This window comes from Triticum urartu, chromosome 4A (assembly GCF_056163025.1).
Source record: "Triticum urartu cultivar PI428250 chromosome 4A, HENAU_Tu73, whole genome shotgun sequence".
Classification (NCBI taxonomy): Eukaryota; Viridiplantae; Streptophyta; class Magnoliopsida; order Poales; family Poaceae; genus Triticum; species Triticum urartu.
This window is the reverse complement of record NC_141876.1, coordinates 334,918,302-334,990,390: the sequence shown is the minus strand read 5'-3', so window position 1 is coordinate 334,990,390 and position 72,089 is coordinate 334,918,302. Positions and strand designations below refer to the sequence as shown.

The following is a 72,089-nucleotide window of genomic DNA, read 5'->3' as shown; positions in this document are numbered from 1 at the left end:
GGTTGGCGCGACATTAATCCGGGGAAGATAGCAGGAGCTGAAGCAAGCGCGGCGCAGCGTTGGCGTGAGGTGGAGCACAGATGGCGGCAGAGAGTGACATCGTCCAGCTTCAAAGCTGAGCTCCTCGAGCTGATCTAGGGCGAGGGATAAGAACCACTCGTCGAACTTGGCTTGGACCTTGCAGTTGGTACTGAACATGCGGATGTCAAGGCGTCTGGCTGGCCCAGGGTGTGATGAAAGGATCTTGGAGACTACGGCCATGCGTTTGCAATCCCCGTCGTAGAGGGGGATATCGATGGTGAGGTTGAGGGGGACGCGGCGCTAGAGGGGGCGCCACTGCAGGGAGAGCAGGGCGGTCCGCATGGCAGATTTGGTAGGGAGGAGGCCGATGATGATGAGAAACATGTCATCGGGGAGGCTGTTGATGAAGTCCAGGCTCGCCGGATGCGGGTTTGGCTCGAGCCGCCTCCGCTTGTTGGCTGCCTCGCCCTCCATCTCAACCAGCGGCGACGCCGGTGTACACGTGTGCTGGTCTGTGTTGTGTGCTGGGCAGCTGGGTGTGCGCGAGTGCGTCCTTCATGGGGAAGAAGTGTGTCCTCAATGCGCCTTCAATTTACTAGTGTGCGGGGTGCTACCCCGAGTGGTTCCAACTTTGTTTACTTCACCGCGTGTCGGATGGGCCTCTAGTTTACTTATTTTCACCCACTGCCACATGGGCCAGCACACGAAGATAGAGAACACGAGCTGACAAGGCAGCATGTGGACTGGTCGACCGGTCAACTAAACAATATACGGAGCTATACGCTGACACGGTGAGCGTATAATCCATCGGTATAGAGAGTTCGAGTGAGAGGGGAGGCCCGTGAGAGATAGCAGAGAGAGAGAAAGAGCTACTCCCTCCGTTCGATAATGTAGTGCCAACATTTTTTTTAAAGTCAAACTTTTGAAACTTTGACCAAGTTTATAAAGAAATTACTTATATCTACAATACCAAAGATAAATGATAGTATGAAGTAAGTACATGTTGTGATGAATCTAATGATCGTTCCAGATGTAAATGTTTTTCTCCACATATACCTGGTTAAACTTTTCTGAGGTTTGACTTTTCAAAACATCCATATGTTTATGGACGTGAGAGTCCCTAACTAGAGAGAGAGAGAGTGAGACAGTGTGTGTGTGAAATAGAAAGAGTGAGTGAAAAAAGTGTGTGTGCATGTGTGAAAGAGACATGGACACCACATGATAAAAGTAGAGAAAAGGCGTGTGTGTCTTATGCAAACATATCACACATGCATCTTCGACAACGGAAGCAAGGTGACGAGATAGTGTGTGGTTGTTTGCAACCGAGAGAGAAAGACCCCTAGCACGTGGCCAACAGGGGTCTGACAAGCAAGGGAGAGAGGTCGAGAGAGACGTACGGACAAAATGCAGACATGGGGAGGAGAGAGTGTATGTTTGTGATAGAGAGATCCCCTGGAGATCGTGATGGGACTACATGGGTGGGAGATCGAGTGACAAGGTGTGTGCGCGATAGAAGATACCCCGATAGATATCGAGATAGACGTATGGATGGAAGGAGACAATATGTGTGTTCCTGATGGCTAGTGAGAGATAATCATACTTAGGGGGGGAGTGCATGCACCTATGATGGAGCGAGGGATTATGGTACTTAGGGGGGTGCGTGTCACATAGAGAGAGAACAAGGGAGGAGAGTGTTGGATGGGTCTATATGTAGCGCGAGCGAGACATGTGTATGTGTGAACCAGGGAGATATAAAGTTTGAGAGAGGTAGAGGAGCCCCAATAAGGCTGAGTGGTGCGTCAGATAGCTGAGAGGGGGAAAAAGATATTCCATCCGCTCGATAATGCAGTGCATGTAAATTTTTTTATAAGTCAAACTTTGGAAACATTGATCATGTTTACACAAATGTTATTTATATCTACAATACCAAAGATACATCATATGAAACTACATCTCATGATGAATCTAATGGTATATGTTTGCCATTCTAGATGTAAATGTTTTTCTCCACGTACATGGTCAAACTTTGTGATGTTTGACTTTTCAATAAATCTATATGCTATGGACTGAAGAGAGTGCCTAAGTCGAGAGAGATCAAGTGCGTGTGAAGGAGAATGAGTGAGTGTGCAAAAAGAGTATGTGTGTGAAAGAGAAAGGGACAACAAACGATAAATTAGAGAGAGAGTGTGTGTTTTTTGTTTCTTATGCAACCATATCACGCATGCATCTCCGAGATAGAAAAGAGAGGTGAGGAGATACACGAAGATAGCTAGTGCATGATTTTTTGCAACGGAGAGAGACACCCCTATAGCACATTTCCAATAGAGGTCTGGCCAACAAGGAACAAATGTTGAGAGGGGCACATGGAGAACATGGACACATGGGAAGGGAGAGAGGGTGTGTTTGTGATAAAGAGATCCCCTCGAGATCGTGAGGGGACTTATATGGGTGGGAGATCGAGGGAGGTGCATGCGAGATAGAAAGATGCCCCGAGAGAAATCGAGATAGACCATGCACATGTTTGTGATGGAGACTAAGATTAGCTAGTCATATACATATAGGGGGGGACTGCGTGTGCCTACATTTGTGTGAGAGACCATCATAATTAGCTATGCACGAGACTGTGTGTGTGTTAGATGGAGAGAGAACGAGGGAGAGAGATGAAGTTTTAGATGGGTCTATCGAGTGTGAGTGAGATATGCATGTGTATGTGTGACCCAGGTAGATGGAGAGTTTTAGAGAGAGAGGGAAGAGCTCCGAGACGACAGACTGGTGCGTGAGAGAGTCACGGTCAACGAGCCAAGGAATTTGTGTGCGTACAATGAGTGCACCCAAGATATATAGCTTGGACTAGAGAATCATACATAGTGTGCGAGAGAGACCTATAGATGGAGTATATATGCATGCGAACTAGAAAGACCCCCCATACACACACAAAGAGAGAGAGAGACGGAAAGAGACGGAGAGAGAGGAAGAGGGACCAACAAGGTTTGTGTGTTGGATGCGTGCGACAGAACTGAAGATTGTCGGAGAGAGAGAGAGAGAGCAGGAGTCCGAGAGAGGGGGAGGTCGCTTTTTATGCATCAAAGACTGATATAAACTGTGTTTCGATATAAACTTGCATTCAAATATTTAAACTGGAGAACATGTTGTGTGCAATCCACACATGAACAGAGATATGCGTATATCAAACAAGTTCATTAATTTGACTCTCAACATGTTCATGGAGTACTATAATACTGTACAACATGCTACTCGATTGAGGTGTTTAATTTTGGATTTATCTCACTATTTTGACCTGGTGAACGAGCTATTTCATTGAATCGAGATATTTCATTTTGGGTTTGATTCCCGTTTTTGAGTGGGTCAACTATTTTTCATATAGTAAATCGCTAGCAACGAGCATGTAAAAACACATTACTCATGAGCATCATCTCTCCATCTAAAAAAGAAGTGGCAAGCTAATATTTCAAAATTTGATTCGAATCGACTTGGTAAGGTAGACGTGGATGCTCGTTCTCCCAAAATTTGAACGAACCGTTAAACACCCTCTGCTCGGTGGAATTCGCCCGAGCAAATAAATGGGAGACGCGAAATTACCGGCCTATGTGGGACACGCATCAATTGGCCCATTGTACATCGAGGGTAGGTTCGTAACTGCATCCAAGCGCGCCTTCTCCTCGGCCGAAATGACATGAGCCGAATAATTCATAAACCATGGTCAGAAAAACACCCTCTCCTCGCACGAAATAGCCCGCGCCCACTATTTCAAAACACGCTCTCCTCGCCCGAAATCGCTCGCGCCCACTATATTTCAAAACACGCCCTCCTCGCTCTAAATCACTCGCGCCCACTATATTTCAAAACACGCCCTCCTCGCCCGAAATCGCAAGCACCCAGTATATTTCAAAAGATGCCCTCCTCACCCGAAATCGCTCGCGCCCACTATTTGGGAGAAGAAAAGTTACACTACTATCCCCGACCCTGAGTACACAGACCCAAGCCGAGAAGCCTAAACGCAAGGGTAGAACTGTAACTCCCCCCCACATTTCAGACAAATGCGTTCGTAAGACATGGTCCCCCCTCCCAATTCCCCATTCATACCTCGTGGGCGCTGTCGGTGTCAAAAACGGCGGATCTCGGGTAGGGGGTCCCGAACTATGCGTCTAAGGCTAATGGTAACAGGAGGCGGGGGACACAATGTTTACCCAGGTTTAGGCCCTCTCGATGGAGGTAATACCCTACTTCCTGCTTGATTGATCTTGATGATATGAGTATTACAAGAGTTGATCTACCACGAGATCATAGAGGCTAAAACCTAGGGGCTAGCCTATGATTATGATTGTTCCTGTCCTACGGACTAAACCCTCCGGTTTATATAGACACCGGAGGGGGCTAGGGTTACATAGAGTCGGTTACAAGGGAGGAGATCTACATATCTGAATTGCCAAGCTTGCCTTCCACGCAAAGGAGAGTCCCACTAGGACATGGGACGAAGTCTTCAATCTCGTACCTTCTTAGTCCAACAGTCCGGCCAAAGTATATAGCCCAGTTGTCCGAGGACCCCCTAATCCAGGACTCCTTCAGTAGCCCCTGAACTAGACTTCAATGACGATGAGTCCGGCGCGCAGATTGTCTTCGGCATTGCAAGGCGGGTTCCTTCTCCGAATACTCCGTAGAAGATTTTCAAAACAAGGATCGTGTCCGGCTCTGCAAAGTAAATTCCACATACCACCATAGAGAGTATATTATTCCACAAATCTAATCTGCTGACAACTTTTTTATAATGTGACGTCCTGTCGTGGCCCGGTTATTATGAACCGTTTTCCCCGCCTGCCACTGCACGTGTTGCGAGGTGGTTTTATTGGAACGCCTTGTCGAAGCAGAGATCATGTTCCCCTTATCACGGGACACCCATCAATACGGGTGTGGGTAACCCAATCGTGTTTGTTAGTATGACTCCTCGATTTTAGGCAAGTTCCAAATGGCCACGCGGAGGACGCTTGATATTCACCCTCTTTATAAAGGGGCCAAGGCCTGTCCTTTTCTTCTTGCGCCCAATCCTTCCCCTCCCCCACCTCGAGCTCCAACACCCAAGGCTTAGGCTAAGCGCTTCAGACCTTCAACCATGTCCGGATCCAACCTTCAAGGTCGGTGGATGGACTCCTCTGTCATAGAGGAGGACATCAAGAAGCTAAGGGAAGCCAGGTATCTGACCGCCGAAATCTCGCACAGGCTGCCCGCTCAAGGGTAGGTCATCCCCACTCCCGAACCCAAGGGGAGTGTCGTATTTGTTTCCCACTTCCTCCGAGGGCTAGGCTTTAGTCTTGATCCCTTTGTAAGAGGGCCTATGTTTTATTACGGGCTCGATTTCCATGATCTAGCTCCAGATTCCATCCTTCACATCTCGTTGTTTGTCATCATGTGTGAGGCCTTCCTCCGCATCACCCCACACTTCAGCTTATGGCTCAAGATCTTCAATGTGAAGCCGAAGACGATCGACCAGCGACACGCAGAATGCGGAGGTGCCATAATAAGCAAAGGCGCCGATGCTCCATGGCCTAAGGGCTCCTTCCCGGAGGTGTCCAACTTATGGCAGCGGGAGTGGTTTTACATTACAGCTCCCCGAAGTAAAAAGTAGGAAGCTGCCCCTGCCTTCCGCTCAGGCCCCCCGCCGCAACTGGCGTCATGGGTCGACAAGGGGCTAGACTGGGGGCCAGTTAATGACGTGCTGACATTGCAAAGTCGCATCCGATATCTCCTCAGGAGGGACGTCAGTCTTGTCAAGGTAATGCAAGTTATGCTAGTTTGTCGGGTCCTGCCATGCCAACGTCGATCTCTCCGTCTATGGGAGTTCAACCCGGAAGGACCGCAAACTATTCAGCAATTCTTCGGCGTGACGCTCGAAGATATGTACGGATTGTTCTTCGGATCACGAATAAAGTGTTCGGACACCACCGAGGATGCGGGTCTCAACTACAACCGTCCAGATACCCATGTAAGTAATTCTGCGGCCGAACATGTTGTCTTTTTATTTGTCACAACATCATTCTGAAAAAATCACTCTCGGCCAGGACTGGATAAGAAAGGCGAAGATGATCAGGTGTTCGCCCGCTCACTGGATCCTGTGCTAGCCAGGATGCTTGAGCGCGCACCTTATCAAGTGCCATCAGGGGAAGATAAAGGGAGGAATAAAGAAGCCGAAAGCGGGCTTCACGCATTACTCATCCATACTGGGGGAATTAGTGTCTCCGCGAAGGAGGATAATCGGGGAGAAGAATCCAGAATCCCCTCTCCCCAAGGAAGGAAAAGGACCGCCTCTCAAGACTTGGGAACGAAGATTTCCAAACGAGGGAAGAAACCTTCGCCAGGGGCCCCTGCCCTGCAGGGCGTCTTTACCGCACAGTGCCCGCAAGGGGGCCAGCCCTCCACCGAGCTGTAAGTGAACAAGAGTACTTTTGGTAAATATATCTTGCTTTATATCCAAGGACAATAACCACGACCTATATCTTGCAGTCCGGCTCGTAGCCCTTCTCGACAGAGTTTGTCTTCGGGGGATCTTCTTCCGGAGATGATGGAGCGTGAAACGCCTCCCCCTGCCTCCCCGCCACCTCGGGCGGACGACCCTGAGGTGTCATCACGGAGGATTTCTCCTGATCCGCCAAGGCCAGAAGGTGACCCTTCAGCCACCCGAAGTCCGGAGTATTCGGCTCCTAAGGAGAGCAACAAAAAGAGTCTGGGTTTGTCCGGTGCACAACCGGACGCACTGATGGGTCTTTTGGAGCAAGCGGCTATCTCAGAGGTGCATCGTACTTTAATGGGTACGGTGGCTGAGAGGATTTCATCCGCCAAAAGCGGGTTGCACGAGGCTTTTATGAGCCTACTAAGAGGCTTTGAGGTACGCAAAATAATATATAAATTTTTTGACGATACCGCACATGCTTGGTGTGCTATATATAGATAGTAGCCCCTGAGACTTTGGTTGCTATCCAGAGGCGGCAAACAGAGGATCATAGTCCCAGGTAATGATCATGCTGCTTTCATGTGCAGGCGGTTGAGGGTCCGGTGGCTGGCCGGACTGCTGAGTTTGCTGGACTGAGGCGGGAACTTGACGCGGCCGATGCCGACATTGCGCTTATGAACAAGCGGCTTGACGAGGCACAGGGTATGTATTTTCGCGTGGTCAACAAATATTAAGAGGAGCATGATGCTAGTATCTGTAATATGATGTGGCTACAGATGGAGCTGGAGCCATGGAGACCCTTCGGGCAGAACTTGCCCGAGCCAAGGAACAAGCAAGGAGAAGTGATGCGGCCTCCCTAAAGGCGGCCGAAGACTTAAGAGCCGAACAGGCTGCTCCTCGCCAGAGTGAAGATAAAATAGCCAAGATGGCTGTTGAGCTGAAAGATGCCTCCGGCCGATATGAGCTCCTTGAAAAGGAAAGCCAAGCGAAAGCGGCTGACCTGAAGAAAGCCATGGAAGCAGCCAAGGAAACCCGCTCTGAAATCAAAGCTGCGAAGGAGGAGCTCCATCAAGCCAGAGATATCACGGCTGGGAAGCCTTTTTTGTTGCGGTCAAAGTTTGGAGATCCGAAATATGCCCCTCTAGATCAATTATGGAGTACTGCAGATGCGTCTTCGGACTTGTCAATGAGTGCTACTAATGCGATTGAGTTTTTCAAAGATCAGAAAGATCATGAAGTGGAGAGGTTGTTCTGGTCGCAGTTCAGCGCTCCAACGCGCCCGCTGCTGTTGAATGAACAAATGGCCGAGTGGGCCAAGCTCCATAGGTTGTCCGGACTTGCCATGAGTTCTGTCGTGGATCATCTTTGGCCGAAGGGGCCAAGGCCGAATAGTTTTGGTTTAGTGCAACGATTCCTTGGTGTTGTGCCGCATATCGACGCTGTAAAGAGGTCAGCGTGCATAGAGGGTGCACGGATGGCTCTTGCCCGTGTTAATACATACTGGGCAGAGATGGAGACCACCGTTATTGCGACCCGGGATCCAGCCGTAGCCAGGTCTCGGCTGAGCACTATTTTGAAGAAGTCCTGGAAGGCGCTCATGTAATAGAGGCTCAGTGCTCGAAGAGTATCATGTTCGAGTGACATGTATGCCAATTGTAAAAACAATGCTATTTGGATTATAAAGGTTGTATTTATACTTTTGCCTGAAAGTATTATGATGCCTCCTGTGCGGCCGTTTATGTATGTATATAACCTGAAAGTTTGCAGTCATCGGCTTCAGCCCCACGCATATAATGCGGGGGTGTTCGGAAAAGCGCGTGTTCACACTTGACCCAATGTCTTGGTCCATTAAGGAGGTGATAGCGCGGCGAACAAGGCAATCGGACTATATAGCTTTAACACTTTCACTTAGCCATAGGAGTTTGAAGGTGGGGCTACTATATAGCCCCTGGTACTTCTGCGCTCATCCGAACACGGTGCGCGTACATACATGACCGGAAAACCGGTCCTTCGTTAATGCGGAGGAATCGCGAAGATTCCACTATGTCATCGAGTGGTTGACCAGTCTCGGGCTTTATCATGACAGTCAGTTTTCGGCTTTCTCTACTGAGGTGCTCATCCAGATGAACCAGGGCACAATCGCAGTAGTTCTCCCAGTGCCACCTTAGCCGATAGATCGGAACGTAAGGTAGCAAAACACGGGAGCCAGGCAAACCCAACTATTGACCAAAGAAATGATTCGGAGGTGATGCATATAAGGCCAAACTCGCGACGCCGAAAACTTCCTAAGGTGTTCGGACTTTGCATCATATACTGGGCTGAGAAACGCCCTCGATTATGAGCCCTTAATTTCCAGGTACTTGCATTACCCTGACGTGACGAAATGTCAATAACGCCAGCGTCCCTTTCGGTTGTGTTGAGTATCCGGAGGGAGTGAAGCAACAAGAGACAGTAAAAAAAGTTTACACATGGTCTTAATCTAAAAAGAAGCCTTTGAGCGGGGCCCTGCTGCACGTCTGCGCCTATGTCTCCGTTGTGCCGTATTCTGGAAGGGTGTAGCATGATGATAATCTGTAAAAGAGAAAAACATAGGTGAAAGTCTTCGTGCGAAAAATTGGTTACTCTTAATGAACCATTAAAATGCAATCTAAATAGGGTTAGGCCGAACTATAGCCCTTTTTACATGCGGGAAGCCCCTAGCACCACCTATGGGGGTATATCCATCGACCCAATTGCAGGTTTATCTGAGCTGTTACAGCTAGTGGTGCACCGGACTCGTCTAACCGTGTCCGTGGTCTTGATGACTGATCATTTCTTCTGGTTGGAGAGGCCATTCAGTGGCTGGCTGCTAGAGCCTCCACATATTCCTCCCTACGTGAGGAACGCTCTGTGTTTCCGCTAACTGTGATGATGCCACGTGGACCCGGCATCTTAAGCTTAAGATAAGCGTAATGCGGTACTGCATTAAAATGAGCGAAGGCCGTTCTCCCGAGTAGTGTGTGATGTCCGCTTCGGAATGGAGCGATGTCGAAGGTTAATTATTCGCTTCGGAAGTTGTCGGAAGAACCGAATGCAACCTCTAGTATTAGAGAGCCCGTATAGTGGGCCTCTAGGCCTGGTATTACTCCTTTAAAGGTAGTATTACTTTGGCTGATTCTTGTCGGGTCTATCCCCATTTTGCGGATGGTGTCCTGATATATCAGATTAAGACTACTGCCGTCGTCCATAAGGACTCGGGTGAGATGATATCCGTTAATTATTGGGTCTAGCACCAAGGCAGCCGATCCTTTGTGCCGGATACTAGTCGGGTGATCCCTGCGATCAAAGGTGATCGGGCAGGCCGACCAAGGGTTGAACTTGGGGGTGACGGGCTCCACGGCATATACGTCTCGGGGTGCGCGCTGGCGCCTCCTCTTCAGTATGTGTGTTGCGTAAATCATGTTCACTATTGTGACCTCTGGTGGGAGTTTTTTCTGTCCCCCAGTGTTCGGCTGGCGAGGCTCATCCTCGTCTTCGCTTGGTGTCTACCTCCCCTTGTGTTCGGCATTTAGCTTGGCGGCTTGCTTGAAGACCCAACATCCTCTGTTGGTGTGGTTTGCCGGTTTGTCGGAGGTGCCATGAATCTGACATAATCTGTCTAGAATCTTGTTTAGGCTAGACGGTCCATCTCTGCTGCCTTTAAATGGCTTTTTCCGTTGAACGGGTCGAGAGCCCCTGAATCCGACGTTTACCGCCGTGTTGTCTTCCTTATTTCGACGCTTGCTTTTATTGCGTCGTGGTTTCCCGTTGCCATCCCTGACTTCGGATGTGCCTAGGTTCCTGGTGCTACTACGGGCTAGCCAACTGTCTTCGCCCGTGCAAAAGCGGGTCATAAGGCTTGTTAGGGCTGTCATTGTCCTCGGTTTTTCCTGGCCAAGGTGTCTGGCGAGCCATTCGTCCCGGACACTGTGCTTGAAAGCCGCTAGGGCTTCGGCATCCGGGCAATCGACGATTTGATTCTTCTTCGTGAGAAATCTGTTCCAAAGATTTTGGGCTAACTCTCTGGGCTGTTGAATTATGTGACTTAAATCGTCTGCGTCCGGAGGTCGGACATAGGTCCCTTGAAAATTGGCCCTAAAAGCATCCTCAAGCTCCTCCCAGCTTCCAATTGAGTTTTCGGGGAGGCTTTTCAACCAGTGCCGAGCTGGTCCTTTCAACTTGAGGGGCAGGTATTTGATGGCGTGGAGATCATCTCCGCGAGCCATGTGGATGTGAAGGATAAAGTCCTCAATCCAAACCCCAGGGTCTGTCGTTCCGTCGTATGCCTCTATGTTCACGGGTTTGAATCCCTCTGGAAATTCGTGGTCTAGCTCCTCATTGGTGAAGCATAGGGGGTGCGCGACACCCCTGTATTTTGATGTGTCATGGCATTATTCGGACGGTTGCAGCGTTTGGTTTTGATTCTGAGCTGTTATTCGGTCACTATAGTCGTTTGGGCGGCCATGATCCTGTGCCGGAGCGCGCTTCCTAGATCCGTAGATGGACCAGGTCATACCGGCTTTTTTGTGCGGGTCTTCATGTAAATCGTGTGCTAACTTGTGTGCGCCGTCGTTAGCCGCTCTGTCGCGGCCACGGGGTGGTCGATCCAGCTGATGGGCCGTTTTATTTTTCAGCTGAATGGGCTCTAAAGCCTCGTCATCGAATTCAGGCAGCAACTTGCGCTTTGTATAGCTCTTTGTGTGGCGACTGCCATCGTACTTTTCTTCAATGTCAAGCATTTTGTTCCATATGCTGTTGAGCGTATTCTGCGCGGCCTTAAGCCTTTTCTTCTGCTTCTTCAGGCTCCTCGCGGTGGCGATAAGCCTTCTATAGAGGTTCTCTTGTTCCAAGTGCCTTTCCGGGATGGTGTGTGCATCATCGTCTAGACTGTTCTCCTCTCCGGAGATAGGTTGATGGGCTTTACCCTCGGCGTCGCCGTGATCAGACAGCAGCTCTATACTATGTTCGCCGTCCGCTGGCTCATCCTGCTCCATCGCTGGGTCCATGTGGTCGTCGCTTCCTTTGGAGTCGACTGGGGTATTATTCTTTCTTGCGCTGTTATCGCTGTTTTTGCTGAGGCGGGATTTGGAGCGGTGCCTACGTCGTTGCTTTGGTTGCTTCTCGAGGGGACTATCCTTCGCTGCATCCTCCCGTTCCTCGTCGTTGTTTTCTGTGGGTGTATCCACCATGTATATATTGTGTGATGAAGTGGATGTCCAACGCCCTGTGGGCGGTAGTTCCTGTTTCTCTCCTTGATCGTCGTCCATACCGTTGATGCCTTCGGAGTCGAAATCAAGCATGTCGGTTAGGTCGTCGACAGTGGCTATTAAGTGGGTCGTGGGTGGGGAATGAATTCCTTCGTCGTCCTCTTCCCACTCGAGCCGGACATAGTTCGGCTGAGGGTCCCCTGATAAGGAGAGAGACCTCAATGAATCTAGCACATCGCCCAAGGGCAAGTGCTGAAAAATATCTGCGGAGGTAAACTCCACGATCGGTGCCCAATCAGATTGGATAGGCATGGACGCAGGCGGTTCGGAGCCTTTGGCCGGGGACGAATTCAAGGGTCCGGTAACACAGGTCTCATAGGAGGTGAAGTCGGTATTCGGCTTTATCGCCGCTGAGTGTGCGGCCTACGTGGCGGGGTCTATCCACCCTTCCCCGGACGGCACGATCTGCTCCGGATTGAGGGCCGGAGTGGCCACAGGTGTGATCTCCCGAACACCATCCGACGGCAGAGCTAAGTCATGCTCGTCGTGACTGTGCGGTGCACCTGACATGGGCTCGAATCCGTCGAAGGTCAAGTCTCCGCGGATGTCGGCAATATAGTCCAAGCTTCCAAACCTGACCTGATGGCCAGGGCGTAGTTTTCGATCTGCTCCAGATGGCCAAGTGAGTTGGCCCGCAGTGCGAAGCCACCGAATATGAAGATCTGTCCAGGGAGAAAAACCTCACCCTGGATCGCATCGTTGCCGATGATCGAAGGAGCCATCAAGCCTTTATCGCGATGGCACAGTGGAACTCTCAATGAAAGCATCAATGTTGGTGTCAAAACCGGCGGATCTCGGGTAGGGGGTCCTGAACTGTGCGTCTAAGGCTAATGGTAACAGGAGGCGGGGGACACAATGTTTACCCAGGTTCGGGCCCTCTCGATGGAGGTAATACCCTACTTCCTGCTTGATTGATCTTAATGATATGAGTATTACAAGAGTTGATCTACCATGAGATCATAGAGGCTAAACCCTAGGAGCTAGCCTATGATTATGATTGTTCCTGTCCTAGGGACTAAACCCTCCGGTTTATATAGACACTGGAGGGGGGCTAGGGTTACATAGAGTCGGTTACAAGGGAGGAGATCTACATATCTAAATTCTCAAGCTTGCCTTCCACGCAAAGGAGAGTCCCACCCGGACATGGGACGGAGTCTTCAATCTCGTATCTTCTTAGTCCAACAGTCTGGCCAAAGTATATAGTCCGGCTGTCCGAGGACCCCCTAATCCAGGACTCCCTCAGGCGCCAAATCACCTTCTCCCCGGAAGCTCCCTTATCCCGAGCCGCGAAACCTCAGCCCCTCTTCCATGGCGCCCCCACCGCACCAAATTCACAACTTCCCTCCTCTGTAAGCCCGGAGACACTGTCCATTTATCGTCGTGCACTTGGTCGTGTGCCTCTTACTCCATGCTATCGGAGCTGCCTCGACGACAACCGCGTGAACCGTACCGGAGCCGATTCACCCCCACTGTTGTTCATGTCGCCGGAGCGGCTCCAACTTTGGACCTGTCCAGAGCCCCGATGCTGCTTCCCCATAGCCGTCGACCATCGCGACATCTCTACTTCCCTGCCACCGGTAGCCACCGCAATGGCGCAGGGCTCACCGACTAGGTAGTTGGAGCTGCCTACTTCACCGGGCCGCCAGATAGGTTGCACCCTCATCTCAAATCACTTTATTTAGGCATCAGTTGTCTGAATTTTTATTCTGGGCCAATCGATTCCCAATGGGAAGCTCCTAGGCTGCCGGTTGGCTGGTGTCTGGCGTAAGGGTGCGGGGGCGCAAGTTTGCCACGGAAGCAGTGCTTAGATGGCTATCTTAGAGTTGTGTGGGTTGAAGGTACTGCCGCCGCCGGATCTGGATGACGGCGAGTCTTTGTGGATTGGCCTGAGGTGGCGCAACCACGGCAGTGCGGTGGGGCAGGGAGCGGGGTTTTGGTCGGGGCCACGGACGACGGAGGCAGGCTGCTCTGCCGGTGGTTGCTGGCTCTTCGGGGAAGATTCCGAACAGTGTCAGTCGGGAGGCACAAGACGGCCATCAAGCCATCCGGCGTAGATCCGACAGTACCAAAATAAAATAAAATCGTGTGACCCGAATTTAGTCTTTAGTCAACAGACGTGTGACCACTCTCATACCTTGATGTTGATCTCTTAGGGCACTTCTTCAGATCAGAGAGACGTGTCATTCTTAACATTATGCGTTTTCTGCATCTTCAGCCACACCGTCTTCCGACTCACCGCAGCTGCTCCAACAAGGGAAGCATGCACCAGAAGGGAGCTATAGTCCCCACTCAAAAGTTCCCTGCATTGAATCCGCGTGCCCAACATGGACAGCCACAACAACCGCAGGGCCATCGATAAGTCAGCACATGATGCTCACTCCTATGGATGGTGGCCAGATAGGTTGTACCCTCATCTTACTTGTGTGCAACATTTATGGCTTTGTTATTCATCTAAGCATTGAAAATAGATTATGACATTTCACTGTATATTCATGCTGATCTCTTACAGGTCTTTTTCAGGAGTTAACGTTGTTCCATAGTTCAGCTAAGCGACTTGTTCTTTAGGTAACGATGTTCCATAGTTATCATCCATCAGCCAATGCTATCCCATAGGCTAGTGTTTATAGTATTATACCACTTCTAGTATAACCTATGTTGTTCCTTAATACTTTTTTGTGCCATCTAGTTAATCTCGAGTACAAACGATACATATTCTGTAGCTTTCATCTATGTTCTCCCTTTAGTTTTTGAGACCTGTTGCTGCTAGTTAACCCCAGTCATACTATTCATGTCGTCTCCTACAGGCATTCATTACATAAATCTAACTACTAGTTGTCTTCCACGCATGTTAGATATAATTGCACACACTGATTTATCCACAAGAACCTCACGGAGCAATATAACGGCCAACAAACTTGACATCAATGATACCCAATATGATGGAACATGTAAAGGCAGTTCTTCACAAGACTTGCATAAAGATGGTGAATCCTATTCACCCCATAAGTTCCTTGCTCTAACTTGGCCCTTGATATGGGTACAGCATGCATGTAATGTCCTAGAGTGCATCTACTCTGTTGCAATGCCTTGTGCTTCGCCTGCTGATCATGCATGTAAATATGGCATGCTTTCCTATTTTTCAGTACCTATTCCATTAATGATAACATGTTTTCAAATTCAAATACTATCATTCCACTCTATCGCAATGCCATCTGCTTATTTGGACATCATGCTTCTCAATATCTTATGCATTGTTATTCATCAGTATGTACTTTATCTGTCTACCATACCATGTTCTTTTTTTTACATTGAAGTGTTGTTCTAGTGGTCTCTTGCAATGCCATCTTAGTTTCCCAATCATACACGCATATGTTTCCTTAGTGTTCTTCTGTAATGTATTCTTCTAGCATATAGTTTTACATTCAAGTAGTGTTTTTACATTGTTGTCCAGTCGTATCCCTAGCTCTTACATCATACTCCCTCCGTCCGGATTACATGTCACAGAAATGGATAAAACTGGATGTGTCTAGAACTGAAATATGCCTAGACCCATCCATTTATTTCCGGATGGAGGGAATACATGTCAATATGTCATGCCTTTCTATTCTTCAGTACCTATTCCATCTTTGCTGTAGCATGTTTTATAATTGAAGCACCATTTTTCTATATAAGGCATGCAAGGGGAAGACGGCTATGTTAGAATCTGAAGGGTTACAAACCAGGTATTTGCAAAAGATCCAAATGCCAGGAGATAATAAACCAACTCCAGTTTTCATAGATACTGCTCCAGCACAGAGAAACCCAACTCCCACTGATAATAAGCAGATTCCAGTGGCCAAAGAACTAGTTCGCTCCAGTCCAGCAAAAATATGTCAACTCCATTCTAAGAAGCATGTGCATATCCTCGCATCATGAAATTTTATAGCATTCTGATCATATTTTCTACATGTTTCTTACCCATCTCTCTTTTAGAAAATAAGGTTAAACGATAGAAGATTCCCTCCATTGGGATTGTATTCGAGGAAAGTATCTTGCGGGAATTCTCTGTGCTCCAATGCTGATGTAAGTACCTGCTGTATATCACTATATTTTTACATCAGCATGTATTTTGTTAATCGGTGTGAATCCAACCTTTATCTAATCTAAATTCAGTTGTAGCAAAATGATAAAGACGACAACATTGATTTTTGTATGGAAAACTGCCTGGTAGTTTTGCATACTGAGCTGCATGAGTGTACTATCTCATATCATGCACATTACTGAATTGTAGTGCTGCTCTGGTTGCCCATTCATTCATTGTGTCAATGTTGCTTTCATATTACCTTACCTGGCTGATGATAGATGTGCCATATTGTGTTAATTTGGTGTAGGCTGGTGTGGTATGGTTGCCCAAACGTTCGTTGTGTCAATGTTGCTTTCCTATTATCATACCTGGCCAATGATAGAAATGCTAGTGTGTTAATTTGGTGCAGGCTACTGAAGATAAGAAGATAAACTCTGAAAACAGCAAGGCAACCCCATTGTTTATTTCCAATAAATCTAGCCCAGGTAATATGGCAATAACTCATGATTAATCCGTTCGATTCCCCACCTAATTTATGTTATGATGAAGTGGTCGAGACAGTCTCCACTATCAATAATACAAGCCTGCCAAAATCTCCATCTGAATCTGTTCAGTTTCCTCTGTCTCAAATGTAATGGAAAAAATGTATGTTTGTGAACCAATTAATGGCTGAAGCAATGATGGAAATGGTGGAGGAATCAGAGCTACACATTCGTGCGCAACAACAACTGATCAATGTTTTCAGAGACAGTGTAGCAAGGCAGCAAGAACTTGCCCACATACTTATGGGTGTCATCCGCGTTGAGGTTGTAGATTGTGACGTTGTAGATCGTTAGGTTCTGTTCATTTATTTGCACTGGCATCAATCTTTGATTGCCCAGTGGATGTAATTTCCTCTAATATATGTTGGATGTGCAAAGTTTTTCCCTGTATGTCGTACCTTTGCTTGATCGGTTTTGGTTGTGTGCATAATTGCTCGTCGTAATGGGCTCAAATTATCTAATTGGGCCTGAAGACATGTATGGACTTTAATGGGGCCATTAAGTTAATGGGCCGTTACCAGGCCGAAAGTTAATGGTCAGCCCTCTTACCTCCCAGGTCGTTAACAGGCCGACATCGAAGCAGGGAACAGGTGGGCCCATTTGATTTCACGAGCCATTAACATGCCGTTACTAAGGTCGGGCTACATATGGCCCAACTATATTGTGGGCCTTTAGCAGGCCAAAAGAGACAGCGGGCTCGTACTTGACCATGAAGAGCATGGGCCGCTAAGAGGCTGAAAGTCAGGTCGTACTGTAAATGGCCCAACTGTGTTGTGGGCCTTTAGCAGGCCGAAAGAGAAACCGGACTGGTATTGGACCATGAAGAGCATGGGCCGTTAAAAGGCCAAAACTCAGGTCCGACTACAAATGGCCCAAATCATTTAGGGGTTGTCAATAGGCTGAAAGACACACCGGGCCGGGAATTTGCCCAACAATTAAATGGGTCGCTAAAAGGCCAAAACTAAGGTCCGACTACAAATGGCCCAACTCATTTATGGGCCATCAACAGGCTGAAAGACACACCAGGCCAGAAATTGGCCCAACACTTAAATGGGTCGCTAAAAGGCTGAAAGATGTACATCCTAAAAATTGCCCATCCCTTGAATGGGCCGTTAACAGGCCAAAATCACATCGAGCCGATATTGAGCCCAAATATATAGCGGGCTGTTAACAGTCTCGAACCGACGATGGGCTGCAATGGTATCAAATCTTTAATGGGCCGTTGACGGGCCGAATTGGCACATCTCGTATGGGCCATGGGCTTAAATGGACCTGACACAAGTAGGCCTTATATGGGTCGGCCTGCTAATTTTTACTGGGCCGGCCTTTTTCACTGGAATGGACCACTGTTGGGCCGTGCCACGTGTCGACCTATCATAGACGCCTCCTGTCCAATGAATGGATGACATCTGTCCCAACGGTGAGCCAACACGTGTTTCCTCCGGCCAATGAGAATTTTACACGTAGAAAATCCTCATTGGTCCGGGATGTTAGCGGGTTATCGGATCCAAAACCGGACCCGTTAGCTTAACGGTGTTCCGTTACGGTGGATGCCACGTGTCGGTCACCCTTGATGAAAGCACTTCCATGACGTGTGATTTATCGCCATAGAAGTAGACACTTCTGTGATGATAATTTTGGTAATGTCATGGAACACTTCTACGACAGCACATGTATGACTATCTTAATTCTTTCATAAAATTGTCATGGATGTACATGCATGACAAAAAACGTGACCTACTGTGACAAACACGTATTATTATGGAAGTGTATTTTTTGTAGTGCATGTAGCGCCACGCTGGCTGGCTGGCTGTTACGTTGGTGCGGTGGCAGGGTCTTCTCGAAGATCTGCATATGCCATCACGTAGGTGCTTGCCTGGTTGGCCTAGAAGCTGCATGCTGCCACGTAGGTGCGCGCCTAGTTGGCAAGCTGGCTGCTGCGTCGGAATGGCCATGGGGCAGCGGGGCCTTGGTAGGCGTGGGCCTGGCTGTGGCCCTGCAGATGTCCCCGGCAAGGGTCTTGCCGGGGTCTTGTGAGCATCCCCGGCATGGGTCTTGCCGGGGGCCTTTGTCTTCTGGTCCTTATCTGGTCTTGCAGGCTTTCAGTATTCACAAAGATCTGCATGCCACCATGCAAGCGCCTCCCGAGCCTTGATCCCAATGTTGTCGACAGTGTCAAAACTCTCAGACTCAAGGGTGGAGGTTTCGATGGTGTTAGGTAAGTTGCCCCAGCAAGGCTCTTGTCGGGGCAGCGTAGGTGGTCCCGGCAAGGCTCTTGCCGAGGGAAACTCATCTTGTCACTTTGCTCTTCGCACCTCCGGCTTCAGCGCTGCTCGGGTAGCCTTGTGTCTTCGCTCCCTCTTCCCCGTCAAGCATGGCCGCAGGTGTGGCTACAACTGCCCATGCACAAGTGAAGGGGTACAGAAGGCCCCTACTTTTGTACACCGACACTGTATGTACGTAAATCTAGCTGATGCATTTCACCATTACTTAAGTACACATGACATGTACGTACATGATGCATATGTGACGTCACACATTCATCATAGGGAGTAGCTAACATTGATCTATGGTTTTGTCTTCTGTCCCGAGCGTGACGATCAGTCCGCCGTTAGGAAGATGATGTCCCTGTGCCTTATAGGAAAGCAAGAAGGCAGCCCATGGACGCCGATGACAAGCTGCCGGTGAAGTTAGAGCAGATGTATATATGGAAAATTGTTGCCACTGTCCACTATGTTGGAGTAGATGGTAGATGCGTGCAGCCATCCTGATCCTGTCCAGCGTCGTTCCTGGCGTTCACCATGCTGGAGCAGTCGTCTACGCGCATCTGTTCATCGTTGGGCCTGCCACCTTGCCGGAGAAGTCGCATGTAGGGCTAAGCACAACCTTTCATCACCGCTATCGCTACTGAGTGAAGCAGTTGCCCATTCTCGTTACTCATGTGTCGCTACCATACCAGGGACGAAGCGATAGATAGGTCATCGGCGTCCACGCAATGTTCCCGTAGTATGGAGTATGAAGTATGTAGCATGTAGTATTAAGCAAGTAAAAAAATATAAAACGAGTGTATGTAGTATTGTAGTATATTTGATCATGTGCCGCCCCCGGCGAGTACCTAGTATTTCAAAACACTAGTATAAAGTATGTAGTATGTAGCAGCCAGCGAGTATAAAGTACATGTTAACATAAATTTAATTTTATACTTCCAGTTGATCATGCATCTGATAGGCATTACAGGGTCTAGTGGGTATATCTTGCATGCATACATGATTTCAGCCATGGAACATAGCCGTGCTAGCATTCACATCTACGCGAAAAAAGGATCTCCGTGAAGGACTCTAGCAACCTCTTCTGAATTGTGTCTATTCAATTGAAGACACCGGCAAGATCTTCATCCACTGAACAAGAAAAAAATAATTTCATGGAGGGTTCTGGGCACCAATCTTCCTCAAGCTGACGGTGGCGTCGGAGAGTATGAAAACGACGCACGGTCGGCCGATGCTGCAGAGCACAACCTAGAGATGTAGCTCCTACAAAATATCTTAACGATATGCCATGAACATGGAGCTTGGAGTAGAACGTCATCATCGCGTTATCTTGGCAACTCGGATCTAGGCCGCCGACGGCCACGTACTTTGTCCATGTCGCTGGAGAATCGATCAAGTAGAAGCAACATAATGGAGGCTCAAACCTACAATACGAGAGATCATATCAGTGGTTTATCAATCATGTATGCATACAACAAGAATTAACATTAATACCTACGTCTTCTCATCTCCTGTGGAACATGGTGTTGACGAATGCTTTTGAGAAGGGCTCTATATATCAGAGGTAGTTATACCTCGGCACCCGATGGCCACAAAAATAAGGACGACTAGTAAATCTAATTTCAAAAAAGGAAAACAACCAACTAGCTTCACAATCCAAACCCGTTAATTAATACCCACTTCGAGACTAGATCTGACGGCAACGGGAGCAGAGGTAACTATCACCTAGTGGTAGGATGTATTTTCCCTATATATATATATATATATATATATATATATATATATATAGGAGTAGGATTTTTTACAAGTGCTTGCCACAAAACTAGTTAAGGGTTTCAACAGTGCAAAAGTTCTCAAAAATTCTGAAAAAAATACTGAACCAACACACCTATAATATAACATGATCCAACGGAGGGATTAAAAAAATACGACTGTATGTGTCCTGGACAAAAAAACAAATAGTTCAGTATATATTTATGTCGCAGTGAGCTGAAATGCTTATTATTTTTGCCGAGGACACATAGATGCATATTTTGACAATCCCTCCGTTGGATCATCTTATTACATTAGAGATATGCTCCCATATGTATTTCATATTTTTTGATAACTTTTGAACCGTTAAAAGTTTAGGGACACTTAACTAGTTCTGTGGCAAGTTATGGTAGGATTTTCTACAAGTGCTTGCCACAGAACTAGTTAAGGGTTTCAACGATGCAAAAGTTCTCAAAAATTCTGAAAAAAATACTGAACCAACACACCTATAATATAACATGATCCAACGGAGGGATTAAAAAAATATGACTGTATGTGTCATGGACAAAAAAAACAAATAGTTCAGTATATATTTATGTCGCAGTGAGCTGAAATGCTTATTATTTTTGCCGAGGACACATAGATGCATATTTTGACAATCCCTCCGTTGGATCATCTTATTACATTAGAGAGATGCTCCCATATTTATTTCATATTTTTTGATAACTTTTGAACCGTTAAAAGTTTAGGGACACTTAACTAGTTCTGTGGCAAGCTATGGTAGACACAGTTTTACCTATATATATATATATATATATATATAAATATATATATACATATGGCTATTCTGTTTCGCGTAAAAGAATATTATTCTGTTACCCTACTTGAACTGATGAATTCGAGGGGTTGAACTGATGAGTTCGAGCGGTTGAAGTGACGCTTTCATTTTCCGTTGAAAATTGTCTTCTTTAGTTCAATTTTTTTGCAATTTTTTATCGAAACAGGGCATTTAATATATCGTTGGAAAGCTCTTGACATCTACATTACAATCATATATTTTTTTTTGCAAAAAATTATGGTTTAAGAGCAGTTTTGATTTCTTTTCAAAACCGAAAATGTGAATCGTATTTTGGACTTAGTTTTCAAACAGCTTGTCGGAATTGAGCAAATAAGATGGCGTTGGAAAGCTGATGAAAATCCGCTTCTTCCATATATCTAATGTTTTTTCAAGTTCTATACTGTTTAAAAGTAATTTGGAAAACGGTGAAATTCTGGACGAAACGTATTTTCTCATTTTTTTTTACAAACGGTTTGTCGGATTGACGAAAATGATACGGCGTTGGAAAGCTGTGGAAAATGCGCAACTTTTTCGTATTGAAATGTTTTTGTAATCCGTACGGTTTAAACTCGAATTCAAATACGATCAAATTTGATTTCGAACGCGATTGTTTAAAAAGTTTTTCGAAATGGGGCAAATAATATACCGTTGGATAGCTATCGAAAATGTGAAACTTAGTCATGTTTAACGTTTTCTATACTTCACAACCGTTTAATAGTAATTTTGAATAAGGTGAAACCCATCGTGGTGTTTTCCTGTCAGAAAAAACAAAGTACTCATACTGATCTATGTATGTGTTTGTACTCAGCTATTTTTCGCAGTCCGAAATGTTTAGGGGGTTGACCACTTGAGCTTTATACAAGTGAAACTTTTAGCTTTAATTTAAAATATGTTTCGATGTGTCATCATCACCGAACTTGCAAGGTTTATATACTTGAGTTGGCTGAATTTTCTTCTCCAGGGATTGTTTTTGTGTTTTCTGGTAGTAACTAGTCATGGCCATCTCTGGCCCGTCCCTGTCGGCCCACCCAGGCCTGACCCTAAAATCCAGGGGCTAGGCCTGATGGGCTTGCCAATGGGCCGGGTTTGGGCCTGAGTTTTGAGCCCACCAGGAGGGCCTGTAAGGGCTTGGGCTTGGCATATTGGCATTTTAAGGAAGAGGCCTGACCCACGGCCCTAAGCCCTACGAGCTTTCGAGGGCTTTTTACCAGATGGGCCAGGCTTGGGCTTGAAAAGTAGGCCCGATGGTAGGGCATGGGCCTTAGTTTTCTGCCATGGGCTTTTTTAGGCCCGGCCCGGCCCGGCCCATGGCCAGGTATAGTAGTAACCATTGATGCTACAATCCATACCGAACATGATATTCCCTTTGAACTGATTATAAAATACATATTGGACTGTTAGACCTATGGTAAGACATGAAAACAATTACATAATCATCAAAAGAATATGCATGTTGCAAACAATTTTCAAATGCTAAGCTATTGTCTTTACACTTCTTTTCTAAAATATATTTTAAAAAATCCACATACTCTTCTATGGAACAGAGGAAAGATTTTGTTTATAACACAACATAAATGCTGGCTTAAACATATGTTGCACATCCTCGCAACCGGCAGTGAAGCCTCCTGTTGTACTGTCAAGGCAAGTACTAGTCATCAGTACTAGAAAAACATTTTACAAGTATATATTGCAACATTCTGCAGTTCCATATCAGCAAGATATTGAAGATAAGATTCCAAGCGATCGTTAGGAGTATTAGAACTCGAGATACTGTTCATCTTCAGTATTTAACTTTTCAACCAGCGCATCATTAGCAAGTAACCTGAACCCGTGGATGATTTCATAACTGCACCTTTTAGACAGTAATACTTGAACGTCTCAGAGAAGCATCCATGTGAAAACTTCAATTAAAATCATAAAAACACACACACAAGATGCACACCGCACACCAGTACAACACATGAGTGCACACAGGCACGCACACGAAGACGTTGTCATCGTCCACGGATGCACGCCATGCCTGGGCTTGACTGCTCCAACTTCTACTAACAGACCCACCACAGGAGCAACAGCGTCAAAAAACAATTTAACCTGAAACTGAATAAACACTCATGAATCTTGTGTGTATATATATATATATATATGCTATAGGAAGAACATGCAAACATAGAGAAAATTGGACTTACAATCGGCAAGTCGATGAACTAAAACATAAAATACATATGCACTAAAAAAATATTAAATTTTTCTCACTCTCAAGTATGATTTTTTTTAGATTTTGGTCCGTGAACTTACGAACCCCCCCCCCCCACACAAAAAATAGAATACATGCCAACGGGATTTCGTAGTCATGCACGTATACTTCGTGTTGTTGGGGAACGCAGTAATTTCAAAAAAATTCCTACGCACATGCAAGATCTATCATGGTGATGCATAGCAACGAGAGGGGAAGAGTGTTGTCCACGTACCCTCGTAGACAAAGCGGAAGCGTTATGACAACGCGGTTGATGTAATCGTACATCTTCAAGATTCGATCGATACTAGTACCAAAAGTACGACACCTCCGCGATCTGCTCACATTCGGCTCGATGACGTCCCACGAACTCTCGATCCAGCTGAGTGTCGAGGGAGAGCTTCGTCAGCACGACAGCGTGATGACGGTGATGATGAAGCTACCGACGCAGGGCTTCGCCTAAGCACTGCGACGATATGACCGAGGTGGATTATGGTGGAGGGGGGAACCACACACGGCTAAGGGATCAATGATCAACTTGTGTGTCTATGGGGTGCCCCCTACCCCATATATAAAGGTGTGGAAGAGGGGGAGGAGGCCGGCCTCCTAGGCGCGCCCCAAGGGGAGTCCTACTCCCACCGGGAGTAGGATTCCCCCCTTCCCTAGTTCGATTAGGAGAGAAGGAAGGAGGAGGAAGGAGGAAGGAAAGGGGGGCCGCCCCCCCTCCCAATTCGGTTTCGGCTTGGGGGGGCGCCCCCTCCTTTGCTCCCTTCTCCTCTCTCCCACTATGGCCCAATAAGGCCCATATACCTCCCCGGGGGTTCCGGTAACCTCCTGGTACATCGGTAAATGCCCGATCTCACCCGGAACCATTCCGATTTCGAAATATAGTCGTCCAATATATCGATCTTTATGTCTCGACCATTTCGAGACTCCTCGTCATGTCCGTGATTATATCCGGGACTCCGAACTACCTTTGGTACATCTAAACACATAAACTCATAATACGATCGTCACCGAACGTTAAGCATGCGGACCCTACGAGCTCGAGAACTATGTAGACATGACCGAGACATGTCTCCGATCAATAACCAATAGCGGAACCTGGATGCTCATATTGGTTCCTACATATTCTACGAAGATCTTTATCGGTCAAACCGTAGAAAGATATACGTTGTTCCCTTTGTCATCAGTATGTTACTTGTCCGAGATTCGATCGTCGGTATCTCAATACCTAGTTCAATCTCGTTACCGGCAAGTCTCTTTACTCATTCTGTAATGCTACATCCCGTAACTAACTCATTAGCTACATTGCCTTGCAAGGCTTATAGTGATGTACATTACCGAGAGGGCCCAAAGATACCTCTCCGACAATCGGAGTGACAAATCCTAATCTCGATCTATGCCAACTCAACAAATACTATTGGAGACACCTATAGAGCACCTTTATAATCACCCATTTACGTTGTGAAGTTTGATAGCACACAAAGTGTTCCTCCGGTATTCGGGAGTTGCATGATCTCATAGTCATAGGTATATGTATAAGTTATGGAGAAAGCAATAGCAACAAACTAAACGATCATCGTGCCAAGCTAACGGATGGGTCAAGTCAATCACATCATTCTCTAATGATGTGATCCCGTTAATCAAATGACAACTCATGTCTATGGTTAGGAAACATAACGATCATTGATTCAATGAGCTAGCTAAGTAGAGGCAAACTAGTGACACTCTGTTTGTCCATGTATTCACACATGTACTAAAGTTTTTGGTTAATACAATTCTAGCATGAATAATAAACATTTATCATGATATAAGGAAATATAAATAACAACTTTATTATTGCCTCTAGGGCATATTTCCTTCAGTCTCCCACTTGCACTAGAGTCAATAATCTAGATTACATTGTAATGATTCTAACACCCATGGAGTCTTGGTGCTGATCATGTTTTGCTCATGAGAGATGCTTAGTCAATGGGTCTGCAACATTCAGATCTGTATGTATATTGCAAATCTCTATGTATCGCTCCTTGACTTGATCGCGGATGGAATTGAAGTGTCTCTTGATGTGCTTGGTTCTCTTGTGAAATCTAGATTCCTTTGCCAAGGCAATTGCACCAGTATTGTCACAAAAGATTTTCATTGGACCCGGTGCACTAGGTATGACACCTAGATCGGATATGAACTCCTTCATCCAAACTCCTTCATTTGCTGCTTCTGAAGCAGCTATGTATTCCGCTTCACACGTAGATCCCACAACGACGCTTTTCTTGGAACTGCACCTACTGACAGCTCCACCATTTAATAAAAACACGTATCTGGTTTGTGACTTAGAGTCATCCGGATCAGTGTCAAAGCTTGCATCGATGTAACCGTTTACGACAAGCTCTTTGTCACCTCCATATATGAGAAACATATCCTTAGTCCTTTTCAGGTATTTTAGGATATTCTTGACCGTTGTCCAGTGATCCACTCCTGGATTACTTTGGTACCTCCCTGCTAAACTGATAGCAAGGCACACATCAGGTCTGGTACAAAGCATTGCATACATGATAGAGCCTATGGATGAAGCATAGGAAACACCTTTCATTTTCTCTCTATCTTCTGCAGTGGTCGGGCATTGAGTCTGACTCAACTTCACACCTTGTAATACATGTAAGAACTCTTTCTTTGCGTGACCCATTTTGAACTTCTTCAAAACTTTATCAAGGTATGTGCTTTGTGAAAGTCCAATTAAGCGTCTTGATCTATCTCTATAGATCTTGATGCCCAATATATAAGCAACTTCACCGAGGTCTTTCAGTGAATTTTTTTATTCAAGTATCCTTTTATGCTATTTAGAAATTCAGTATCATTTCCGATCAACAATATGTCATCTACACATAATATCAGAAATGCTTCTCCAAAAGTCTGTATAAAACCATATGCTTTGATCACACTATCAAAGCGTATATTCCAACTCCGAGAAGCTTGCACCAGTCCATAAATGGATCGCTAGAGCTTGCACACTTTGTTAGCACCTTTTGGATCAACAAAACCTTCTGGTTGCATCATATGCAACTCTTCTTTAAGATATCCATTAAGGAATGCAGTTTTGATATCCATTTGCCAAATTTCATAATCATAAAATGTGGCAATTGCTAACATGATTCGGACGGACTTAAGCATCGCTACGGGTGAGAAGGTCTCATCATAGTCAACTCCTTGAACTTGTCAAAAACCTTTTGCAACAAGTCGAGCTTTGTAGACAGTAACATTCCCATCAGCGTCAATCTTCTTCTTGAAGATCTATTTATTCTCTATGGCCTGCCGATCATCGGGAAAGTCAACCAAAGTCCATACTTTGTTCTCATACATGGATCCCATCTCAGATTTCATGGTTTCTAGCCATTTTGCGGAATCTGGGCTCATCATCGCTTCCTCATAGTTCGTAGGTTCGTCATGGTCAAGTAACATGACTTCTAGAATAGGATTACCGTACCCCCCTGGTGTGAATCTTACTCTGGTTGACCTACGAGGTTGGTTAGTAACTTCATCAGAAGTTTCATGATCATCATCATTAGCTTCCTCACTTATTGGTGTAGGAATCACGGGAACTAATTTCAGTGATGAACTACTTTCCAATAAGGGTGCAGGTACAATTACCTCATCAAGTTCTACTTTCCTTCCACTCACTTCTTTCGAGAGAAACTCCTTCTCTAGAAAGGATCCATTCTTAGCAACGAATATCTTGCCTTCGGATCTATGATAGAAGGTGTACCCAACAGTATCTTTTGGGTATCCTATGAAGACACATTTCTCTGATTTGGGTTCGAACTTATTAGGTTGAAGCTTCTTCACATAAGCATCGCAGCCTCAAACTTTAAGAAGCGACAACTTGGGTTTCTTGCCAAACCACAGTTCATAAGGTGTCATCTCAGCAGATTTAGATGGTGCCCTATTTAACGTGAATGCAGCCGTCTCTAAAGCATAACCCCAAAATGATAGTGGTAAATTAGTGAGAGACATCATAGATCGCACTATATCTAATAAAGTGCGATTATGACGTTCGAACACACCATTATGTTATGGTGTTCCAGGTGGCGTGAGTTGCGAAACTATTCCGCATTGTTTCAAATGAAGTCCAAACTCATAACTCAAATATTCACCTCCACGATCAGATCGTAGAAACTTGATTTTCTTGTTACGATGATTTTCCACTTCACTCTGAAATTGTTTGAACTTTTCAAATGTTTCAGACTTATGTTTCATTAAGTAGATATACCCATATGTGCTTAAATCATCTGTGAAGGTGAGAAAATAACGATATCCGCCACGAGCTTCAATGTTCATTGGACCACATACATTAGTATGTATGATTTCCAATAACTCTGTTGCTCGTTCCATTGTTCCGAAGAACGGAGTTTTAGTCATCTTGCCCATGAGCATGGTTCACAAGTACCAAGTGATCCATAATCAAGTGATTCCAGAAGTCCATCAGAACGGAGTTTCTTCACGCGCTTTACACCAATATGACCCAAACGGTAGTGCCACAAATAAGTTGCACTATCATTATCAACTCCACATCTCTTGGCTTCAATACTATGAACATGTGTATCACTACTATCAAGATTTAGTAAAAATATACCACTCATCAAGGGTGCATGACCATAAAAGATATTACTCATATAAATAGAACAACTATTATTCTATGATTTAAATGAATAACTATCTCGCATCAAAAAAGATCCAGATATAATGTTCATGCTCAACGCTGGCACCAAATAACAATTATTTAGGTCTAAAACTAATCCCGAAGGTAGACGTAGACGTAGCGTGCCGACGGTAATCACATCGACTTTGGAACCATTTCCCATGTGCATCGTCACCTTGTCCTTAGCCAATCTTTGCTTAATCCGTAGCCCCTGTTTCGAGTTGCAAATGTTAGCAACTGAACCAATATCAAATACACAGGCACTACTGTGAGCATTAGTAAGGTACACACTAATAACATGTATATCAAATATAACTTTCACTTTGCCATCCCTCTTCTCAGCCAAATACTTGGGGCAGTTCCGCTTCCAGTGACCAGTTCCTTTGCAGTAGAAGCACTCAGTCTCAGGCTTAGGTCCAGACTTGGGTTTTTTCACTTGAGCAGCAACTGGCTTGCTGTTCTTCTTGAAGTTTCCTTTTCCCTTTACCCTTTTTCTTGAAACTAGCGGTCTTGTTGACCATCAACACTTGATGCTCCTTCTTGATTTCTACCTCCGCAGCCTTTAGCATTGTGAAGAGCTCAGGAATCATCTTATCCGTCCCTTGCATATTATAGTTCATCATGAAGCTCTTGTAGCTTGGTGGCAGTGATTGAAGAACTTTGTCAATGACACTATCATCAGGAAGATTAACTCCCAGCTGAGTCAAGTGGTTGTGGTACCCAGACATTCTGAGTATATGTTCACTGACAGAACTATTCTCCTCCATCTTGCAGCTATAGAACTTATTGGAGACTTTATATCTCTCAATTCGGGCATTTGCTTGAAATATTAACTTCAACTCCTGGAACATCTCATATGCTCCATGACGTTCAAAACGTCGTTGAAGTCCTGGTTCTAAGCCGTAAAGCATGTCACACTTAACTATCAAGTAGTCATCAGCTTTGCTCTGCCAGGTGTTCATAACATTTGGCGTTGCTCCTGTAGTAGGTTTTTCACCTAGCGGTGCTTCCAGGATGTAATTCTTCTGTGCAGCAATGAGGATAATCCTCAAGTTACGGACCCAGTCCGTGTAGTTGCTACCATCATCTTTCAACTTAGCTTTCTCTAGGAACGCATTAAAATTCAACGGAACAACAGCACGAGCCATCTATATACAACAACATAGACATGCAAAATACTATCAGTTACTAAGTTCATGATAAATTAAAGTTCAATTAATCAAATTACTTAAGAACTCCCACTTACATAGACATCTCTCTAATCATCTAAGTGATCACGTGATCCATATCAACTAAACCATGTCCGATCATCACGTGAGATGGAATAGTTTTCAATGGTGAACATCACTATGTTGATGATATCTACTATATGATTCACACTCGACCTTTCGGTCTCAGTGTTCCGAGGCCATATCTGCATATGCTAGGCTCGTCAAGTTTAAACCGAGTATTCTGTGTGTGCAAAACTGGCTTGCACCCATTGTATGTGAACGTAGAGCTTATCACACCCGATCATCACGTGGTGTCTCGGCATGACGAACTGTAGCAACGGTGCATACTCAGGGAGAACACTTATACCTTGAAATTTAGTGAGAGATCATCTTATAATGCTACCGCCGAACTAAGCAAAATAAGATGCATAAAGGATAAATATCACATGCAATCAATATAAGTGATATGATATGGCCATCATCATTTTGTGCCTTTGATCTCCATCTCCAAAGCACCGTCATGATCACCATCGTCACCGGCTTGACACCTTGATCTCCATCGAAGCATCGTTGTCGTCTCGCCAACTATTGCTTCTACGACTATCGCTATCGCTTAGTGATAAAGTAAAGGAATTACATGGCGATTGCATTTCATACAATAAAGTGACAACCATATGGCTCCTGCCAGTTGCCGATAACTGTGTTACAAAACATGATCATCTCATACAATAAAATTTAGCATCATGTCTTGACCATATCACATCACAATATGCCCTGCAAAAACAACTTAGACGTCCCCTACTTTGTTGTTGCAAGTTTTACGTGGCTGCTACCGGCTGAGCAAGAACCGTTCTTACCTACGCATCAAAAACCACAACGTGGTATAGTGATTGCTTTTTGATCTTCAGAAAGAACCCTGTTCATTGAATCCAATTCAACTACAGTTGGAGAAACAGACACCCATCAGCCACCTATGTGCGAAGAACGTCGGTAGAACCAGTCTCGCATAAGCGTAGGCGTAATGTTGGTCTCGGCCGCTTCATCCAACAATGCCGCTGAATCAAGAATCAACTAGTGACGGCAAGCAATATGTATATACCCACGCCCACAACTCCTTTGTGTTCTACTCGTGCATATAACATCTATGCATAAACCTGGCTCTGATACCGCTATTGGGGAACGCAGTAATTTCAAAAAAAATTCCTACGCACACGCAGGATCTATCATGGTGATGCATAGCAACAAGAGGGTAAGAGTGTTGTCCACGTACCCTCATAGACCGTAAGCGGAAGCGTTATAACAACACGGTTGATGTAGTCGTACGTCTTCACGATCCGACCAATCCTAGTAACCAAAGTACGACACCTCCACGATTTGCACACGTTCGGCTCGGTGACGTCCCACGAACTCTCGATCCAGCTGAGTGTCGAGGGAGAGCTTCATCAACACGACACCGTGATGACGGTGATGATGTATCTACCGGCGCAGGGCTTCGCTTAAGCACTACGACGATATGACCGAGATGGATTATGGTGGAGGGGGGGCACCACACACGGCTAAGGGATGAATGATCAACTTGTGTGTCTATGGGGTGCCCCCTCCCCCGTATATAAAGGAGTGGAGGAGGGGGAGGAGTCCGGCCTCCTAGGCGCGCCCCAAGGGGAGTCCTACTACTACCGGGAGTAGGATTCCCCCCTTCCCTGGTTGGATTAGGAGAGAAGGAAGGAGGAGGAAGGAGGAAGGAGGAAGGAAAGGGGGGGCATGCCCCCCTCCCAATTTGGATTGGGCTTGTGGGGGGGGGGGCGCCCCCTCCTTTGCTCCCTTCTCCTCTCTCCCACTATGGCCCAATAAGGTCCATATACCTCCCGGGGGGTTCCGGTAACCTCCCGGTACATCGGTAAATGCCCGATCTCACCCGGAACCATTCCGATTTCGAAATATAGTCGTCCAATATATCGATCTTTATGTCTCGACCATTTCGAGACCCCTTGTCATGTCCATGATCATATCCGGGACTCTGAACTACCTTCGGTACATGAAAACACATAAACTCATAATGCGATCGTTACCGAACGTTAAGCGTGCGGACCCTACGGGTTCGAGAACTATGTAGACATGACCGAGACATGTCTCCGGTCAATAACCAATAGCGGAACCTGGATGCTCATATTGGTTCCTACATATTCTACGGAGATCTTTATTGGTCAAACCGCATAATGATATACGTTGTTTCCTTTGTCATCGGTATGTTACTTGTCCGAGATTCGATCGTCAGTATCTCAATACCTAGTTCAATCTCATTACCGGCAAGTCTCTTTACTCGTTCCGTAAAGCTACATCCCGTAACTAACTCATTAGCTACATTTCTTAGAAGGCTTATAGTGATGTACATTACCGAGGGCCCAGAGATACCTCTCCGACAATCAGAGTGACAAATCCTAATCTCGATCTATGCCAACTCAACAAATACTATTGGAGACACCTGTAGAGCACCTTTATAATCACCCAGTTACGTTGTGATGTTTGGTAGCACACAAAGTGTTCCTCCGGTATTCGGTAGTTGCATGATCTCATAGTCATAGGGATATGTATAAGTTATGGAGAAAGCAATAGCAACAAACTAAACGATCATCGTGCTAAACTAACGAATGGGTCAAGTCAATCACATCATTCTCCAATGATGTGATCCCTTTAATCAAATGACAACTCATGTCTATGGTTAGGAAACATAACCATCATTGATTCAACGAGCTAGTCAAGTAGAGGCAAACTAGTGATACTCTGTTTGTCTATCTATTCACACATGTACTAAGTTTTCGGTTAATACAATTCTAGCATGAATAATAAACATTTATCATGATATAAGGAAATATAAATAACAACTCTATTATTGCCTCTAGGGCATATTTCCTTCACCCGTACCAAATATAACATTGGCAGAGCTACTACTCTAGCTACCTGCATACAGAGAGCTCTAATTGCTTTTTTTAACTAGTTCGAACATTGCCCTTTTTTCTACAACCTTGTTTGAACACAAATAGTTCATATATTTTTCATATATAGGAGTTCAAAATGAGCGAAAACACAGGTTTAGTAATGCTACAACATCTATACGGCTACAACCAAACAAGTTTATCTACTGTTCAGTAACAACATAACCTGAGTTAAGCTAAAACACATGCTCAAGAAAATACACTGAATTTCTATCTTTTAAGTAGTTTCAACCACTGTTTTATGTTAAATAGAACTTATTTGCATGACCATGTTCAACAATTAACAATTATTAAACAAAATGATTTCTCTCACGCTTTTACAGTGTACAACAAGAAAAACATTATCTGAATCCCTCTCATGCTTTACTACTTGCTATACTCACATTTATCTCATTTTTCACATTACTTCTTCCTCTTTTACTAGTACCTCTTCTTGTGCTTTCTCACCTTTTTTATCCCTGATAATGTTTGGGCTTCTTGATTCTGCACCCAGCAAGCCCAAGATGTTCGTAAATGAAAGAAAAACTAACAAACACTGCACAAAAATATGTTGCTAATGGTGTTCAAACTTTTCAGGTTTTTAACGTAAATATGAAGCGATTGGCAAATAGCAATCCTTTTAAAACACACAGGGAGGAAGAAGAGGCTAGGAAACCAGGGTAGTATTCGTGGAGGGATATCTACTTTTCAAACTAAAAGATGTGAACGTAAGGGAGTAGGGTGTAGTTTGGTTCAATTATGATTTTCTTCTTCTCCAGAAAACCAAACCACTACAATTGCGATGCGACACTCTTTGAACTGATTATCAAATACACACTGGACTATTAGACCCATGGTAACACCCTAATGCAATTACATAGTCATCAAACTAATGTACTGAGTTGCAAACAATTATCAAATGCCAAGCTACTCTGTGTACACTTCTTTTCTAAAATATATTTAAAAAATTCACATAATCATCTATGGAACAGAGGGGAGTTTTTTTTGTAACATGTTATAAATTCTTGCTTAAACATATGTTGCACATCCTTACATAATTGGATTAGAGGTACATTTTGTTACGAGGGTTTGCATATGGATGAACTGGCTGACCCATTTTTCTTGTACTTAACATTCTTTGTACTGATGCTTGTTTCCAGAAATTTAAGACGATGCAAACATTATCTACAATACGGACATTTAGTATAGTCCGAACTGAACTTTTTGGCACTTTTTGCACCGAGGTAATGGCAGTGAACGTGTGACAAAGAATAGAACTCAAAAAGAAATGTTTTGGAGGTGGAATAAAACGTCAGAGATCGGGTGGACCGGCTACACCTCCTCCTCTGGACTGATTGCTCCAGCGAAGTGGAGCTGATGGAGGCGGAGATCACATGCGGTGCCGGTGATTGGACTGATCTCCTTCTCCCATTGTGACATGATTTTGTTTGTGGAATCTCTAATGTCCTGAATGCATTACGTGAAAAGAGAACGGGAGAGGAGTCACCAAACACACACATCCAAAGTGCATGTCTGTCGTTTCATGAGTAGAACTGCAAAAAACGAGTAGCAAGGCTAGAGCATCGCAATTAAACTTGATAAAACTTCAAATGGAGTTAGCAGTGGATGATTTACTGAGTAGATCAATGGAGTTTGCTAGTATCGATACAAACTTGGACGTACGGGACCAGGGCCTATATAGTCTGTGTACACCATCCCGCCCCTCTCCCGCTAGAACCACGGCAAGGCAGCGAGCTTCCCCTCCCTTCCAACTACCCCACATGACATGCCTTTCCCAGTAAATCAAGATATTGATGATGCAAGGGTGGCCGTTCAAGTAACACAAAATGGCCAGCAGCTCACATAGTTCAAGCTCATCAGTTCAAGAAGTATGTGGTTAGCCAGAAACGGGCTTGAAACGAAGGGGTCGAGAAAACATTGTACAAAAGATATGATGACGGAGACGACCACACATGGTGGAGGACACAGTTCCCGCATGGGCTCGTCCGAGCATGGGTTTCCGTACTGATGTGGCAGCACACATGTACTGATGCACCTGTACTGATGCACAAACTGATGCAGCAGCACACACATGTCTTAGAAACAAAGAGTGTCATGCGACATCACACACTTACTGATGCACGCGGCAACACGAGATGGCCATGGAGCTAGGCAAACATGGCGAGGGCTAGTGGCAATTCAGAACGGGGAGGATGGCTGTTTTACCGAATATTATGGTCGAGATTTGACTTGTATGGTAAGCAGCGCTCGATTTGGACTGAGAAGCAGGGTCGCCGCTGCCAGCGGGAGGAAGAGAAGGGGTTTGCCCGGGAAGGACCTCGACGGTGGTTAGGGGAAGGAGCAGGAACACGGGCGGCGCGTGGCAGTTCAGGGAACACGTTTAACGGCCCGACGGCGCTGCTGGGGTGCGGGTAGGACGGTCACCATGTCTGAGGGACTCCTTGGGGCAGGAGAGGATGGGGCATGGACCACGAGGTCCGTGGGAAGTGGGAGGTGGTGGTGGGGCGCGCGCCGATGACCGGGGCCATGGCGGTTGTGGAAGGTAGTGGTGGCGGGGTGCGCGCTTGCAGCGGGGGCCATGCCAGCTTTGAAAGGTGGGAGGTGGTGGTGGCAGGGCACACACCGGCGGTGGAGGCTGCTGCGGCTCTGGGAGGTGTTGGTGGCGGGACGCGGGCCGGCGGCGAGGGCCATGGCGGCTGTGGGATTGGGGGTCAGGGGTGGGAGGTGGGGGTTGACCGGGATGTGGGCCAAGGGAACGAGTTTTTTTCTATTTCCTCGCGGTCGTGTAATCGGTCCGTCGAGCATACCACAGTAGAAACTTCCCGACCAACCCCAACCTACCCACCTCCTTCCGCCGGAGGCAGCCGTCGCGGGCGAGCGAGCGACGGCGGTAGCCGGAGCGAGGGAGCCCGCGGCGCCGTGACTGGCCGCTGACGGATCCACCTCCTTCCAATCTCCGATTCCCCACACCCGTCGCCGTACTTCTCCTCATTTTCTCCCGATCAAGAGCGCCGACGACCTTGCTCTTCTTCCTCCTCCAGACCAAATGTGTCACCGGTCCCGCTCCTCTTCCTCCTCCTGGCACGCGCGCCGCCACCCCCGCACCTCCTTCCTCCTCCTGGCACGTGCGCTACCGTCCCCGCGCCTCCTTCCTCCTCCTGGCACCCATGCCTCCTTCCTCCTCCTAGCACCCGTGCCGCCGCCCCCGCACCTCCTTCCTCCTCCTAGCACGCGCGCCACGGCCGCACTTCCTTACTCCTCCTGCCATGCGCGCCGCCGCCCTGACCTTCCCTGCCGCACTCTCCTCCCAGGCTCCTGCCGCCGCCCCGACCACATCTCCACCAGCTCCGGCCACCGCCGCGCCCCATCTCCCCCGGCTCCCACACCGCGCATCTCGTCCTGGTGGGGCTTCATAACCACAGTACCGGACCACCCCAGGCCATTCAACGCCACCAACCCGGTCCGTTCATTGCAGCAACACCCAGGATCTGGCTACCACCATGTCGTTCCCACGGTGACGTTCGATGGAGCACCTCGTCTCTCTCCTGCTGCAGGGAGGCCCACCTACTGCACTATGGAGGTAAGATTCTTTCCTCTAGATTTCTTCTGGCGTCCAAAAATGTTATTTGATTTTTCCATGAAAAAATGAGGCACCGAATATGTCTCTTTGTTCTGCAAGTGAGCTGTAAAAAATAAAAATGTGGCAAATTAGGTAGAGATTAAACATCCCCCGAAGCACATCGTCGGTGTCCATGAGCGGGGCTCCCGTGGATGGCTGGATCCTGTCGGCGGCGTCGATAGCATCCACGAGCGCGAGCACCCCACATCCGGCGTGAGCAGCTCCTGAAGCTATTTCCTTAACATTGCTACAATTCTGAATTTATGGTTGAGTCCTACTAGTACTGATGAAATATAGAATTGAGTGGAAAATTTAGTTGATTCCTGAGACCCTGACTAGATTTCCTACAGATATGGTTCAGGGTTTAGGATGCTGTAAAACAATTATATACTTCTAGTTGCTGCTTCCTGCCACTAATGAATTATGCAAGTTCAAAGAGTGCCGCATGACAAAATAAAAAAGTATTGTATGGCAAGCTCAGAATTTTGGTATCGTGAGAAGTGTTATTTTTGGATAGTATTTTGTACGATTCATTTGTTCATCTTCAGAACTTAGAAATATTAAGTCTACTTTTTTTCTATGATGAAGGTACAAATGAGCTCCACTAGAATTGGTAACTGGTGGAGATCATTCATGTTGATTACTTTTGACAAGAATAATAGTCCGCTAGAGAATTTTCTCAAGATTAGATAGGAGTGAAAAAACTAAAGGTTTGGAAGTGATGGTAAAAACTGATACGTCAAATTTAACATTCTCTTATTTCTGTTCTATTATTTTATTTTAGTTTTGGTGTCTGAATTTGTGGATATATGAGCAGGCCCCAATATTTATTTCTTCAATTCTCTTCTGCCGTCAGGTCGCGACCTCTTCCTTCTGTAGGTCACCGCCTCCTGCTTCTGTAGGCCGTGCCCCATCCCCCGATTCCCGCAGCAGACATGCCGTTCACCGCCGGCACCACAGTCTGTTCATTGCCGACAACCGAGGCCGTTCAACGGCGCAACGACGAGATCTAGCCTTCCCCCTTCCTCTTTACATGTATCTTTGTATTCTGTTTCAGTTCATCTACGTGTCGATCATAAGTTTGATTTCATCTGTGTTTCCATGTTATTCCTGTATAGTACAATGGGTATTTGTATTTAGTTCAGTTCATCTACTTGCCGATTGTAAGTCCAATTACATATGTTTTTCCATGTTCTTCATACAGTATGAGAAGATTTGTAGATGCACAACAGAGTTTGCAGACTGCCATGTTAAACAATGTCAACAGGTTGGACATACTCCCTCTTTTGTGCATAGAGGAACCTCTTTTGTCAATTAATTTAAGGTGCTTTTCTATTACAATTTTGGTGCACAGGCAACAAGCAGCAAGGGAAAAAGAAGAGCAAGATTGACATCAGTAGTCAAAAATAATAGAACATCAGTTCTAAAATTCCCCGCGCATTAGTACACCTATGTATTGCTTCTGCGATTTCCAAATATGGTTACAGTTGTTGCTTCGATTTTGCTGTTGATGTACATAGTTTGTGAAGAGAATATTTTGTAATTCATTTTGCCGATGGAATGAATTACTAAAAGTTCAAATTTGCTAATTTCTGCAGTTCTGGTTCTCTAGATTGGTCTTGGTACAGGATACATCTTAAGCTTGGTCTTGGTACAGGATACATCTTAAGCTGGAGTTCGTCGCTAAGCAGGTTTGATTATGTAAAGTTCAAGTTTTTTGTGTGTGATGCAGTATAGCTCAACTACATTTTGTTACTTATTTACTTTAAATTGCTTAGTGGATGTTGAACTAATTCTCTGCCTTCTCCATCACTTACGTGGTTTCCTATTTGCTTGAGCTATTGTACTCATGTATATTTCAAAATACTAAGAAACATGGCTATCAATTATCTTATACACAAAAGTTTTGGGACTTGATCTATTGTACTCATGTATATGTCTAAATAGGACCAAATTTTGCATGTTTTCTGCTTGTATGTATGCGGTTGAACTATTTAGCTATTGAGCGAAGTTTAAACTTTCTATGTGTGAAGGTTCAATCAAATTCATTTTCGTAGCTATGAGGTTGAGCCAATTTTCTCGGCTACTGAAACCGATCATTTGATAGGGAACTCAAAAGAAATAACATATACGAGCATACATGAAGTTCAAAAGTTCTGGTTCAGGGAAGTAGACATCCTGCAATTTTTGGGAATTAGTAGTTCACCTTTGCTAAGTGTAGCAAGTTCTCTGGTTGCAAAAATTAATTCACTTTGCAAAAACTCTGGAGGTCAACAATTTGTTTTGTTTGTTGTAGATGGAGATGTGTGTATGTATACATGTGTTCTGGAGATAGGAGAACTTATCTGGTGGTGTGTGTGTGCTGCTGCATCCTCTTCCAGCCGCTCTAATTCACACCTTCAGTACAACTTCTGTATGCCCTCGTGTTCACGAATCTTGTAGTACTTTTTTCCATAAAAATCTTGTAGTACTATGTAAAGCAAGCGTGTCCAACACATAGTTTAGGTGTCGCGGTAGTACACACTGTTGATGGTGGCCTTCTTTTGTGCCGCTACTATTTTGCCACCTAGAGTGGTACTTCTACTACTTATCATGTTGATAAAACCTCGCGAACAGTACATCTATTTGATTAACGATTCTGTAGGGAGAAAAAGTTCATCAATGTACAATCTCTAATATCAATATACCAAAACTTTTTGTTTAGTAGTTGGTACTGCTCAAGTTTATTTCTTGATGTACACATGATGTCCAAATTCTTCTTTCAATTCGGTTCAATTTATAAATTTCATTCAGTTCAGCGAGGTGGAGATTGGGGCACGGTGGAGTGTGACCGTGTGTGTGCAGACGGCCCGCCGCAACGTCATAGTTGGATGCATTTCATAGTTGGATGGCTACTGATCTCTCTAAAACCTTGGGAGCAGTGCTTGCATTACTAGTCCAACCATACTAGGTAAAACTGAATGTACCTAGCTAGTTCAATAACATCATCTCCTTGTGCAAAAAGGTAGTTTAAAAGGTCGAACTCACATCTGCTTCGGAATGTCGCACAAAAAATATTTATCTGTATTTGTCTTCTTCATGTTGAATTATTTTAAGTAAAACAAAAATAGCTCACTTTTGTGACTTTCATCATTTGAATATCTACATGCCTCATGTTCGAACTTTCAATTTGTTTAAAACTAAATTGATGGTGCTCTTTTTCAGGGCTGGGGGAGAAGGCAGAACCTCTTGGTGCATGATGGAAAAAATTGCAAGTTCTTGTTTGGATGTTCAGCATACCCTTCTCTCATTTCATTTATGTTCAGGATAGCAGGTGCATGATGGAAAATTGTGTATCATGTAGTTCTTGTTTATATGTCGTGCTAGTTCAAAAATTGTCGATTTTGCCACTAGAGAGAACACGTTGGTTGCATTGTTTTTCCAGTGTGACGTCCCTTTGTATATTAGGAGTATTGTTATTGTTGCTCTGCATGCAAATGAATTAGCTTGTCCTGCTAAGATGAGGATGTTTGTGCCTGAGTCTTGAACTTTAAGAGGTCAGGGGAGATGAATAATTTCTGTCATATGAAAGTACAAAAAGGTTTGAATTAAAAATATTGATCAGTACGAGTTAAAAACACCGATCAGTTCAGAATAGAAATTGCTAAGATGGGGATGTTTGTGCCTGAGTCTTGAACTTTAAGAGGTCAGGGGAGATGAATAATTTCTTTCATATGAAAGTACAAAAAGGTTTGAATTAAAAATATTGATTAGTACGAGTTAAAAACGCCGATCAGTTCGGAATAAAAAGAAATTGCTAAGATGAGGATGTTTGTGCCTGAGTCTTGAACTTTAAGAGGTTAGGGGAGATGAATAATTTCTGTCATATGAAAGCACAAAAGGTTTGAATTAAAATATTGATCAGTACAAGTTAAAAACCACGATCAGTTCGGAATAAAAATAAATTGCTAAGATGAGGATGTTTGTGCCTGAGTCTTGAACTTTAAGAGGTCAGGGGAGATGAATAATTTCTGTCATATGAAAGTACAAAAAGGTTTGAATTAAAAATATTGATCAGTACGAGTTAAAAACGACGATCAGTTCGGAATAAAAAGAAATGGTCAGTTTGAATTAAAAAGGAAACACACATATAAATTCAAGTATACAAATTTGGTGCCAATAAAGTTCGCATCAGTTCGAGAGGCACGAAAAAGAAAATTTGGTGCCAATAAAGTTCGAGGGAAAAAACAACTTCAGAAGGAAACATGAGAAGCTCACAAATTAATTCTGTGACATTGACGTCCAAGTTCTACAACTGATCCGTACAAACAAAAACGATGGTCCGTTCTACAAAGGAAGATTGGTTTAATTAAAAATATTGATCAGTACAAGTTAAAAACGGTGGTCCGTTCGGAATAAAAGAAATGACAAAAATTCAAATTGTAAAAGTTCAAGCAAAAGGAAACCCCATGCAATTCAAATGGTAAAAGTACAAGTCATAAAATAAGAAAAGTCCAGAACATGGTTGTCAAAAAATGTTTAGTTCAAAAAAAGAATAAAAAACATTTTCTTTTTGAGAAAAATATCATTCGGTTCGATGATATAAACCATGCAAGTACAGGGCCGACGATACAATGACATTCAGTTCAACAATTTAAACCATGCAAGTTCAGGGCTGGGATACAATAAACCGTTGAAAATTTACAACAAAAATATTACCCAAAAAACAGAGGAAAGTCTAGTTAGTGAAAACACGCTTAGTACAAACCCATGCAAGCATCAGTACAAGTATCTTTTTCGAAACCATTTAAAATTACTCTACAAAAAATAGCTCAGTACAAACATACACATATATCAGTACGACTACTCTGTTTTTCAGACGAGAAAACAGCAGGATCCGTCATGCCGTATTCAAGATTACTCTTAAACGGTTGCGAAGTAGAGAAAACGTCGAACATGACTAAGTTTCGCATTTTCGATAGCTATCTGACGGTATATAATTTGCCCCATTTCGACAAACTTTTAAAAAAATCGCGTTCAAAACCAATTTTAACTGTATTTGAATTCGTATTTAAACCGTAAGGAATTAGAAAAAACTTTCTATACGCAAAAGTTGCGCATTTTCTATAGCTTTCCAACTCCGTGTCATTTGCGTCAATCCGACAAACCGTTTGCAAAAAACAGTGAAAAAACGTTTCGCCCAGAATTTCACCATTTTTCAAATTACTTTTAAATCATATAGAATTTGAAAAAATAGTAGATATATGGAAGATGCGGATTTTCACAAGCTTTCCAACGCCATCTCATTTGCTCAATTCCAACAAACTGTTTGAAAATTAAGTCCAAAATACGATTCGCGTTTTCGGTTTTGAAAAAAAATATTTTTTAAAAACTGCTCTTAAATCATAATTTTTTGCAGAAACAAATTATAAGATTGTAATGTAGATGTCAAGAGGTTTCCAATGATATAATACACGCCCCGTTTCGACAAAAAAATGCAAAAGAAATTGAACTAAAGAAGACGATTTTTAACAGCAATAGAAATCATGAGTTCAACGCTCGAATTTCATCAGTTCAACCGCTTGAATTCATCAGTTCGAATAGGGTAACAGAATAATATTCTGTTATATATATAGGCCCGACAACACTATTCTAATCCTAGGATCGGAATAGCTATTTGGATCACGCGGCGCGCTATATAGGCCCGACAGGGCCCTCCCGAACTTCCGAACCCGGGCGGTGACAGCAAAAAATAAAAAGGCCACCCCACCCCCCGCTTCCCTCCCCGATCCACCACCGATCCCCCACCTCCCGCCCCCAACGGGGGATGCGCCCGCCACCCTATCCCCAACCGGCGGCGCCGTCGCTACCCCACCATGCCCCAACAGAAGACACCATCCCCCCAAGATCCCATCGCCTCCGCCACCTGTGCTCATCATCGGCGGTGTGGTCCCCCGCTTCCCCCGCCGCCGTGCCCAGCCTCCCACGCGCTCACCTCCTGCCTCTGCGCACCGTCACCCTACCTCCCGCGCACCGCAACCTGCCTCCGCGCACCGCCGTCCCCCATCTGGCCTTCCGACGCGCCACTACTTCACCTCCGTGCGCCGCAGCCTTCTTCCATCGCGGGGATGCCCTTCCTCTCCCCGGAGCACCTCGGAGCGCCAGATCCGGTGAGGATTCTTCACTGCCCTCCACTCGCCGGCGACCACTAGCCCACGTTCGGGTTGGGTGCTGTCCTACAGCTGGTGGAGGCATCGACCTTCAGCTGCAGGAGGCCATGACCTGTAGCTGTCCGCGTGCCTTCCCCGGACTCCTCCTTCCTACCCACTGTCGTCGTTCTCCCACCCCGCCAGGGTGAAAACCGCATGGATGGGCTCGCTCAGTTCCCTTGCTGATCGTGTGCCTCGCATTCAATCCGCTCGACCATCACAAACACCTGCGATGAAATCGAGCCACTTAGATGCAACCGAGGAGGAAAGGGAAGTGCAGCAGCAGGTGCGGCAGAGAAGCTATGTTCTGCTTTCAATTGCTAAACTGCTGTTTGCTGTTAATTATCCATCATTTTTTCTGAACCAAAGCTCTGAGTGCTTTAGGCATAGAGACATATTCATGACATGTTGTTAAAAGAAACAATCTTGTCTCGCCAGAGAAGTTCATATATGCAATATTCAAAAGGTCAGATGCAACAAAAAGTTCATGCACGCCTCTCTCCTCCCCGCATAGCACCAAGTGCATCCGCTGCTCTATTGAGGCGTTTGCCATGGCTACTTTTGTGTGTTTTTGTATTCATTGCCAACTAGGTGCTCGTGTAAATGTCCAGGAAGGAGAAGCTATGGAATTCATCGTTGGTAATTATATGTGAAGATGGAAAAGCACCATTTTCAGATTCCTTTTTTGTTGATGCCCCATGAAATATTTTTCTAAATTATTATGGTTTGTTGTAACCACTCCACTTGACACAGTGGCAGCAACATCCTCAGTTCCTACTGGTGGATGATGTTGCGGGGAGGATAGTGGAGGCGTTATTTACAGTGCCATGCTATTTTTTCTATTGATAACAGGAGTCCAAAAAAAGAGTGTGTGCGTGAGTTGCTATTTGAGCAATAAAAAACTGACTTTGGGCAACTGTTGGGTATTATACAAACATTGTGTGTAGCAATTCGTTCTGTTTATTAAAAAGACAGAAGTTCACCATGCGAAACTTGCGCAGTTCAATTTGCACTAAAAAGATAGAAAATAAAACAAAAGTAAAGTTCCCTAAAAAGTGCAACTTTTCACAATGCATGAAAAATAAACTTCTCACTAAACCCCAAGAAGTTCAAATTAAAATAGATGAGTGGTTTGTTGTTTATTACAAACCTAAATTTTTCCGTTAATAAAATAAATAAAACCAAGAAGTTTAAATTTTAAAAATGGAGTTGTTTGATATTATATTTGAAGACTCATATTTTTCGGTTACTAAAGAATAAACCCAATAAGTTTAATTCAAAATAACGAAGAAGTTTAATTGGAAAAAGTAGATAAGTTTAATATTTATTTAAAAACTTGGATTTTTCCGGTTACTAAAGAATAAACCAATAAGTTCAATTCAAAATAACGAAGAAGTTCGATGTTTCTACCAAAACTCCAATTTTCACATTTCGAAAAAAATACACAAAGAAGTTCAAATAAAAAAGTTAGAGCGGTTCGATGTCTATAAAAAACTTATATTTTTTCCGTTACTATAGAGAAACAGAGAGAAGTTCAAAGTGATAACAGATAGAAGTTCACGTACTTCATGGTGTGTGTTTTCATATGAGAACAAAGAATTAAAAAGTTAAAGTATAAAAAATTTGTTGCAAGAAGTTCAGGTGCTCGGCACAGGAAAGTTTCAGAACTTCTTGTGAGAGAGGTAATCGACACGGTATATCATTTGTGCAACTCCGATGAACGGGTGAGAAATTACGAACAAAAATACGTGGTAGAAGTTCAAAGTGAAAACAGCGGGAGGTTCAACTACTACATAAAACGAAAAAAAACTAAAAGCCTAAAAGGTTTGTTGCAAGAAGTTTACGTGCTCCTCGCGGTGCAGTTCGAGATCTCTAGTGCGAGACATCCGACCTTCAATTACATGTTAAAAACAAAGCAAAAATTGATGTTGTTTTTGCCATTTTTAATACTTCTCAAAAGGCAACGAATTTCTAACAAATGTGTAGATGACAAAGTCGCTTCTATTCATAAGCTTTCCAATGGTATATTATATGCTACATTCTGATAAATGGTTTAAAAGTTTTATGTATACCATTAAAAACACATTTTTACGCATTCAAAAAAATATTTTGAACCGTCGCAAGTATGAAAAAATGATCAACACAAAAAAGTTGTGTGTTTTCAACAGCTTTCCATCAATATATCATTTGCTCAATTCCGGTAAGTAGTTGGGAAGTTATGGGCAAAAAACAACACGTTAAAAACAGAGTGAAGTTCAAACAGACATGCCCGAGAAGTTCAACTACTTCGAGCAGTGCATTTCCATTCGCGATGAAGGCAGAAATCATGATCTCGTCATTTTCTAATTTACTTTAAAATGACATGAATATCATTTGTGTAAGTTCGAGTCCTCGGTCAGAGAGAGTTAAAAAATTATTGTGAGAGAGATTTGTACAAAAAGAATATTATTTGTGTAACACTGACGAATGGATGAGAAAATTGCAAACGACAATACGTCACAGAAGTTCAACGTGAAAACAATCAGAAGTTCAACTACTACACTGAATGAATTTCAGATGAAAAAGTTTTAAAATCGTCAATACAATTTGAGTTTTAATTTCATTGGTGCGACACAACTGGCTCAATGCTTGTTACAAACCCAAAGAAGGTCATTAAAAAGCATGTCAAACAATTTTATAACAACGATTTTCTCTCTTAAAATAAACCTAGAAGTTAAAATTAAAAAAGGAGTGGCTCGATGTCTATCAAAATATAAGATTTTTTCGTTACTAAAAGAAATAAAACCAGGAAGTCCAATTATAAAAGATGGAGAAGTTCGATGATTATAGAAAACTCAAATTTTCCTCGTTATTAAAGAATGGAAATAAGAAGTTCAAAAATCAAATAACAAGAAGTTCAACTTTTAATAATAGAGCGCTTCAAAATTTCTTAAAAAGGATTAAGAAATAAAACTAGGAAGTCCATATTAAAAATATGGAGAAGTTCGATGATTATAGAAAACTTAGATTTTCCTCATTATTAAAAGAATGGAAATAAGAAGTTCAAAAATTAAATAACAAGAAGTTCAACTATTAAAAATATAGCGCTTCAAAATTCGTAAAAAAGGATTTAGAAAATCAGTTTAAAAATTCATTAAGAAACTCAAAAAAATTCACGTAACCGAGAGAAGTTCAGGTTGATAACTGCCAGAAGTTAATGTACTGGACGGTGTGCATTTTGTATTAAAAAGGAATAAAAAAGCAAAGGCTAAAAGTTTTTTTGTTATAAGTTCAAGTCCTTCGTCGGAGAAAGTTAAACAAATTATTGTGAGAGAGATTTGTACCACGGGATAAGAGTTTTATGTGTGTGTGTGTGTCTATATATATACATAAACATTATGTGTGTGTGTGTGCCTTTATCGTGAAATGGATTCTTCAAATATGCACCACGTGAAGAACTTGAACTTCTCAGCGCGTGTGTTTGAACTTCACTCTGTTTTTCACGTGTTTTTTTTCTCGTAGATCTTCATCCAGTGCTCGTAGCTCTCCATCCACTCACCGAAATTGAGCAAGTGATATACCGATGGAAAGCTGTTGTAAACACGCAACTTTTCCGTGTTGATCATTTTTTCATACTCGCGACAATTTTAAAAAATTTCATCTCATATTCATTCAGTGTAGTACGTGAACTTCCTGCTGTTTTCACGTTGAACTTCTGTGACGTATTTTTCACTTGTAAATTTGTCATCCATTCGTCAAGTGTTACACAAATGGTATTTGTTTTGTATAAACCTCTCTCACAATATTTTTTTAACTTTCTCCGACGGAGGACTTGAACTTATATCAACAAACTTTTAGTCTTTGCTTTTTTTATTTTTAATACAAATGCACACCGTGTAGTACGTGAACTTCTGGCAGTTATCAATCTGAACTTCTCTCGGTTACGTGAAAATATCTGAGTTTTTTTATGAAATTTTAATCTGATTTTCTTAATCCTTTTTTATGAAATGTTGAAGCGCTCTATTTATTTAAAAGTTGAACTTCTTGTTATTTAATGTTGGAACTTCTTATTTCCATACTTTAACAACGAGGAAAATCTGAGTTTTCTATAATCATCGAACTTCTCCATCTTTTTAATATGGACTTCCTTGTTTTATTTCTTAATCTTTTTTATGAAATTTTGAATCGCTCTATTTTAATATTTTGAACTTCTTGTTATTTTATTTTTGAACTTCTTATTTCCATTCTTTAATAACGAGGAAAACCATTGAACTTCTCAATCTATTTAATATGTACTTCCTGGTTTATTTTTAATCTTTTTATGAAATTTTGAAGTGCTCCATTTTTAAAATTTGAACTTCTTGTTATTTTATTTTTGAACTTCTTGTTTTCATTCTTTAATAACGAGGAAAACCATCGAACCTCTCCATCTATTTAATATGGACTTCCTCGTTTTATTTTCTTACTCTTTTTTATGAAATTTTGAAGCGCTCTTTTTTAACTGCTGCTGCTTGCACTAGATTAAGTGACCGTCAGTTGGCCAACAACTGGAACTGCTGATTCTGCCATTAGTAGGGGAATTTGCTCGACCAGGTACACAATGGCAGTTGGCTTGGGAAGGAACTCGCTAGTGGCACACGAACTTGGGGGAGGGGAGGTGATGTGGCATGAGCCCCGCAGTCGCGAGGTGTGGCTCAGGGGCAGGGCTGCTCGGGGAAGAGGTGAAGCGTGGGCGATGGGGTGGCGTGGTCTGCTACAACATGTGGGAGTCCCAACGGCGCATGAGGGGGCCGAGGTCCCAGCGGTGATGGAGCAGGCGAGCCAGGACCCCGACGGCGGTGGTGCTCGGGATCTAGGGCCCGGCAGCAGCGCACGGGGATCCAGGGCCCAGCGAACAATACACGGGGTTCCAGGGCCCTGCGGTGGCTGGATCCTAGGGTGGCGGCAGGAGGAGGCTCGCCGGCCATGGCGGAGGAGGTGCCCCTATCGCGCGGAAGAAGGCGCACCGGCCGTTGGGGAGAAGGAGAGGTGGCACGCCGGCAGCAGGGAAGGAGGGGCACCGTCCGCGCGGGAGGATGCACTCCGGCCATGGAGGAGGGGCAACGGCGGCGTGGGATGTGTGGCGGCGATTTGGGAGAGGATGTTGAGAAGGCCGGGGGTACGGGAGGTTAGGGAGAGGATCTAGCTAATTTTTTTCTTGGGTCAACCGGTTCGAGATTTCAGGAACATGTCAATCGCCTCTATATAGGGGCGCCATGATCCAAATAAATATTCTGATCCCATGATCAGAATAGTGCTACTATATATATATATATAGAGAGAGAGAGAGAGAGAGAGAGAGAGAGAGAAATACATCCTACCACCCGGTGGTAGTTACCCCACATGTCTCATATACTATCATGAAGTAGTATATATACTAGTTTATCATTCTAAATATGTTCATATTATATATCTAAGATATTTCAAAGCAAGTTACATGAAAAAATTACATATAAGCCCATAGTTTTTGTTATATTTGCAAAATACATACATATTTGTACGTAAAAAAGAGTATACTCAAAATATGGCACATACTAGCAAAAAAAGTAGTATATACACTACCTAAACAATGTTATATACTACATACTACACGTACATACTCTCGTTTTCGACAGATACTACATACAACATACAAAACGTAAGTGGTGGTAACTACCACTGCTTGTAAGAAACATTTATCCTATATATAGGAAATATTTATCCTATATATAGGGTTGCGTTATTCGTCACCCTGGGTGAGGAATAGTTATTCTTCACCCTCTCTCTATTTTGACATCAAATGCACCGTATGTTTATGTTTCATAAATTTTGTCTTACTTCATACATAAAAAGAGAACGTAAGAAAATATGTACTCACCGTAAAAAATATTTTATGTTACGTAAAATTACGAATGTAAAAACAAAGTGTAAAACATACATAAAATGTGATTTTTCTGGTGTTATTACCTGTATTTTTGTTTTTTATACCAAATTTGACATGCCGAATCAATATGGATGTAACTATTTATATTCTAAACGTAATTTATTTAGGAAGCGATTGTAAGATTACCTCGGGTGAAGAATAACTTATTCTGCACCCTAGGTGATGAATAGTAACACTATATATATACAGCTGGTCTATTCTAACAATATTACCAGAATAACTATTCTGATAACTCTTTCGCACTGCAGGCTCAACGCAAGTGCACTTCATTGTTTGAACCAAGTGTGCTGCAGTACTCACGCGAGTGAACTTCCCGTCGCAAAAAAAACAGCACGTCGTGTTTTTCCGATACTGTTTTTGCTCTAGTTTTTTAACCGTTTATCGGAACAAGGCGTATAATATACCGTTGGAAATCTATGGATTAGGCGCAACTTCGCCATGTTGAACACTTTTCGAGATTCCACACGGTTTAAGAGCAGTTTTGAAAATGTTGTGTCCCACGACGAGTGGTAGCGAGCGTTTTTTCGCGATTTCTTCTAAACTGCTCGTCGGAATGAAGCAAATGATACACCGTTAGAAATATATCATCGAGGCGCATCTTTTTCATATCTATTATTTTCTCTAATTCGTTACGGTTTAAGAGCAGTTTTAAATTTACTAAATCACGGAATTCTGTTTTTCAATTTTTTTTTAAATTTTCGGTACTGTTTTTGCTCCAGTTTTCTAATCGTTTGTCGAAACAAGACGTATGATAAGCCGTTGGAAAGCTACGGACAAGGCGCAACTTTCATGTGTTGAAATGTTTTTGAGATTCCTTACGGTTTTTAGTTAATTTTGAAAATCGTGCGGCTGACGTCGAGAGGCAGCGGCTGTTTTTTCGCGAAATTTTTACGAACCGCTGGTCAGAATAATTCAAATCATACGCCGTTGGAAAGATATCGACGAGACACAAGTTTTTCATGTAGAACACTCTCTCTAATTCCTTACGGTTTAAGAGCAGTTTTGATTTTACCGAAAAATAGACACTTTGTTTTTCGCAAGACCAAAATCATCGTATGTACTGCATCGGACAGAAGAACGCACTGCTTCAGATAAAATACCACACTGCATCAGATGGGCAAGTGCACTGCATGGTTTCTTTTTGTTTAGACGTATTTTTTCTCGGACGAGGAAAGAAGAACGCACTGCTTCAGACGAAATACCGCACTTCATTAGATGGGCAAGTGCATTGCATGGTTTCTTTTTGTTTAGACGCATTTTTTCTTGGACGGGGAAAGAAGAACGCACTGCTTCAGGCGAAATACCACACTTCATTGGACAGACAAGTGCACTGCATGTTTTTTTGTTGAACGTAAATTTTCTCAAACGAGGTGCGGTGCACTTCACGTCGAGTGTTGATGAACCGCAATACTACGAAAAGTGAATCTCAAAACTACCAAATTTTCCCAAACGAGGTGGAGTGCACTTCACGTCGGGCGTTGGTAAACTGCAATACTATGAAAAGTGAACCTCGTGACTACCGTAAACGGACCGCGACACTACCCAAAGTGAACCACGTGAGTTTTTTTCAAAATTTAATATTTTTATGTGTGTAGTCCTGACGAATGGACCGCAATGACTAATAGAGTCAAGTACATGTAATGAGAAGTGAGCTTCTTCCGAGGTGTTTTTGTTTCGGATCACCACATGAACCACGAAGGAGTTTTATGGCGAAATTCATGAGAGAACAAAGTGAGCTTCAGAACATACATATCCATTCATTATTTTGCTACAGCCACACTCACATCCTTAATCCTTTTTTTCACACATAGTGACCAACAAAGCTATACACAATGAACTCCATCCTATGAAAAAACAGTGTGTGAGCCGCGCGGGGCACCTAGCTGAACTGGACCAGACCATGTCCAGTGGCAAACCACATTTTTTTTTCAAACCCAGGATGCAATCCCAACATCGCCAGAGCGTACTGCACATGCGCTCACTGCCGGAGTGACAAAGCTTAGTGAACTTCAAAGATGTTTATACCAAACATTTATACAATGCACTGCAACACACATCTAGAGAATTGCAAACAATAGTAAAAAAGAAAGGATCTATAGCCCACGGACTCGCACGCGAATTACATCGAGCACAAATTTAACTGCAAGGATACTCTTCAAAAGAAAAAACAAAACTACCGGGGGAAAACATCACTTGGTCATGGGACGGAGGCAACCTGTGGTCAGGGGAAGCATCAATGATACAGAGCCAATGGAGGCCACCCGCGACGGCGTAAATAACCCTCCTTGCCGCACCGCCATCAGCTGCTTTGCTCCCATACCTAAGCGTCGCGACACACGCAAGCGAGCTGCAAACAAATTTTTCATGGGATGAGGCCGGCGGACTGCATCACCTGTCTTTTCTGCAAAAAAAGAGTAAAATGAACCTCAATAGCAAAAGTACAGTGGACCATATTTGCACTTTTATTTATCTTCAGTAGAACACAAAAAAAGAAAATCTCATCGACGGAATAGCAAACTGCAGTGCAGTGATTTTCCTCCGAAAATCAAAAAAGTGAACTGCAACAACCTCAAACACTGGCATGGTTGGTTGTTCGTTGGTGGAGAGAAGAAGTAGGGGAGTCCCGTGCACCAGCACCAGCACTGAACCACATCACGCATGCCGCCGAGCTGCACGGCGACGGTCGCTGGACTGTAGAGGGGAGAGACAACATTGTTGAAACAAATGAGTCCAAAAGAAGAGATCGCGGGGTAGGAATTGGATCCGAGGCAGAGATGCTCATCGGAGGCCTCACCGGAGAGGAGAGATGGAGGCTGCCTGGTTTGCTCCTCAGCCCCGACGGATAGGTGCGCGACCGGGCACCGGTGGTGGTGCGGATCCAGTCGGTGATGGCCTGAGACGAGGACGGCGATGATGTGGCCGGGCCAAGCTGCATCCTCGCGTGGCCCGATAGCCGACGAGGATGGCGACACAGAGGCGCAGGAGGAAGGGAGGACGGAGACGCGGATCCGGTGGCTGGCGGGGGAGTGGCTCGCGTTGTGGTCATGCAGGGGGCCAACTGACGGATGGATCCTGCGGCAGGGGTTGGTCGTGGCTGTGCAGGGGGCGGTTACCGGCCTGGATCCATTGCCGGGAGGCGCGCTGGAGGTGGTAGCCAGACCGGACCTGTCACCGGGAGTTTAGCTAGCTGGGCATGCCTCGGATCTTGCTGGATCCAGCGCCCGCGAGGAGCAACTCGGCAAGGTGGGGCGCGCTGGCGGAAGGAGGACGGGGTGGTCAGGCTTGCGGGTTGCGGTGGCGGGGTGGCGGAGGAAGGTGGCTGGGGTGAGGTACGGCGGTGCAGTGGCTCGGGTTGGGCGCGGTGGCACTAGGGGCGGGGGTGCGGCAGTGCTAGGGTGGGGAGGGGCAGAGGAAGAAGGTGGTTTTGGGGGATGGGTGGCGGGGGAGGCACCTGGTTCCTTGGGGCGGGGGAGGTGTCCGGCGGAGAGAAGAAGGTGTTAGCAGAATAAGGCCGGTATTGTTAGAATAAGTTCTTAAGGGGTGTTGTTAGAATAGACCCACCCTATATATATATATTGATAACTACCTGACCTTTCCTAGCAGCAGTAGTTGAACTTCCGACAGTGCATGGTTGAACTTCCTCAAACATTGACCAAATGGGGCTTGCAATATATCGTTGGAAAGCTATGTACACGAGTATCATGACCCAATTTAAATTTTTGTTAAAATCTAAGTGGTTTAAGAGCAGTTTTGAAAACCATTTTTTCTTCATACAAAAAATGTGAATCGTATTTTCGATCCCATTTCTTAACCATTTATCGGAATGAGGCAAATAATATGGCCTTGGAAAGATGCTGCAAATCCGCTCCTTCCACATGTGCAAAGTTTTCTCTAATTCCATATGGTTAAAGAGTAAGTTGGAAAATCATAAAATTTCGCAAACCAAACAGTCAAGTTCATATTTTTGATGCCATTTCTAAACGGCTAATCCAATTGAGCCACATGATATGGCATTCGAAAGCTTATGAAAATGTGCTTCTTTTTCATGTACAAAGTTTTTTTCTAATTTTGAACGGGTTAAGAGTAATTTAGAAAATGGTCCAAGTTCCACCGAGTTCATATTTTTGTGTTAATTTTTTAACTCCCTATCGGAATGCAGCAAATGATATGGAGTTGGAAAGCATGAAGAAATGCAAAAAAATTGGTATACAATGTTTCTCCCAACTCCTTACGGTTTTAAGTCAATTTTGCATAAGTTAAAAACGCTTTTTGGTTTTAATTTTTTTTGCATACTTTGTCGGAACGAGGCAAATAATATACCGTTGGATAGCTATCGAAAATGCGAAACTTTTTGGTATGTAAAGTTTTCTCTAATTCCCTGCATTTTTCATGTAATTTAGAAAATGGTGAGATCGTGATTTCTGCCTTCATCGCGAAAGGAAATGCACTGAATGAAGTAGTTGAACTTCCGGGGCATGTCTGTTTGAACTTCACTCTATTTCTGACGTGTTGTTTTTTGCCCATAACTCCCAAACCACTTACCGGAAGGGAGCAAATGATATACCGATGGAAAGCTGTTGAAAACACACAACTTTCCCGTTTTGATCAGTTTTTCATACTCGCGATGGATCACAAGAATTTTTTGAATACATAAAAACATGTTTTAAATGGTATACATGAAAATTGTAAACTCTTCATCAAAATGTAACACATAATATACCATTGGAAAGCTTATGAATAGCAGCAAGTTTTTCATGTAGACAGGTGTTACAAATTCGTTGCCATTTGAGAGCAGTTTTTAAAATGGCAAAACAACGTTGGTTTTGTCTTTTTTAACATGTAAATGAACGACAGACGTCTCACACATGAATTTTGAACTATGCTAAGAGGAGCACGTGAACTTCTTGCAACAAACCTTTTATCTTTTTTGTTTTCTATTCTTATATTCTTATCGGAAATGCATTCCGTATAGTAGGTGAACTTCGCGCTGTTTTCACATTGAACTTTTGTCACGTATTTTTGTTTAACCTCTCTCACAAGAATTTTTGAACTTTCTTGGGCCGAGCACTTGAACTTCTAGCAACAAAACTTTCGGCCTTTGTCTTTTTTTCATACAAAATGCACACCATGCATTACGTGAACTTCTGGCAGTTAACAATTTGAACTTCTCTCTCTTACGTGAAAATATCTAAGTTTTTTATAGACATTGAACCGCCCTACCTTTTTTATTTGAACTTGATTGTGTATTCTTAGAAACACGAAAAGTGGAGTCTTTTTAGAAACATCGAACTTCTTCGTTATTTTGAATTGAACTTATTGGTTTTATTCTTTAGTAACTGAAAAATATGATTTTTTTTCAAATAAATATCAAATTGCTGCACTTTTTCCAATTGAACTTCTCAATTTTATTCATTAGCAATGAGAAAACCTGAGTTTTTTATATACATTGAACTGCTCCATTTATTAAAATTGAACTTCTTGGTTTTAATCTTTAGTATTGGGGAAATCTGAGTTTTTTATAAATACCAAATAGTTTCATTTTTTCATTAGGACTTCTTGGTGTTATTCATTAGTAACGGGAAAAGTCCTCATTATGTAATAAATATCGAACAACTCAATTAATTAAATTTGAACTTATAATTTTTTTTAATTTAGAAATGGTGAAAATGCATTTTTTATAAACTTTTATTCTCATCTAACTTTTTTGGGTTCACCGGTTAACTTAATAAAACAATATAGTTTCTTTTATTCTCCAAACTTACTATGTTTCATGCGGTGATACTTTTTGATTTTTTCTGGCATGATACTTTTCTTCCTTTTGTTCGCATTTGGACTTCATATTATTTTAATGATGAACTTCCTTTTTGCTTTTTTGTGACATGATATTTTTTTCCTTTTGTTCTTGTTTGAACTTCATCCTTTTTTAATGATGAACTTACTTTTTGATTTTTTGTGACGTGATACTTTCTTCCTTTTGTTCTCGTTTGAACATCATATCTTTTTAATGATGAACTTCTCACGTGAATTTTACATAGTTTTTTCCCGTGTGTTTTGAAGTGAGAGACCGAATGAGATCTGCTTTTTTTTATCTCATTGAAGTTTTTAACTTTTTTGAATGTTATTTCTCTTCTTTTATTGTTAAGCATTTTGTATTTTGATATGGTTTGAGATAATTATTTGGAAATATGAAATTCAACATCACCTTTAGTGTTTTGAACATGTAAATACACAGGAAACCTCTCTCACAAGAATGTTTGAACTTTCTCGGGCTGAGCACTTGAACTTCTAGCAACAAAATTTGTAGACTTTGTCTTTGCATTATTTTTTCTAATATGAAACACTCTCCATGCAGTAGGTGAACTTCTGGTTGTTTTCACTTTGGACTGTTGTTTGTCTTTTTCTTTATTACACGTCTTCGCTTTATTCTTTAAAAATCTAAGTTTTGTAATAGATTTGAAATTGCTGCACTTTTTAAAATTTAAATTCTTGGCTTTATTCTTTATTAACGAGGAAAATATGAGTTTTTTATATAGTTTGAACTTCTTGGTTTTATTCTTAAGTATCAAGGAAAATATCTTTTTATAAAATTTAAAGTGCTCTATTTCTTTAATCTGGACTTCTTAGTGTTGTTCATTAGTAACGAGAAAAGTCCTAGTGTTGTAATAAACATTGAACCACTTCGTTATTTAATTTTAAACATATAGCTTTTTTCAAAGGGGGGAGTCCATTTTTGATAAACTTGTTGAACTACACTATTTTCTTAATTTGAGCTTCCTGGTTTTGTAATAAACATTTAATTTTTTCTGTTATTTAAATTTGAACCTATAGGTATTTCTAGATATGGTGAAAATCCATGTTCTCTATAAATTTTGAACTGCTCCATTTTTCAAATTTGAACTTCTTGGTTTATTCTTTTGTAATGAGGGAGAATCGTAGGTTTTTAATAAACATTGAACCACTCTGTTATTTGAAATTTGAACTTCTAGGGTTTATTGTGTTCGCCCAAGCTTAGGTTCTTGCAAGCCCGAACCGGCGAGATCATTGTGGTGGTTAATCAGGAGCCCACTCTTGGGTCCAGTTGGAGAAGTTCATGCTCATGGAGGCGGACATGCCTCGAAGGGGCGCGGTGAGGTTGCTCATATCATCAATAGAGCCCCGGAGGCTGCTGAGGTCCGCATAGGTGGTGTAGTGTTGTTGGGGCTCCTCCTCCTCTTCGTTAGTGGTGAGTTCTTCTTCATCTACTTGTTTAGGTTCTGGCCCTTCCTGGTCAAAAGCTGCATTTCCTTCCTGTGCAACATAATGCAATTGTCCATTCTCGATGGAGAAATGGTTAGGCATATGTGTGGGTAACAAGTATGCCACTCTAGGAATTTTGATACAATGATGGCCATTACGAACTACTACCATACCATCACTAGTAAGAACATGAATGTTAACAAGGGTGTAACCGATAATGGGGTGGAGATGATTGTAGTTAAGGCCAAGGGATTTGGCCAACATGGTGATCACTCCTCCACACACGTTATCTCCTTGTGCATGATTTGCTTGATGCGCAAGGTGTGGCAAAAGTATTGCCCCTAGGTCTGGCGAATAACTGACGTCCAGCTTTGCTGCTTTCCCGAGAACTAGCATGTTCTCATCATTCACCTTAAAAACTTCTCTTGCTTGAAACGAGTTAGTGATAACATAGTAGAAATAACATATAGTAGGACTTTGAATGCAACTGGCTCTTTGCTTGGAGCCAATGTGTCTCATATGACAAAAGGATTGCCTAGGGTGCAGGTCAGTGAAATCATAAACATAATATCATCATCATTATTGGGGAAGCCAAAGTAGTTACACCACTCAACAAAAGTGATGTTAAGGTGTTGGTCAAGGAGACAGAAGGTGATCCTCTCGTCCTAATATGCATTGGTACTAACCCAACATTGTGCGGGAGAGTACTAAGAAAGTCAAGCGTTAATCGTTCATAAGTCTCACATCCTTGATAAACAAAATGGTGCAAGTCGACATTATGGCAAAGCAAATTAAAATCATAAGTGATACCTAGCTTGGAGAGAGTATTCGGACAAGCCCATTTGGTTGCTTTGATCTTTCTTGTGGTGAGCTTTTGGAGTTTCTTCCTTGCTCCATGGTCGGTGAAGATGATCCCTTGAGTGAAAACTTGTTGCAGTTGTGCGGTGGATTAACTCAAATCACAGTGTACACGAGAAGATCTCTATCTAAACATTTACAAAATAGTTTTTCAGTACAACATAATGAAACAATAATGATCCTATGGTACCCGCAACATCATACTCCTGTGAAAACATCAACAAATCCACACCAAACTCAAGTTTGAATAAAAAATATGCATCTCCTAGTCTTGGCAATGCTAGGCATGTAGAACATGGATTCACAAAAACTAAGTGGGGGATCGGAGGAGAAACATACTGTAGATTGATCACATGGAAGGATTCGAACTGAAAACGAATGAGTAGATAGATCGGGTGAAATTTTATTAGGGTTTGGAGAGGTTTGCAAGAATAAGAAGAAAAGAGACAGATGGGGGTGAAATACCTCTTTCCTCGGGCTTATTGGAGCCGCCAACGTGCAAAACGACCGCTCATATGGGCGCAAGCCTCGCATGGAACATCGTCTTCAACTTGGTTTAACTCACCTTTGCCTGCATGCAGATAAAACTACCATTGAACAAACGTCGGTGCCCATTTTGAACACCGTCGTTCATTATGTTCTTTTTGTGCTCCTGGTCGAAGATGTCAAACAAACTATCGAACGGGCACATGCCCTCGTTTGGAACACCGTCGAATGCTCTGGACTCGTCAATGGTTTCTGCAGAGAAACAAAACAACTATAAAAATGAGCAACTAATCCTGAGTGGTTTTGGTAATTCATAACAACATATAGCTCATTGAACTAATATCCATTCAATTTAAATATTTCAGAAAGTTCAATGATTGGCATGGCATGGACTAGAGATGTGGACCCCTCAAAATGCTAAGGACAAAGATTAGCAAAGGCTCAAGACTCTTCATTTTCATTTTAGTGATCCAAGATCACATTGAGTCCACAGGAAAGCCAATACTATTAAAAGGGGATGAGGTGTTGCTTAATGGTCTACTTGCTCAAAGTGCTTAGTGATATTAATCCAAAACCCTTAGCCACTTTCTCATTTCCACATATGTCCAAAACCTAAAAGTAAAACTCGACCCCACTGATTTGATCTATCCGGAGCCACCAAGTTCATTTGACCTACCCACTACTAGAAACCCTAGACAATTCAGTCTCACCAATCAGGATCTTAGTCTCACCGAGATGGCCTGGCAAACTCTCTGTTGTCTGTTGTAATTATTTCGGTCTCACCGAAATGTGCAATCGGTCCCACCGAGTTTGCTTGACCAACTCTCTATTTGCTCATTGCGGAAATCGGTCTCACCGAGTTTACACAGTCGGTCTCACCGAGATGAGGTTTTGCCCTAGCCCTAGCACATCGGTCCCACCAAGTTGATCATGTCGGTCCCACCAAGATTCCCGATGTTCACATTTTGAACTAAATCGGTCTCATCGAGTTCTACTATTCGGTCTGACCGAGTTGGGTCAAATGTGTGTAACGGTTAGATTTTGAGTGGAGGCTATAAATACCCCTCCACCCCTTTCTCCATTTGAGAGAGAGGCATCAAAACGTTCCTACACTCACTTCCACTACCCATTTTTTGAGAGAGAACCACCTACTCATGTGTTGAGACCAAGACATTCCAATCCAACCACAAGAATCTTGATCTCTAGCCTTCCCCAAGTTGCTTTCCACTCAAATCATCTTTCCACCAAAGCCAAATCTGTGAGAGAGAGAGTTGAGTGTTGGGGAGACTATCATTTGAAGCACAAGAGCAAGGAGTTCATCATCATCACACCATCTATTACCTTTTGGAGTGTGGTGCCTCCTAGATTGGTTATGTGTCACTTGGGAGCCTTCGACAAGATTGTGGAATTGAACCAAGGAGTTTGTAAGGGCAAGGAGATCACCTACTTCGTGAAGATCTACCCAAGTGAGGCAAGTCCTTCGTGGGCGATGGCCATGGTAGGATAGGCAAGGTTGCTTCTTCATGGACCCTTCACGGGTGGAGCCCTCCGTGGACTCGCACAACCGTTACCCTTCGTGGGTTGAACTCTCCATCAACATGGACGTACGATAGCACCTCCTATCAGAACTACACCAAAAATCTCCATGTCTCCATTGTGTTTGCCTTCTCCAAGCCCTTCCCTTTACCTTCATATGCAATGTTTTACTTTCCGCTGCTACACTCTTGGAATTGCATGTGTTGGTTGATTTCTTGACTTGTGATAGTTGCTTAAATCTTCAAACACTTGAAATTGGGAAAAGGTTAGATTTTTATTTCGTCAAGTAGTCTAATCACCCCTCTAGACCTACTTTTGATCCTACAAGTGGTATCAGATCTTTGGTCTCCATTTGCCTTGATTTCCATAGCTTTGCTGATCATAGCCTTGGTTTCACAACCTAGGAGAGTATGGCGTCTAGCGAGGGAAATAACCACCATAGAGGTCCTTACTTTGATGGTACTAATTTTGCTAGTTGGAAGAATAAGATGAAAATGCATATTCTTGGTCATAACCCCACCATTTGGGATATTGTGCGTATTGGCTTGCAAGGTGAATACTTCGAGGATGGAAGAGAACCGGACAGTGAAGCGTTCGTGGAAGAATTGAAGATGTTGCAATACAATGCTCAAGCTTGCGATATTCTCTTCAACGGATTGTGCCCCGAAGAGTTCAACAAAATCAGCCGCCTTGAGAATGCAAAGGAAATTTGGGATACTTTGGTTGATATGCACGAAGGTACCGAGTCCGTCAAGTAATCCAAATTGGATGTGCTTCAAAGTCAACTTGACAAGTTCAAAATGAAGGATGGTGAAGGAGTCGCTGAAATGTACTCTAGGCCTGCTCTCATCACAAATGAGATTGCCGATTTAGGAAGCAAAGAGATGACCGACAGATTCATCATCAAGAAGATCCTAAGAGCCTTGGATGGAAAATATGATACCATGTGCACCTTGATCCAAATGATACCCAATTACAAAGATCTCAAGCCAACGGAAGTCTTTGGTAGAATTGTTGCTCATGAGATGTCACTCAAGGATAAGGAAGAGCTTCACAACAAGTCTAGTGGTGCTTACAAAGCTTCATGTGATGCTCCTACGACATCAAGCAAGAAAAAAGTCTTCAATGAAGAATTAAGATTAATGGTGAAGAACTTCAACAAGTTCTACAAGAGTAGAAGAAAAGGGAGAAGTTCCAAGTCAAGGTCCTACAATGACAAAAGATCTTCTAGTCGTTATAGCAATTGCAACAATTGTGGAAGACCCAGACATTACTCTAGTGAGTGTACGACTCCCTACAAAATAAGAGAAGACTCACCTAAAAGGAGAAGTAAAAGAGAGGAATCACCTCCAAGAGAGAGAAGGAGTAGAGATGATCGTTATTAATGAAGACCCTCTCATAGAAGCAAGGATTCAGAAAGGAAGGACAAGTCATCAAAGAGCTACGCAAGATGAAGATATCAAGCTCATGTTGGTGAATGGGTATCCGGTTCCGACTCTGACAACTACTCCAAGAGAAGTCATCACTCCGACTCCGAATATACTCAAGATGAAGGTGTTGCCGGTGTTGCACTTGTGTCATGCAACTCCTACGACATATTCGATTAACCAAATGAAGGAATTGGAAGATGCTTCATGTATAAAGGCCTTAAGGTATCACACCCTGGGTATGTTGATTTCAATAGTGATGAAGATGATTTGCCAGGTGATGATGATTTACTTGTTGACAACACTAGTGATGAAAACTATGATGAAACTACTATTAATCATGCTAATCAAGATAAAACGAATGACAATGATAAGAAGGAGATTGAGCGTCTAACTAAAGAACTAAACACTCTTAAGTTAGCTCATGAAACTACCTTAGAGGATCATCTAGAGCTTTTAAAGACTCATGAGAAGCTACGCTTTGAGAAGCTCAACCTAGAGCAAGAGCATGGGTTCTTAAAAGAAATTTCTGATGATCTTTGAGAGAAAAGTTCTTCTTACATTTCCAAGCATTTACTCTTGTCTACTTACATGCCACAAGTAAAATCTAGCAATAAGAGCAAGAAAGATTCTTCTTCTAGTAGTAACAATAATCATGTTAAATCCAATATTGTTTCTTCTAGTAGTTCTCTTGATTCCACTAATGATTCTCTTGGCCAAGTTACACTAGAACAAGAAAATAGCTTATTGAAGGGAATTATAGAGAAAGTTGTTGTAACACCCACGATGCGGCTATATCTCCCACGTGTCGGAGCACGACTTAGAGGCATAACCGCATAGTAGGCATTTTGCAAGAGGGGTAATCTTTACACATCCCATGTACTGAATAAGAAAGGGATAAAGAGTTGGCTTACAATCGCCACTTCACACAATACATAAATAGCATACATCATCCAGAATACAATCAAGGTCCGACTACAGAACCAAAATAAAGAAAGACAACCCCAAATTCTAGATCCCCGATCGCCCCAACTGGGCTCCTCTACTGATCATCTGGAAAAGACACATAGTAATGGCCCGAATCCTCGTCGAACTCCCACTTGAGTTTGGTAGCATCCCCTGTACTGGCATCATCGGCACCTGCATCTGTTTAGAAGTAATCTGTGAGTCACGGGGACTCAGCAATCTCACACCCTCGTGATCAAGACTATTTAAGCTTATGGGTAGGAAAGGTAGTGAGATGGAGCTGCAGCAAGCACTAGCATATATGGTGGCTAACTTACGCAAAAGAGAGCGAGAAGAGAAGCAAAGCATGGTCGAGAAGCTAATATTGATCAAGAAGTGATCCTAAAGCTACTTACGTTCAAGCATAACACGAGACCGTGTTCTCTTCTCGGACTCCACCAAAAAGAGACCATCACGGCTACACACGCGGTTGATTCATTTTAATTAGATTAAGTGTCAAGTTCTCTACAACCGGACATTAACAAATTCCCATCTGCCCATAACCGCGGGCATGGCTTTCGAAAGTTCAAACCCTGCAGGGGTGTCCCAACTTAGCCCATCACAAGCTCTCACGATCAATGAAGGATATTCCTTATCCCAGGACGACCCGATCAGACTCAGAATCCCGGTTACAAGACATTTCGACAATGGTAAAACAAGACCAGCAAAGCCACCGGAATGTGCCGATAAATCCCGATAATAGTTGCACATATCTCGTTCTCAGGGCACACCGGATTGTCCAAGATTCCGGTAGGCCAATCCAGAGTTGCCCCTGGTGGCCACCGGCTGTTGACAGGTTGGACCAACACTCAGAGGAGCACTGGCCCAGGGGTTTAAAATAAAGATGGCCCTTGAGTCCGCGGAACCCAAGGGAAAAAGTCTTAGGTGGCAAATGGTAAAACCAAGGTCTGGCCTTGCTGGAGGAGTTTTATTCAAGGCGAACTGTGAAGGGGTTCCCATTATAACCCAACCGCGTAAGGAACGCAAAATCAAGGAACATAACACAGGTATGACGGAAACTAGGGCGGCAAGATTGGAACAAAACACCAGGCATAAAGCCGAGCCTTCCACCCTTTACCAAGTACATAGATGCATTAAAGTGAACAAGATATAATAATGACATCCCAACAAAACCATGTTCCAACATGGAACAAACTCCATCTTCACCTGCAACTAGCAATGCTATAAGAGGGGCTGAGCAAAGAGGTAACATAGCCAAACAACGGTTTGCTAGGAAAGGTTGGTTAGAGGCTTGACATGGCAATATGGGAGGCATGATAAAGCAAGTGGTAGGTATCGCGGCATATCAATAGAGCGAGCAACTAGCAAGCAAAGATAGAAGTGATTTCGAGGGTATGGTCATCTTGCCTACAAAGTTCTTCGAGTTGACGAAAGCTTGATCCTCGTAAGCATACTCAACGGGTTCCTCGATCACGTAATCGTATCCCAGCTCTACCCAAAGCAAGAACACAAGCAAAGGAAACAACAATCAACCACGGTGCAATGCGCAAGCAACATGATGCAAAACATGGCATGATATGCGGGATGTGATATGCAATGCATATGCATGCTCCAGAAGGAAAAGATTGATCAAGGCATAAACTTGACAAACCAAGTGTGCTGCTGGAAAGATGAGATGATTTTGGTCGAAATCGATATAAAGATCAACGGAATCGGATGCACGGTTTGCAAATGGCAAGCAAAACAATGATGGCACAATTCTGCAATTAACAGCACGATGCCATCTAGAATGCAACAAGAAACTAAGCTATTGCACTCCAACATAGCGAAAAAGCATATGGCAGTGATCTACTCAAGATGCTTGACAAAATATGAACACTGAGCTACTGCTAAATCACACAAGAGCAGGTTCAAATAAGCATGGCAAAAGTGCAAAAGATATCAGCATCACAGACTTAGTGAAAATTACTAACATGCCATGAATTAAGATCAGGAAGCAATGTTTAGAGCAAGCAAACAACATGCTACAGGAACAGATCATAGCAAACAAAGGAATGGCATGAATATACTCAAAGTATAGAACAAAAGTCCCTTACTAACCATGAGCCAAAAAGGCACAGAAGATAGTATGTCACCCATGTAAACATAGCAAGTTTCGTTAATAGATTCAGACTTGGCAAAAAACTGGGCATGGCATAAACAGAATTATGAAGGCATCTTTGCGAGCTCGATTCACTCAACACAAGGCATTGCATGACAAGATAAGCATAGCATCAGCAAGATGGGATGTTCAAGAAGCTAACCAAGGCAAGAACAAGTTTATAGCATGCTTGGATCAACTACAACAACCATGGCAAAATTGATTAACATGTAAACAATCTGCCAGGAACATTTTATAGCAAAAGTAGAGCAAGATTAAGTCATTCTAGGGCACTCCATAATTGCAAACAGGGGCATGGAGGGATAGAGCACAACCATATGTCCAAATCATCCTTACTGAAGCAACCCAACAGAAGCATGGATCTCACTTTAGCAACATGAATACATGGCATAAAAATAACAACAGGGAAATGACACAGTGAAATCCTAAGTCTCTGAAATCAGCAATATCACGAGAGCTACTTTGCATGCTTGTGATAGTCACCACATTGGTCACAAAAATACATGGCACGCACCCCTATAAAGATGGCATGGCATAGCCCAAAACACATGTGGAGCTCATGCCCATATGCAGCACACAACAAAAGTAGCAAAAATGACAAATCCTCATACTCTGCTAAGAATCAGCATCTAACATTTTATAGCACTCTTGCATCAACGATTTGGGCATCAAGATGTACTCAAACAAGCATGGCACAATGGGACAAGATGAAGATCACATCATGATGAACATTTTGATATATTGCACGCACAAAACGGAGCATCACCCAAGAAGTTATGGCATGTCAAACATATGAACATGAGAAGGAAATCCCGGGGACTTAGAAGAAAATATACCCTCCGAAACTGGACGGGGATGTGCAGGATGGAGGGAACCAAGGACGGCGCGTCATTTGGATGGCCACGCGGGTGGATCTGATCCACCCCGCGGTGGATCCGGACGGGGCGGACGGCGACGGGCTTCCGGGCGGCGGAGCTCGCCGGGGCTGGGGCGAGGTCGACGGCGGCGAGCTGCACCGGAGACGTAGGCGGGGGGCGGCGGCGTTCACGGTGGTGCGAGCGTAGGGCAGAGGTGCGGCACGTGGGGCAGCGAGGAGCGGTGCAGAAAGACACGGCGGCGGTCGGAGGGCAAGGTGGCGGCGGGCGGACGAGGCGGCAGGGTGGTCGCCGCGCCGGCGAGGGAGGCGGGCGGCGCGCGGGATCCGGGCGGCGGCGCTGCGGACAAGTGGCGACGTGGCGGCTCAGGCCCGGGCGGGCCTGCCCTGGGCCCCGGCGGGCCGCGATGGTGGAGGACGGCGGGAGGCCACGTGGCGCTCGCCAATTGGTCCGGGAGGCGGCGGCGCGGGTGTCCGGCCCAGACGAACACGTCCAATGGCGGCGGGGGGCGAAAATTAGGGTTTGGACCCGGATTTTGGAGGAGGGGGCACCTATTTATACCTAGAAGGAGGTGGGGGTGTCCAAATGAGGTGTAGTTTTCGACCACGCGATCGTGATCCCAGGACGGAGGACATGGGATAGGTTTGGATGGGTTATTGGGCCACTTTGGAGGGGTGTTGGGCTGCAACACACATGAGGCCTTTACGGTTCCCCGATTAACCGTTGGAGTATAAAACGGACTCCAAATGGCACAAAACTTGACAGGCGGTCTACCGGTGGTGTGCCAAGGCTGCTTGGCAAATCTCAGTCCATTCCGAGAAAGTTCAACACCCGCACACGAAAAGAGGCAAAAGGTGCACCGGAGGACATAGGAGTGTCGGATTGCAAAACGGACAACGGGGAAAATGCTCGGATGCATGAGACGAACACATATGCAAATGAGATGTACATGATGACATGATATGAAATGCATGACATGGACAAAATGCAAAACAAAGACATCATAACTTAGAGCCGAAAATGGCAAGAGTCGGAGTACAAATATGGCAAGTTACATCCGGGGTGTTACAGTTGTTTACAAGAGCCTTGCCAGAAGTAAGCAATCTGAGAAAATTGTACGCAAGCAAGGAGGCACCGGAAAAATCAAGGTGTTGGTTTTGAACGAAAGTTCAATGCTAATAGAGTTGAGTGGGAAGAAGATCAATACCCCAAGACGAAGTTTGTTCCTCAACAAGAGAAGTATGACCCTACTTCTTTCAAGGGAACACAAGCTCAAGATGATCTTCCACCACAAGACCACAAGCTAAAACGAAAGGACAAGCTTCAAGAAGATATTGATTCATTTGAAGAAGCTCCAAAGACCTTGGTCAAGTGGGTCCCCAAGACTAGATCAAGTTCTACTTCATCAAGTACGACTACAACTCCAAGGATTCCCATCAAGTTGATGTGGGTCCCAAAGTAGAATAACTAGAGAGTTCTTGAGGGTGACTCCGCCAGCATACTTCACTCATATTCATTTTGGCAAGGACAAGTGCAATCAACTTCCATATCTTGCACTAGTTCAGGCAGTCACAAACCCTCTTGTTGGTAAGACAAGGGACAAGGTAACCTAATGCTTTCATGGATATCATCTTATGTGTGTTTCACTCCATGTCTATAGATATCCTTGTGTGTTCCTTGTGGGACTAACCCATGTAGGTATTGAAGGTGCAACTCACTCCAATGGATTGCTCCAAATGGTCTACATCAACATTGAGAATCCACATCTTCAACATCTACATGAAGTAATCATCGACAAAACCCAATGTTAGTTCATCCCTCTTAGGGGGGGATATCACATCTAGGGGGAGCTTTGCTCTAAGAATTGAGCTAAAGCAACTCAAATGATGTGAACACAATAATGCTTTATGTAAAAGTGGTAACCCCACTTGTGCTTAAACGATGAGTATGACCTACGATCAAATATTCTCATTTGACTCCTCAGTCAATATACTCATATATAGATGACCTAGTCATCACCAATTGCTTGATAGATGCTAGAGTGATTGCGCATGCTTTGCCACATATTTCATTTGATATCTTATTGTGTGAGCATGTTGGTTGCATTATTTTGTCCATTTTAGGACATCCATTTGTTGCTTTGATTGTTTGGTTTCTCTGTTGCCAAATGGATGGACAAGAATGCCTAAGTACTCCCTCTAGCTATCTATGATTTTTTTGTCTCAAACTCTATTCATGCTACACCACAAAGCTTGAACAAGTCGAATTCGGACCCTCTGGGTGAGGAGCACTCGGAGCCACCGGCCCATCAAGGGCTTAAACTTCCAAAACCTCTTAATGCATCTCGGTCATACCAACTCATCACACTCGATCTCACCAAATCCATTAAGTTGATCTAGGTTTTCATCTTGGTGCAACCAGTTTGAACAATTTGGTCACACCGAGTTGCAGTAACTGCTAGCAGTTTTGCATCTCGGTGCCACCGAGTCGTTCCACTCGGTCACACCGATAGTGACTGGGTATATATATACCTTGGGTTGAAATTTTGGAAATTCCTCCAAACCACTCGTCCGCGCCTCCGAGTCTGCTGCCCCCTTGGTCTCTGGATCGTCTCCGTCATCGCCAGTATCCCCCCTCCGCTGGTCTCCATCGCCGTCAACAGAAATCTCACCGCCATTGTTGCCGTAGCGAGTTCATTGCCAAGTTATGGTACGAGCTCGACCTCTTTGTGCATTCTCTTTTTCTTATTCTTGCACAAATAACATTGCTGTTATTCTTACCACGAATGAGATCAATCTATCCACTGAAAAGTTCCATTAGAATAGATTTGATGCAAAAACTTAGGGTTAGGTTTCCGCCGAACACATCTCGGACCGGCCGATCTGAGGATCTCGGTCTCACTGATATGGCTTAGGCCATTGCAGAAGTACATCTCGGTCTAACCGAAGAGTACTAATCGGTGTGAATGCAATCACTTACTCTGTGAAACCCTAGCATCTCGGAGTCACCGAACTGCATTTCGGTCTGACCAAAGTTGCATGTTTAGATTCTGTTAATGCTTCGGTGTCACCGAGTTTGTCATATCAGTAGTTCCAAAATGCTTTGTGTAGAAAACTAAAGTTAAGTTTTTGTCTCAATATTTTTGCAAAATAGCTGTGCTTTGTGATGATCATACACTCTACCTATACCTATCTATTCACATGGTCAATTTCAGAGATGTCAGAGGGTGGTGACAGTGAGAACGGGTCTGAAGAGCAAGTGAACCTCAGTGAGGGCACTAGTCCCTCCAACAACAATTATGATGATTGTAGCAGAAGCACTCCAAGCAACTTCCCTAAGGATGCTACTAGGCAAAGGAAGAAGAGAACCTAAGAATCCAAGGATGAGGATTTTGTTATTGAGGAGGAGGTCACCTCAAAGAAGAAAGTGTTCAAGAAGGAGTATGCTGCTGCTGCCACAAAGCCTGAAATGCATAAGAAAGCTCCTGCCAAGAGGAAGCCCATGTCAAATGCCAGAGCCTCCACTCAAGAAACTATAGAGTTCACACTTGAACCAAGAGAGGAAGAGGCTGCTGGAAAAAAGAAGAGGAAGGAGAGAGTCAAGAAGACCATGGACAGAGTAATTGGCAAACCTTTCATGATGAGAGATTCAGATGAAGATGAGGAGGAGGAAGAGCCACCTGTACCACCTCCAAAGACTCAGAAGCACATGGGGGATGCCATAAAGTCTCAGGCTACTCCATCTAAGCCGAAGACAGCTCCAAGCCTCCAACTCAAGCTCAAGCTCCAAAACCTTATGTACCCAAGAGATCCACCAGGAACATCCCTGCGACTGAGAAGAACAAGGCCCTAGTGCCTGAAGCTCAAGAGGATGAGGAGCAACAAGTGCTTAGATAGTTGAAGCCAAAGATTCATGATCATAGTGATGATCATCCTATTGCCGAGAACATAAAGGAAAGGACGCATGTATGAGATTATGGAGACAGACTGATCCCTATGCCACCAGGAGAAGGACTGTTGTAGATTATCATTTCCACACCAAGGAACAACATGACTTCTATGAGACTTCCTTGCTAGACAAGAAGCATATTGTCAGTGATATGAGATGGGTTGACTGGAAATATATTGATGATAATGAGGACCACTTCCTAGGTGTGCATGAGAGCTTCAGGATGAATGAAGTGGACAAGTTTGTTGGTCAAAAGTTGACAAAGTGGAATGATGAAATGATTATGCAATTATACTCCACTGCTCATTTCTATCCAGATGGCAAGATTGTCTGGATGACAGAAGGAACCAAATATCAATCTACAATTTCTGAATGGGCCAAGTTGATCAATGTCGGTGTCAAAACCGGCGGATCTCGGGTAGGGGGTCTCGAACTGTGCGTCTAAGGCTAATGGTAATAGGAGGCGGGGGACACAATGTTTACCCAGGTTCGGGCCCTCTCGATGGAGGTAATACCCTACTTCCTTCTTGATTGATCTTGATGATATGAGTATTACAAGAGTTGATCTACCACGAGATCGTAGAGGCTAAACGCTAGGAGCTAGCCTATGATTATGATTGTTGCTGTCCTACAGACAAAACCCTCCAGTTTATATAGACACCGGAGGGGGCTAGGGTTACATAGAGTCGGTTACAAGGGAGGAGATCTACATATCCGAACTGCCAAGCTTGCCTTCCACGCAAAGGAGAGTCCCACCCGGACACAGGACGAAGTCTTCAATCTTGTATCTTCACAGTCCAACAGTCCGGCCAAAGTATATAGTCCGGCTGTCCGAGGACCCCCTAATCCAAGACTCCCTCAATCAATGCCCCTAAGGAAGATGAGAATGACACGGATGTATATGCCAAGCCAAGGAAGGATGTACAACTCCATGCAAACATGTACAAGACTATCCCAGATGATGCCCTGGAGACTGACAAGCTTGGGTCCATATATTATCTGCTGTCAGGATTGATCACCATCAACACCATCTTGAGGCACACTCGGTTGCCCAAGTTAGGAGATCATAGGATGATCCATGGTCACTCCATCAACTTGCTCCATATGTTTGATGTGCCACAAAAGTTCAAAGTGATGAGTTTGATAGTTGAAACAGTGAAGAGAACTGCAGATGATCAGAAGAGATCATGTGGATATGCCCCTCACATACAGATGTTGATCAACTCCAAGATGGGGACATGGACATATCTTCTTGATAAAGAGCATCTTCCCATGAGGTCAGAATTTGAGGACAATGAGATTGTCATGGATGCCTCACATCTAATATGTGCTGAAGCCCAGGAGAAGAGAGAGAGAGAGAGAGGTAAGGCTGCAAAAGCAGCTAGTGTACCAGATGATTCATAAGTGATGCTCAAGACCAAGCAAGATCAACTTAGTTATCTGCTTGAGGCTACTGTGAGGATTGAGACAGGCTTGGGCACCCTGACTCAGAATCAAGAAAGTCTTGAGAGGATCATTGAGACCAAATTCCATGATCTAGATGTGAAGGTCACAGAGATCTAGACTATTGTGGAGAAGCTCCAAGAAGAAGTTGAGGACAGGAGTGACAGACCTACCACAAACACTTTTCAGGGAGTGCCAAGGGCACAAAGGTCTGCAGCTGTGCCAGTTGTCAGTGACCCCATGACTACCATTTCAGCACCTGCAGCAACTGCCTCAGTCATTCCTCCAGTTTCAACTCCTCCAGCTCCTCAGACATCTTTAGAAGCATTTGCAGATGCTGTCCTCTCCACACCTTCTACGCACACCAGAGCAACCAGCCAAAAGACTACTTCAGGAGCTCTCGGAGATTGTGCCTAGAGTGCCGCATAGCACTATGCATTTTCATGCTTTTTGGTAACTTGTTGCCAAAGGGGGAGAAAGTGTATAGATCATTAGGCTTCAAGAGAGAGAGACAGAGATAGTTTTGCTTTTTGTTGCCTATCTTGCTACTTTGATCATTTGCTTTGATTGTTTGCGCATTTGATTCATGCTACAATATTTGTGCTTGTTTGTGAGATACTCTTGTGATCATGTGTTTGATGATGCTATACTTTAATGTGTGCTTGCGTGATGATATGTATGATATTTGTGTATGATCAATCATGTTTTTCCTTGGTGATGAGTGCATGTTTTTTATATCTTATCATTTTGAGCGCTCCACCAAGATGTATGTGACATGGAAGAGTGACCCATGATCCAAATCGATTATGCATTTGCATTCAAAAGCTAATTTTAAATAATGCACAAATTTAGGGGGAGCTCTTTCTTATCACATACTTCTTAAAGCGATGATGTATTTCATTCATATTATCATTTGTCGATGCTTTGATCTATATGTTGTCATCAATTACCAAAAAGGGGGATCTTGAAAGTGCAACTAATCCGCGAGTGGTTTTGGTAATTCGTAACAACATATACCTCATTGAACTAATATCCATTCAAGTAGAATATTTCAGAAAGTTCAATGATTGGCATGGCATGGACTAGAGATGCAGACCCCTCAAAATGCTAAGGACAAAGATTGGCAAAGGCCAAAGACTATTCATTTCCATTTTAGTGATCCAAGATCACATTGAGTCCATAGGAAAGCCAATACTATTAAAAGGGGATGAGGTGTTGCTTAATGGTCTACTTGTTCAAAGTTGATGCGGAGCATCCTACGTTCATCTCCATGTACACCTTCATAGCACATCAAGCCCCAAGTGGACCTACCGGACTTAAGGTGAACCCGCTCCTCTTCAAGATTTACATGAATATCTATTGGACTTGGTCGCTACCTCACCTTGGATCATCGTGCATCACTAGGTACGAGGACGATCGCCACCAAGCAGTTGGGGAGTATTCCGGAGGCCAAGGAGAAGGACCCCAAGGCCACAAGGAGGAAGAAGGAGATCAACAAGACCAGCTCTGCACCTCCCAGGCGACCCCGTGCCCACGGGCCTCGAAGACCCCGTGCGCACGGGCTACACAGAGAGCTGGCGCTGGGGCACCCCGTGCGCACGGGCCTGTACCGTGCCCACGGGACCCCCGTGCGCATGGGCCCAACTTACCCCGTGTGCACGGGCCCTACAGGATGGACAACTGTGATTGCTGTTTGGGCCTCCTCTTCATCCACCTCGTCCCTCACCTCCAGCCACCTATATATTCCGTACCTAGACCATTTGTTTGGGTCAGCAAAGGATATGATAGACATATGAGAGCTTTGCTCCATGGATCCACTCCACTAGGAGATCAAGACCTCCTCTTGGAGTGACCAACCTCAAGACCTCCTAAGGGAGAAGATCCCTAGTGGATAGATCCCCATCATAGGATCACCAAGACCTCATTCCTCATAGGATTGAGATGAACTAGTACCTTGTATCTTTCCTTTGTTGCCTTTGAAACATTTTATCTCTCTTTGTGTGATTGGATCTAGCACATGTGTGATTGGATCTAGTCAATTGAGTGTTTTCCCTCTTGTGTTAATCTTGTTCTTGGGGATTCCCCCTCCAATTCGTGAAAGATCTCCACTTAGGGTTCCACCCTATATCATTTTGGTATCATGAGCCATGGTTTCTCACGAAATTGGAGCCCCCCTCTTTGTTTACTAGACTAGTTTTGTTGATTTTGTCCTAATTCCCCACCAAAAAATAGCCCCAATTTTTTTTTGTGATTTGTTGGTTTTGATGATGTTTTGTTGGATTTGATCCATGGATTTGCTTGGTTTCAGGTGGATCTAGCTTTCCCCCATCTTTTCCCCAGCATCCATCCCCAAAATCTCCCCAATTTTGCCCAAGAAATCTCCAATTTCCACCATGAAATCGCGAAATTTCAGCCCACCCCATGCCCACGGACCCTAGACCCCGTGCGCACGGGCCCCCGAAAACTCTCTGGACACCCCGTGCCCACGGACCTATACCGTGCGCACGGGACCCTATGCCCACGGGTGTAACGCCCCGAGACCGATGTGCCAGGTGTCGTCCAGTTATTCACTGTTGTTGCCTTGTCATTGCTTGCATGTCATGCATTGCATATCATGTCATCATGTGCATTTCATTTGCATACATGTTCTTCTCATGCATCCGAGCATTTTCCCCGTTGTCCGTTTTGCAATCCGGCGCTCCTATGTCACCCGGTGTCCCTTTCTACCTCTTTTCGTGTGCGGGTGTTAAACGTTTTTGGATTGGACCGAGACTTGTCATGCGGCTTTAGTTTACCACCGGTAGACCGCCTGTCAAGTTTCGTGCCATTTGGACTTCGTTTGATAATCCAACGGTTAACCGAGGGACCGTAAAGGCCTCGTGTGTGTTGCAGCCCAACACCCTTCCAAAGTGGCCCAAAACCCACCTAAACCTCCTCCATCATATCAGTCGTTCGATCACGATCGCGTGGCCGCAAACCGCACCTCATTTGGACTCTCCTAGCTCCCTCTACCTATATAATGTGATCCCCTCCAAAATTTCCGC

General features: G+C 43.9%; 1 protein-coding gene and 1 long non-coding RNA gene across 14 annotated transcripts; one reads left to right on the top strand and one right to left on the bottom strand.

The window, feature by feature from the left end:
- Positions 1-34,903: 34,903 nt before the first annotated feature.
- On the top strand, positions 34,904-39,496 carry LOC125551425 (uncharacterized). 13 transcript variants are annotated; one of them, XM_087518348.1, is made up of 8 exons: positions 34,914-35,941; positions 36,074-36,193; positions 36,837-37,015; positions 37,185-37,247; positions 37,335-37,433; positions 37,579-37,671; positions 38,774-38,930; positions 39,185-39,496. In XM_087518348.1, exons 1-5 carry the CDS (start codon positions 35,408-35,410, stop codon positions 37,369-37,371), a joined length of 933 nt encoding a protein of 310 aa, XP_087374474.1. In that variant the 5' UTR covers positions 34,914-35,407; the 3' UTR covers positions 37,372-37,433; positions 37,579-37,671; positions 38,774-38,930; positions 39,185-39,496. The 13 variants fall into 13 exon arrangements, 12 of the variants coding, with proteins under 12 accessions (XP_087374474.1, XP_087374466.1, XP_087374469.1 ...); XM_087518338.1 differs by adding an exon at positions 38,277-38,393 and having other exon boundaries at positions 34,917-35,941; positions 36,837-37,247; XR_015601059.1 differs by having other exon boundaries at positions 34,904-35,941; positions 36,078-36,193; positions 36,837-37,247.
- Positions 39,497-50,112: 10,616 nt separating this feature from the next.
- Positions 50,113-51,557, bottom strand: LOC125553796 (uncharacterized). The gene is made up of 3 exons (XR_007304208.2): positions 50,904-51,557; positions 50,678-50,800; positions 50,113-50,510 (listed from the first exon to the last, which is right to left on the bottom strand). It is a non-coding gene; the product is annotated as an uncharacterized LOC125553796 (long non-coding RNA).
- Between the last annotated feature and the right edge of the window lie 20,532 nt (positions 51,558-72,089).

Excerpts from the sequence above, each read along its gene's own strand:
- LOC125551425 (XM_087518346.1), top strand. The coding sequence starts at position 35,408 with ATGTGTCACCGGTCCCGCTCCTCTTCCTCCTCCTGGCACGCGCGCCGC. Across the intron at positions 36,194-36,836 it reads GCGAGCACCCCACATCCGGC|GTCGCGACCTCTTCCTTCTG; the intron begins GTGAGCAGCTCC and ends TTCTGCCGTCAG. Across the intron at positions 37,248-37,334 it reads ATGTTAAACAATGTCAACAG|GCAACAAGCAGCAAGGGAAA; the intron begins GTTGGACATACT and ends TTTGGTGCACAG.